We start from the raw sequence: 72,089 nt of genomic DNA on the forward strand, positions 1-72,089 counted from the left end.
ACAACCCTAACCTAAAGATATTCCAGCTCTGCTACCAGAAATCAATGATTTCTAAGTGAGAGATGCTGTGACAAGAAAGGTGTAATCCCCAAATAATTAATGCTACAATACTTGCTTCTATATACCCTGTATTTTTAAAAAATTAAATTTAATATTTATTTTCTTCTGTATCTTTCAAATGGTGCTTAGGTGGTTCTTGGTCACCCAGGTTGTCAGTTCAGTCCAAGGGCCTGAGGATGTGATACTACTCAGGCCCTTCAGTACTGACAATTCCTGGGCTATCCCAGTGGTGCTTGGGGGACCTCCCGGTCTGTATCCCTTTATGCTCAGAGAACCATGGGGTGATGCGAATTGAACTAGGATTGGACACATGCTGGACATGTGCCCTAGTCGCTGTGCTATCTTCCAGACTCTATGTGTTAACTTTTTAATCTAAGGAAGAAAATAGTAACAGTAGTTACCTATAGAAGGAGGAATAGGTACCTATGGGGAGGGCCCAAGAAGAAGAATGAAGAAGACTGTTTGCTGACTTGAGCAGTTGAATCTGAGCATTGCGATATTTTAATATATGCTCTCTTAAATTTCTGGTATTTGAACCACATTAATATATAGTTTTAAGTATATTTAAGTCCTGTAGCACTGTCCTCCCGTTGTTCATCAGTTGGCTCAAGCAGGCACCAGTAACCATTGTGAGACTTGTTACTAATTTTTGGCATATCAAATATGTCATAGGTAGCTTGCCAGGCTTTGTCATGCAGGTGGGATACTCTCGGTAGCTTGCTGGGCTCTCTGAGAAGGGCAGAAGAATTGAACCCGGGTTGCCACATGCAAGGCAAACGCCCTACCCGCTGTACTATCGCTCCAGCCCAAGTTTATTTAAGTATGTTAAAAAATTAAATAGTCTAAAATTAAATGATAATTTCTTTTTAGACATGGGGCACAACAAATGGAGCTCAGGGACTTTTCCCGGTTCTGTGTCCAGGAGTCACTCCTGTTGGTATTTGGGAGATTATACAATGCTGGGGATTGAACCCTGGTCTCTTGCATGCAAGACATGCACTCCAGACATGCCCTTTAATGTATTAATTAAATTCTAAAATTAGTTCTTAGAGAAAAGAAATGAAAAGCAAAGGTCTATCAGAATATCATCAGAAACTGAAGTTTTATTGTAAGATATGAAATCAGAAAGAGTTTTTCTCGGAATCAAAATTTTGGAATAAAAGAATATATTTTATTAACTCACTTTATATTGAACCTGGCTGGCTACTTTGTAACTAACACATGTTTAAAAAAGTCATGATTAGGGCCCAGGGAAATAATGGCCAATCTGGATTCATTCCGACACCACATATGGTCCCTCGAATCCTGCCAGCACTGGTCCCTGAGCACAGAGCCAAGAGTAAGCCCTGAGCACTGCCAGGTATGGCCCTGAAACCAAAATAAAGAAATAAAATGTTTCAAGCGAAACCATCCTTGAAACATCTAAACCTTAAAATTCACTGAAGTGGTTATACAATAAGTATTCATTTCAGCCTTTTAGCAACTCTGTCAGACTTGTAATTTAAACTTTTCAGATCTTTTACTTTGAGGCTTTTCCTTATCAGATGAAGAATGCTGTGATGGCTGCTTCTAGGGGTGTTTGACCAAGCTCTGCTAGGTTAGGGTTTGCTGTCAGTCCTGGGCAGAGGGTGTATCATCAAAAGTTCATCTATAGACACATTGTTTGAAAGGATTTCCCAAGTTACAAAAATAGGTGCTTTCAACATCACAAATTGGATCTTTGAGGTGAATCACATCCTCAATAGATGTTACAGATGAGGAATGATTACAACTTCCCATAGGGCAAAAAGTTACTTTTCTAACATTAATATAATTCCTTCTTTCAGTGTCAGTAAATCAAATTTTTGGGGTTTCTACTGTTATGCTTTTCACAGTGGAAAGACTTTTTGAAATCTTTGAATACAAACCCTAGAATAGTAATTTTTTTCTTTTTGGGTCACACCCGGCAATGCACAGGGGTTACTCCTGGCTCTGCGCTCAGGAATTACTCCTGGCAGTGCTCAGGGGACCATATGGGATGCTGGGAATCGAACCCGGGTTGGCTGCGTGCAAGGCAAACGCCCTACCCGCTGTGCTATTGCTCCAGCCCCTAAAATAGTAATTTTTAACTCACCTATTTGTTCCATGGATGTCCATACTTACAAGTTGTCAAAAATTTATCTAAAAAAATTTTTTTTATTTATTGAGATTCTGTGGTTTAGAAAAAATTTAAGAACTCGTTAAGGGGGATGGAGCAATAGTACAATTAATAGGATGCTTGCCTAGCACCAATGAACTCAGGTTTGATCCTATCACCACATAAGTCCCCTTGAGCCCCACCAGAAGTAAACCCTGAGCACAGAGCCAGGGGTAATTCCTGAGCATGGCCAGTGTAGCCCCCAAACAAATAAAAAACAAAAAAACCCCAAAAGACTATTTGGGGCTAGGGGACGCTCACAGAGCTTGAACACCTACCTGACATGTGAGAGACCCAGGGTTTGATTCCTGGCATAGCATGACCTTCTAAGAGAAACTGGGGCGTGCTTCTGATAGTCCTGAGAACCACTGTGTCCAAATTGCCAAACCCAAACATTGAATTGTCTGGTCTGCACAGATAGGCTGAGTGCCACCAGGAGCAGAGCATTGGAAAAGGCATCATCCCAGACATTTGGAGAGTAATTTAAATAATCACTGTATCACTGTATCACTGTCATCCCGCTGTTCATCAATTTGCTTGAACAGGTGTCAGTAACGTCTCCATTTGTCCCTGCCCTGAGATTTTAGCAGCCTCTCCTGACTCGTCTTTCCCAATGCTGCCGTATTGGAGACCCATTATTGTTATTGTTTTTGGCATATTGAATACGCCACGGGTAGCTTGCCAGGTTCTGTCGTGGGGGCAGGATACCCTCGGTAGCTTACAGTGCTCTCCGAGAGGGACAGAGGCGCTCCAGGAAAAACTGTAATCTAAATAATAATAATTCTGTCACTGTCCTGTCACTGTCCTCCCGTTGTTCATCGATTTGCTCGAGTGGGCCCAGTAACGTCTCCATTGTGAGACTTGTTGTTACTGTGTTTGGCATATTGAATATGTCATGGGTAGCTTGCCAGGCTTTGCCATGCGGGTGAGAAACTCTCAGTAGCTTGCTGGGCTCTCCGAGGGGGGCAGAGGAATCGAACTTGGATCAGTTGGGTCGGCCGCAAGGCAAACGCCGTACTGCTGTGCTATTGCTCCAACCCATTAAAAAAAGAAAGAAAAAGAAAAAAATACCCAAAATAATAATAATCTATTTTAGATTAAAATAGAATATAATTACTATTATAATTTACAAGCACTTTATAGATTACAGAAGGAAGGGACCACTGGCAATGAAGTAGTTTGGGAGGGTTTTATGGAGGAGATGGTGCTTGCTGGGGATTGAATGAGTTGATACAGGCAGGCCAAGTGCAACAGGCAGGCATTGAAGGTAATATCAGAAAAACTGGAGAGTAGGAGTGGTTAAAGAATATTTTGGGAAAGGCTGTTCACCAATCTGATGGCAGTGAAGAGTTTACTATTTTTTTGGTAAAGTGCCCTGTTGCCTTTTTCCTTTCATGGTTGACCTTACAAATGAAAGATTAATTTCAGCCACCCATTAGTTTATTTGTGAAGGAATTGAATATAATAAGATATAGGCCCCCATGAAAGCAGATTTTTTTCTCTGTTTCGTATGCAGTGGCTCGCATGGTGAAAGCATCCAGGAAATATTGATTGAGAGAATGAATAAATTCAATTTGATCATAAATAAGACCATGTATAAGTGTCATGACCAGAAATTAGCCAAGTAAGAGTTCAGAAGTCACTTTTTGATGGGGAGAGTGGGGTGAAGAGGAGAGACAAAATGGTATGAGAAGTCATAACGAACCATAGGAATAGGAGAATGAGTGGGTAATGTGGAAGAGATGACTGGGTTGTTAGGACACAAGGAGTGGGAGTGATGGTGGAGGGCAAGAGTTGGGACATTAGAATTAATAACTTCGTTCCTACTACTGGCTGGTCAGTGCTTTCTTTTGGAGATTAAAAACAAAGTTTGGAGGGCACACACATTTTTGCCAAAGGGCTGGTTTCTTATCTCTGTCTTTAAAAGCAATTCTGAGAGTATCATCTGAGCCAGCCTGGGCTGTCACTGCTATTATTCAAAAGAAGACTTGAAATAGTAGAATTTGCAGAAAAAATGCCTGGGGCAGTCAAGGTGAGGCTAAGAGGACTGGTTTTGCCATTATACTTAGAATGCTGTCTCCTAGAGGAGGCCTCATCTTTCTAATCTAGCATCTGCCATTGTTGTTTTTGGGTGTTACTTAAGTCTTACTCCTGGCTCTGTGTTCAGGCATCACTCCTAGCAGGCTCATGGGACCATATATGGCGCTCGGGATTGTAATCAGGTTGGCTGTGTGCAAAGCAAGTACCCTATCCTGTGTACTCTCTCTCTGTCCCCCAAAAGTGAATTTTCTTTTTATTTGTTTTGGGTCTCCATCACGACCATCCTGTTGTTCATCGATTGCCTCGAGCAGGCCCCAGTAACGCCTCCTTCGGCCTAGCTCTGAGATTCAAGGCTCTTTCAGGGTTAGGAGAATGAGACCCATCATTGTTACTGGTATTTGGCACATTGGGTACGCCACGGGGAGTTTGCCAGACTCTGCTGTGTGGGCAGGTTACATTCGGTAGCCTGCCAGTTTGTCCAAAGTAAGGATGAGATAATAAGATGTCGCGCGACGGTGGATGCAGCCACGCGCTTTCGGGATCTGGGTTTTATAGTCTCTGGGTCTTGGCCATTGATGGGATTTCACGGCACCAGGGGGCCAGTTGGTGGGTGTGACCCCTGCCTACTGGAATATGGAGGATCTGGGTGGAGGATGCTCAGCCCCGATCCGAGCAGGCTTGGAGATCTCAGCCCCTGAACCCACATGCCTTTGTTCCTCTGCCAGTACCTTCATGTGTGTGGAGAGTGGTCTACACCTGTAAGTAAGCGCTCAGTGCTTACTCCTGGCTCTGCACTCATGAATCATCCCTGAAAGTGCTCCGGGGACCATATGTGGTGCTAAGGAGAGAACCCAGGTTGGCTTTGTGCAAGACAAGCACCTTACCTGCTGTATATTCTTGCCTTCTGCCATATTTGTGCCTAATCCTTTGCAATCAGCACCATATAATCAATATAGTCTATAATCCTGAGTGACTACTGGTCTAGGTACTAAGAATACAAAGATTAACCAGAGTAACTCTGTCCTATATCTCCAGTTTAGTGTTTAGTACACAGGGTTTTGGCCAAATTACACAGGGATGGGTAGTATTTTTGTTTTTATCATCATTATTATCATTATCCCTGTAAATCAGACACAATATTCTCTCGTATTTAATTCAGTGTGTGTGTGTGTGTGTGTGTGTGTGTGTATGTGTGTGAGTGTGTGTGTGTGTACGGGACAGGTGTGCTGTTTGAGTCATGCCTGGTGGTGCTCAGGTCTACTTTAGGCTTGATACTCGGGGTAGTCTTGGCAGTTTTCTGGGAATCAGGCAGTGCCAGTGAACAAATCCAGGCACAAGGCATGTGTTCTAGCCATTTGGTAATCTTCCCAAACCTCTTATTTAATTCTAACAATTCCTGTGTAGCAAGCATGGTTATTCTTATTTTTTCAACTGAGACTTTGAGATGTATTCAATTAGCAGATCTGGAATTTAAGTACTCTGAAATCCATACTTTTTACTATTTTTTCAATTCTTTGCTGCCCTTGTAGAAATGATGACACTTGCATATGAAAGAGTCAATGAAAAGAACCACCCTTTACTATTCATCATAGTCAGCTCATGCTTTGTTCCCTCTTGTGTGGTTAGAAGGAACACATGCTTTCCATAAGGTGCCAATTTAAGAAGGTGGTCCCCTTAGCCACATATACACAGAGTATAGGATCTTTTTTAGCCTGGAAGAATCTTGTCTGTGATGAGGCACAGTGATGATTAGTCCAAGATGACTTGACTTCAGCAATGTTTTTCCCTTGATAAGTTGATATGAAGAAACCAGACTTGGCCAAGACCAGTTTGTGCAGCTGATGCAGGCATCAGGGCGAAGAATGTCCTGTTATCAGATACCAGCACCGTGATTTGCTGAATGTCATATGTGGAGCTTGTAGACTTCTAGCACAGCTTGATTATAATCATTAAGCTTTTAAAGGATACCGAATGCATTGCGAAGGGTTTTACGATTCTCTTTTTATTACTTGTTCCCCATCCAACCCAGCCAGAAGGAAGGATTGCCGCCTCCACTTTCCATATGTGGAAATCAGGGCCACTGCCAGGTTAAATTCTCTGCCAGAGGTCACCCAACAATTGAGTTGGGATTTGGACTTGCTATATTGAACCAGATGTGGTTTGTTCCTTTGGGCCAATATGTTGATTGGGAATTCAGAGTTAATAAAATAACGCTGTAGGGGTTAGAAAAGAAGTAGTATACTTTGTTTGAAATCTGTGTGTTCTCTTCTGCTCTAAATTTTTTTTATGTTCTGAATTTGATCAATCAGAGTAGAATGGCTTCCTATCTACTTCCCTCTGACTCCTTTTTTCTTTCTTTATGTTGTGTCTGTTTTTCTGCTCCCCCAAAGAAGAGGTTGGTTTTGAATGTGCTGAATGTCAGGACTGGTGAAATCTGTACAAATTCCTGCACAGTACCCTGCACAGTACGTGACCTAAGAGCTTGTCAGCTTCATTAATGCAGCTGTTAAGCTTAACCTGCGACATACTTGATCTGCATGACTTGGGACTCAATGCTGTTCAATCTTTGGGAGAACCATAAATCTAAGTTTGGGGCAAAGTTATGGTTTTTTTGCAGGAAAATTATTAGTTAGTTCCAATCTCTACTTGTGATTCGGGTCTTGTCTTTCATTGCAGAAAAGAATTTCAGGAGAGGATATAGTAGGCCATTTTTTTTTAATTAAGGGAAGTTTCGAGAGCAAAGTTTCCCAAGCTTCTTTGGCCTGCTGCCCCATTTCAGAAAAGAAATTTCCCTACCCTTGAAATTCACCTTCTTCACCAAATACACAGAAAATGACCATTTCTCTCATTGCATAGAATTCTACTACTGCCTCCTGGGCCTTTCCAGTGCTCCTTGTGAGGTGGTATTATTCATCCAGTTTGGGAATTTAAAAGAGGGATAGGTGGTAGTAATAGGTGTCAGGGTTGGGAGCAAATGAGGAGAAAGAGAGAGAGAGAAGAGAGAGAGATCCCTAAAGTAAAAGGGCTTATACATCCAAAGAAAAGTAAAGGACTAGAGTGATATTACAGCAGGTAGGGCATTTGCCTTGCATGCGGCCAACCTGGGTTCTATTCCTAGAATCCCATATGGTCCCCCAAGCACCGCCAGGAGTAATTCCTGAGTGCAGAGCCAGGAGAACCCCCTGAGCATCTCTGGGTGTGACCCAAAAAGCAAAAAGAAAAAATATATAGAAAGGTAGAAAGGTATAGGCTACTCCAGAATGGAGTACCTGGAATTGCTTTGTGTAGAGGATTATATAGGGTCTTTTCTAAACTGCCTCGGTTTGGGTTAAAAATTGTTTCTATAAAAAGCAGGAGAAACGGAACAACTGGGGTGGGTTTGGAGAAGTTGGGGAAATAGAGGCAGGCTAGGGGACTGGAGGAAAACTAAGGATATTGGTGGAAGGAAATGGACACTGGTGAAGGGATTGGTTTGGAACATTGTATTTCTGAAACTTAGTAATGGATTATAATAGTGAATTATAACTTATAACATTATAACTTTTTAATTGATTCAATAAAAATTCAATAAAAAAATTTTAAAACTTAGTTCTAGGAAATTGTCAAGAAGGACATTCAGCAGGTGGTCTCTTCACTATCTTAGTCCTTTTGGTTGTTTTTTTGTATACGTGTTTTTGTTTGTGTTGGGGCACACCTGGTGATGCTCAGTGACCAAATGGGATGCTGAGGATTGAAGGTGGGTTGTCTGTGTACAAGGCAAATACCCTACCCGCTCTGGCTTCTTTATCTTAGTCTAATCAGAGATCACTCCTGCGTATGAATTAACTCCATACAGGGTCTGGCCTTCAACCTGTGTGGGCAGCAGGATTATTCCTTTTCATAATACATCTTTTCCCTCCAGATATTTCTTGGTGTTATCGCTCTTAGAAATTTACATTGAAATGCCCCCTTGCTTGACTGCCACCTCGGATGAGTGTTCCAAGTTCAGGCATTTAGAGAAGGGCCAAGGTGCAAGGTGATCTGATCGTGCTGATCATAGATCATTTGAGAAGCTCTCCATAGTTCTTTACTGCTTAAAGATTGCACAATGTTGTCCTCTCATTCTCCATATAGGATTTGTAATTGAAACACTAGTTTTATGGGCTCTTCCTGAGTTTTCAGGTGTTTTAGGCCCTAGTGTTAACTGAATTAGAAAATCAGAATAAATAGAGTTGAAACTGTTTATTATTCTTATATAGTTGGACTTCTCAAAGTCCACGTATGTTGTGAGTTACCAAAAGGGCTCTGGGTCCACCATTCCTGAAATTTGTGGACACCAAATCTTTTTCCTTTCTTAGGTTATCTTCTGATGTTAGTATTATGCAGAGGGTAATTCCCAGACCACAAAACAAAACAAATCCCACCAGTACTTTAGAATTTACAATATACTTTATCCTTTCTTGTGTGACCACCCATCACTCTGCAGAGGCCTACTGTAAATGCTGTAAGAAAACTAAAATGCAGTACACTGATCCCTCTCTTGTCTGAAGCCTCTTGGGATGAAAAATAAGGCCTGCTTGGGGCTGGAGTGATAGCACAGCGGGTAGGGCGTTTGCCTTGCACATGGCCAACCCAGGTTCGATTCCCAGCATCCCATATGGTCCCCTGAGCACCGCCAGGAGTAATTCCTGAGTGCATGAGCCAGGAGTAATCCCTGAGCATTGCCGGGTGTGACCCAAAAAGCAAAATAAATAAATAAATAAATAAATAAAATAAAAAATAAGGCCTGCTCTGGGACTATCACAAGATATCCCCAGGATGAGAACAGAGAGGTTACTGGAGGTATTTTCACAAGACAGTATGAATTGTGCACAAAACAGTATGTTTACCTTTTCTGGTTTTTTTTTTCATGTAACCATCTTTTGTTTTACCCCCGAACTATATTATATAGGAATATTTATATCCCTTTCCCTTTCTGTTTAGGTTGGCAACTTTTATTGCAATGGTAGTTTCCAGAAGAAGCTAATGAAGATTATAAAACTCTATCTCCCTCTTTCCAGTTTCTTCCTTTGCTGGCTCTCACTCAAACCCTACCTTAACTTTTAAAGAAAACGCTAAAACCTGTACCTTCATGACAGCTGGGACACAGACACAGAAACATGGCTGGACCATCACTCAGAATCCAGGGCAGCTGCACTTTCAGTTTGGGCTCCCTGTTCAAATATATCTATATCTATTGATTTGGAAAAATAAAAGCGCATTTGTGGGGCTGGAGCAATAGCACAGCGGGTAGGGCGTCTGCCTTGCATGCGGCCAACCCTGGTTCGATTCCCAGCATCCCATATGGTCCCCTGAGCACCGCCAGGGATAATTCCTGAGTGCAGAGCCAGGAATAACCCCTGTGCATGGCCAGATATGACTCAGAAAAAGCAAAAAAAAAAAAAAAAGGTTTGTATGCAGCAAACCTGTTGCATGATTCTTCTCATGTAGATGGACAAGAGTCCACCAGTTGGGGAAATTTCTCAATAAATTGAAGGAACTTTCAACTTTCAATAATTTTCAATATTTGGGGAATATTCAATAAATTGAAGGAACTTTTTTCATGGACCTTGTGAAGGGAGGCATATGCTCTGAGGAAATTTGTTCTGAGAATCTCTAATACGCACGTACTACTTGGATTGGTAGCACAGAGCCCACTTCCTTCTTTCTGTGACTTCTCCTTAGGGCTTCATTTATCCTCCTGGAGAGGAGGAAATGATCACATCAAATTCTCATGGGAAGCATAGGAGAAGTATCTTGTTTACGGAATAAAACTTTTAGGCATGAGATTATACCCAAAGCCAGAAAATGAACCAAATATTTTCTGAACTGAACTTTCATGTTTTGTCCTGTCTTATGATGTCAACTTTAATGTAGTAAGTGAATTTTCATTTTAGGGTATATGTTGAAAGATGTATTGCTGTAGTGGTCTTTGTAGTGCAGATTAGGTAGTTTGTACTATCTCATATGCAACATCTTTAAATAATTTGTACTAGTTTTTCAATGTAATAATGACCTTCTGCCATGCCCACAAAATTTTCTTTTAGAACCATATGCTTGGATCTTCTTTGTACATATTAGTGTCAGGGTAACAATAGTCTTCTTTAGGAACTGTTACTGGTCGTTCTGGGAGTTCTCTTCTTAAACTTTGCAGCCCTTTCTCCCGGCTCCCCTATTCAAAGAACTGTTGATTTCTTTGAACAGATTCTGGCTGGTCATATGGTAAATTGGTAGCTGACGTGTGGAAGGGGGCATCTCCTATGGACCATCTCAGACATTAGTACTCTCTATGAACTTAGGTGAGTCACTCAAACTCTATGAGCCCCAGTATATATGAAATTACTATAATGACTCCTGCTTCCTCCCTCCCTCCCTCCTGGGGGTGAGGGTTCTGGGAGAAGTGAGATCATAAACCGTGAAGCATATTGAGCATACAGGAAAAAAGCAAGAAGAGAATTTTCAGATTTCTGTTTTTTTCCTTCTCTTATCATCTACATATATAATCAGAACAGAAACATTGAAAGATAAGTAAAGCCACAAAGAGATTCCTTTATGTGGAATTGGCTAGGGACCTTCCTGAGACTCCTACTTTCATAAAATGTGTCATGGAACTACATTATTTTAGAGAAACATGAATATTATGAGATTTGTACTTTTCTGTTATCGTGAGTGTCCCATCTGACGATTTTTTTAAAAACTTTTTAATTGAATCACGGTGAGATACACCCTTACAAAGCTGTTCATGATTGGATTTCAGTTATACAGTATTCCAACGCCCATCCCTCCACCAATGTGCGTTTCCCAGCATGAGTGTCCCATCTGACGATTTTTTAAAAAACTTTTTTTAATTGAATCACTGTGAGATACACCCTTACAAAGCTCTTCATGATTGGATTTCAGTCATACAGTATTCCAACGCCCATCCCTCCACCAGTGTACATTTCCCAGCATAAGTGTCCCCACCTGACCATTTTATAGTAAATATTTTTCTTATTGTAGATGAGAATTTAGGGCAAAATCTCCTCAGTAAACTTTATGATGCTCCTGCTTGCTGAAATTCAGAGACATGCTGGATGTTTATCCTTCTGCTGGTGTGTTCTCATCATGTGCCCAGGAAATCCAGACCTGTTGCCTTTGAATATCTTTTATCATCCGGATCAAGCATCTCAGCAGCTTTTTCTTTTCTTTTTTTTTTATGTCAGAAGCCCAAACATCTCAATTTTCTGCTGTGTTTATATTAGCAAGATGGCTATTTTCCTGAGGATGGGCTGAGGCAGAAATTGGAAGGACTTGCCTGAGGCTACAAGGTGACTCACAAGCGCAATGGAGAAGAGAACATGAATGAGGAATTCTTCATCGCTGACCTCATCCAGACCCCAAGCCATCTAGTCCATTCCTTCCCATCCACTTGTTTGTTTGGAAATTGAGCTCCAAAGCTATTTTGTTGCCTCTTCTCATCATTGTTAATCTTTGATGCAATTTATTTACCTAAGACATCATTTAGCTTATTATCTCCTCCTGTTTTGCTGTGTTTTGCACTTGGTTTCAGAATTTCCAGTCTCTTTCTAGGTAAACACTAGTATAAGTCCTAGTATGTGCAGTTCTGTTTTCACCCCTCATTTTCCTGTGCTCTAGTGCTTTTGTCAGAAGCCTGTGATAATATCTCATAAGGATAAGTACAGAGTGATTTCTCAAAAGGGAGGGGAAACTATAATTTATTGAATGCCTTCTATTTGTCATGCTTCGTACTTGGTACAAAAATAACATGACTATGATATTCCTGTTTTGCAGATGAGAATGAGACAGAGATGGTCAAGGAGCCTACCCAAGGCCACATGACAGTGAAAGGGCAGAGCTGGCATTCAGCGTATCTTTCCCTCTATGTTCTGCTGCTTTAGGTGGCATTGAAGATTCTATGATGTTCATATTTCTTCTAATCCACATAATTATAACTTACTGCAATTGTATTGTGATTTATGGCTTCAGAAACTTTTCACAAATTTGACTTTAGTGTAGGCTTTCTTATGAGTAGGCACCACCTGTGATAACATTCCAATTTTTTTTTAATAAAGTTGACATCAGGCTCAAATCTCTGAATTTGCCCCAAAACCCACTATTTGATGATCAATTTTAGAGCTTGTAATAGATTGTGAAGATATTATTTCTCTAATATTATTTTCCTTTTGTCATTTTTCTGATTAATTTTATAGTCACTACCTATTGCAAAATATTCAGTTGTTGATCCATTGCTCAACTCTCTTTGCCAGCATATATATTCCCATTTATTTACTTATTTATCCTTTTATTATTTTCTTTATTCACTTATTTAAAAAACCTTAGTTAAGCACTTATGATGCATGAACTACATGCATGCATACAAAGAAGAATGATGCATTGTCCCAGCCCTTGAGGAGATTACAGTGTGGTCAAGAAGTCATGCAGGTCAACCCATTACTTTAATCAAGGATAATAGAGGCTGTGATAGCAGGTGTCATGGGACCACAGTGAAGGGACACCTCACGTAGGATATATTGTAGGTATGGATAAGAAGTTAGATTAGGAACCCTAAGCATGGGAGATCATAAAGGATTTTGTGGGCAAAATTAAGGAATGTAGACTTTATCCCTTAGTCTAAGGAGGGACATTAAAGGATTTTTAAAAAATTGAGTCACTGTGAGATACACAATTGCAAAGCTGTTCATATTTGGGTTTCAATCTTACAATGATCCAACACCCATCCATCCACCAGATCCATCCACCAGTGTACATTTCCCACCACCAATGACCCCAGTTTCCCTCAGCTAGCTCTATGACAGGCATTTTCCTTCTCTCTCTCTCTCTCTCTCTCTCTCTCTCTCTCTCTCTCTCTCTCTCTCTCTCTCTCTCTCTCTCCTTTCTCTCATTTTAGGCTTTGCAGTTTGCAATACAAATACTGAGAGGTTATCATGTTTGTTCTTTACCTAGAGACATTAAAGGATTTTAGAAAGGTGAAGGCATGATGATATAATCATACATGCATTTTAGGAAGATCATTATAGTAGAAGCATTTAAAAATGGTTTGGATTAGTATTGGATAGAAGGAAGCAGTTACTGAGGTATCCATTGTGGTAAAGTAGATGAGAAGTATAGTCTAAAATAAGGTATTGACAATCAGGCTGGAGAAAATAATTTGACTGTAAAGATTTTAGAAATCTTTAAAGCTTATTGACATTGTCAATAAGAGATGAGCAAAGGAATAAATCAGGAGGAGGTCTGTTTTTTTAATTTTTGTTTTGACTTCAGCTGCTGTGCAGGTGCAGGTAGTGGAAACTCTTTACAAGGCAAGGGACATAAAACCATTGATACCCCAGTGATAAACCCTCAAATTTATGTTAAATTAAATTGATGTTAAATTTTTTTTTCATTTTTTATAACTTTATTTATTGAATCACCATGAGAGCAGTTACAAAGCTTTAAGGTTTAAGTCTAGGTTATACAATGAAACACCCGTATCTTCATTAGTGCCCATTCTCTACCCCCAAAAACCTCAGTATACCCCCATCCAATACCTTCCCCCTACCTAAGGGGCAGATGATTTCCACATTACTCTCTCTCTACTTTGATCACATTCAATATTTTGACAACAGACCCACCATTATTTGGGATTTTACCCCAACACTCAGATATGCTGAAAAGGCAACAGTAGACAATTTGTTTTCTATTGCTGGTTATGAATAACATATGATGTCACGTGGCTGCAGCGAAAAAGGGGGGAAAGGGCTGGTTCCACACCCAACCCGTGAGGCCCTGCATGTCTTGTCATTGCGGGCCCAAACCTGACTGTCCAATGGCCTCTGGCAGATGGCGGCCACTGAGCCGCCAAAGGGGAACAGGCGGAGGGACAGCACCCTTTCCCTCCTGGGATGGCCTGGCAACAGTAACCTACTGCAGGCACTAGACGCCTTTCTGCCAAAAGCCGCTGGGTTTCAAGATTTGTTTCTGAGTCTCTGGGATCATGGCCGTTAGCAGCTTGATCAGGAGCCAGAGAGGCCATTCATGGGCGGTGACTCGGGGTCTTGTTGGGATGGGGAGGAAAGGGCCGGCTCCACCCTCATTCCGTGAGGCCCTGTATGTCTCGTCACTGCAGGCCCAAACCTCACTGTCCAGTGGCCTCTGGAGGATGGTGACCACCAGGCCGCCAGGGGGAACAGGCCAAGGCATGAAACCTATTCCCACCTGGGGTTGCCCAGCACCTGTAACCTACTGCAGGGACTTGACACATTTCTGCCGAAAGCCACTGGGTTCTGTGACTTGTTTTTGAGTCTCTGGGATCATGGCCATTAAACGGCTTGATCAGAAGCCAGAGAGGCCGTTCGTTGATGGCGACTCAGAGTCTTGTTGGGATGGGAGGGAAAGGGCCAGCTCCACACCCATTCCATGAGGCCCCGCGTGTCTTGTCACCGTGGGCCCAAATCTGAGTGTTTAATGGCCCCTGGAGGATGGCAACCACCAAGCCACCAAGGGGGAGCAGGTGGAAGGACAGTACCCTTTCCCCACTGGGGTGGCCCCAGCAACAGTAACCCACTGCGTGGTCCAGACGCGTTTGTGCCCAAAGCTTCTGGGTTTCTGAGTCTCTGGGATCATGGCCATTAAGCAGCTCGATCAGGAGCCAGAGAGGCCATTCATAGGTGGTGTCTTGACCTCGTTGGGGTGGGAGGGAAAGGGCTGTCTCCACACCCATCCCATGAGACCCCATGTGTCTCGTCACTGCGGGCCCAAACCTGACTGTCCACTGGCCTCTAGAGGATGGCGGCCACTGGGCCTCCAGGGGGAACAGGCCAAGGCATGAAACCTATTCCCACCTGGGGTGGCCCAGTGCCTATAACCTACTGTAGGGACCGGATGCATTTCTGCCGAAAGCCATTGGATTTCGAGATTTCTTTCTGAGTCTCTGGGATCATGGCCATTAAACAGTTTGATGAGGAAGCAGAGAGGCCATGCCTCCAATTATATAGCTGAGCCGGAGGTGGTTTGTGGGTGTGTCTCCCACATACCTAACTTTTGGCTGTTTACTTTCTTGGTAAACTTTGCCCCAAGTTTTTGGGGTCTGGCCAAAGGCACAGCAGCAATTTTGGGGTATCTGGAAGTCTGAAGGTGCCATCAGGCTGCTTATGCATTCACCTCACGGGTACAGATTGACCTGCTGGTGGCACCGTACCTCCAAATTGATGTTAAATTTATGTTAATCTATGACAAAGGAGTCAGGGGAATAAAATGGAGCAAAGAAAGCCTCTTAAATGGTGCTGGGAAAAATAGTTAACTCTTTATGAAAAAAAAATAAAACTGGATCTATAGCTTATATCCTACATAAAAATTAATGCAAAGTGAATTAAAGACCTAGAAATTTGTTTAGAAACCATAAAATACATTGAGGAAAATATAGAAAGAACTCTTCAGGATCTGGACTCAAATGGTTCTTCAGTGAACTGACTCCACTGGTAAAGGCAATGAAGGAAAAAACAATCTAAACTATATGAAATTGAAATTTCTGTGTGGCAAAATAAACATAGGCTACAGTAAAAAGAAACCCAACTATCTAGGAGAAGATATTTGTACATAGCACTACGAATAAAATACTGTAAAGCCCTTATGAAGCTCAGCAATAACAACTAAGAGAACTAAGAACTAAGAAAAAATAACCCTATCAAAAATGGAGAGAAGAGGTGAGTAGACACTTCTGCAGAGAAGACATATATACACATAACCAATAAGCATGTGAAAAGATGCTGAATATCACTTAGTATCAGAAGAGCACAAATCAAAATGACAATAAGGTATTACCTCATAACTGCATATACATAAAAAACAAAAAAAAAACCCCCAAAACAATAAATGTTAACCCGTGTGAGTTTAGAGTGTGGGGGTGTGCAATGCATACCTTTAGTGGTTGAGAATCTCCATCCTGGCCTCCCCAGCAGAGGAACCAAGAGACGGGGGACCCCAGACTGATGGTCAAAATGGCCTGTTTAATGCAGGGTTGTTATCATACTTATAGAACATCTGAGTGGGCTTGAGGTATACATGTTGGTGTGATTGATTTTTTACAGAGATAAAGTGTTTTAGCAGAGGCAATTCTCTTGGGGGAATTAACTCAAGGAGACCCTATGTCTCCCAGGGACATCTATATTGCTTTTCTCTTTCCCCAGCTATTAGCAAATTTTAAACAATTAACTTTACTTCTTATTAGTACTTGCAGTTATTTGGATAAACACAGTGAGAGATATAGATTCCAAAACTTTGTTCTCTGGGCTCCAAGGGCAAGCAAGACTTTTACCATAAATTCCAGACTAAGTCCCTAGACCTGTTCAACTTGTCCTTTCCCATGGGGGTCCTGTCTCTTAAGTTATAATAGCTTGTATCAAGACCGTACTTTTATGCTTTCTAGACTGTACCATTTTGACGCCAGGGTAGCTTTGCTGCTTGCCCCAGGTCCATCCCAGTCCTACAGCAGGACCTCCTGTTTGTGAGGTGTTAAGAACTATGGCAACCGAAGCCTGAGTCAAGTAACTATGAGAATATCCAGGAGTAGATATATTTCAGAGTCAATCAACTTCCAAATATTAGGAGCATAGCATTACTGGTCTTTCTGTGTTAAGCAGAGAACATTGTTCTATAGTAAAATATGAACAGTTATAGGGAAAATAGAAAAGCAAGTAATTCACTACAAACCCAAAGTCCAGAATCACCAGAAGTTTTGACTTATAAGTAACCAAGACTGACTTGGGGAATGTAACAATGAAGGCAAAGCACAAAGGGAAGGTTAAAGGTAAACTCGGGGAATTAGGGGTGCTCGTAAGAGCACTGAGAGCTTCTCTGGGAGGAGGAAAAGGGGCAATTCACTGAAGAAGCCTAAAACACTTAGGGTTAATATCTAACAGACAAAGATGCCTCCAGACACCCCTCCAGACTGTCTTCACCGGGGCAATTCAGAGGGGGGACTGGTGAGTTTTCCTCCCTGCCCCAACAGAGCCACAGCAGCCGAAAACCTCCAGAACTCATTTGTTGCCATGCTCATGGTTTCTCTCCACAGGCTCAGATGAGCCTCACCCATAAGGGAATCTGCAGAAAAAGCCAGGAATGCGGGACCCGTGACTGAAATCTCCAAGTTCACTTGGAGCAGGAATGGGCTCCTCCCCCTATCTTCCAAGTTTACCAGTAGCTAGCTTGACAGTCACACTCACAAACTGCCCATAGAATCTCATCAACAGCCATGATCCAGAAACTCAGAAATAAAGTTCCCAGAAGAGAGCAACATAGGCCTCACCCATGAGTGAATCTGCTGTATAATTGTATTCTAAGTTTTAGAATTCCTTGAGCGCTTGACCGCTCATACTTTACACCACAGATATACCAAGAGTAGCACACAACATTTGATGGGGGCTTAACAAACATTTTAGTAATCTCTTAGATAAGGGCTTAATGGCTCCAAGATGAAATACAACATTCTTCACACACTTTCCTCTAAGGAAAATTTATTGGAAAATTTAATCCATTTTCAGTGGATTATTCATAACAAGCAATACAAAATTAACTGTTTCGGTTCTGCTTTGGGGGACACAGTTTGGGACTTGGGATGGAAACATTCGAGATACAGTGGTAGGAAGGTGCAGTAGTGGTGGGATTGGTGTTTCAATATTAAATGCAATGAATTATTGTGAACTTTATAAAAATAAAAATTAAAAAAATGTATCCAGCAGTCAGGGATATGGTAAAAAAAAAAGGAACCCTCATTCATTGTTGGAATGTTACCTGGTCCAGCTGCTATGGCAAACAATGTGGAAACTTCTCAAAAAAAGTAGGAAAGTAGCTTCCTTTTGACCTGCCTGTATCATTTATAGGTATCTACCCCCAAACACAAAAATAGTAATGTGAAGAGATATGCACACCTCAACTCATTGCTGCTTTTAGTACAATAGCCAGGATATGAAAGAAACCCAAACACTCAACAACAGTTGGATGAATGAAGAAGTTGTGGTAGTGTGTCTACACAATGCAATACTGTACAGCTGCAAGAAAAAAAAAATAAAATTATGCCTTTTGAAGCAACTTGGATGGGATTGGAGGGTATAATGTTTAGCAGAGAAAGCCAGAGGCAGAAGGCCAAATAAAGGATGATCTCATTTATCTGTGATATACAGAGAAACAAGTCAAGAGTATGGAAAAATGTCGATTGATGTAAACCTCCAATACTAGAAATGCAGGGCAGAGTCTGGCAAACTCCCCGTGGCGTACCAAATATGCCAGATACCAGTAACAATGATGGGTCTCATTCTCCTAAATAGCCTTGAATATAATCTCAGGGCTAGGATGAAAGAGACGTTACTGGGGCCTGCTCGAGGCAATCGACGAATAACAGGATGATGAAATGAAATGAAATGAAATGAAACTAGAAATGTAGACTTGAGAGTGCAAGACTGGAAGGTAGGAGAAGAATAAATAGGCTGCCTGTACACAGTGAAAGGTGGTTGGGTGATGCTAAGGGAAGTAACAGTATGCACCAAAATTATAATTGTTAGTTAAATAATTGGGGAAGGGATGGGAGAAATAGAGTGGACCTAGGGATGAGGGGTGGAGGAGGTTATGGACATCTCTGTGGTGGGTGGGTGGAGGGGGGTGGCTGGCTGTATGTTTGTATATCAATACCAGAAACTTGATCATTGTTATAACCCTATCACCTAAACTATAATTTAAAATAAATTGAAAAAAGGAAATTGTGACAATTTTCTGTGGAAGTAAGCTCAGTGGTAGAGCATTTGACTTGCATGTGTGAGGACCTGGGTTTGATCCCCAACCCAGCAAAACTTTATCTAAATAAAATTGTAGCATTCATCATTAATTACCTTTCTTTATTGTTTTCTGGTTTTCTGTAGCACTTATATTTATCTGGCTTATTATGCATTTTACTTATTTACTTCTTATTACCTGTTCATTAGGTAAACTCAATGAATATTTTGATTTTTGAACTTTTTTTAAAAATTACCACATCTTTAATACCTCAATGGTTCTTGGAATATAATAGATACCCAATAATTGTTATGCACCAATACATGAGAAATGGATAATTTAGTTCAAGATGTTTTGAATTACAGTGGATTAGTAGATTAAGAAATTTGTCCCCTAGCCTCTGACTTCATTCCTGGTAAAGGAATTGGTGTTGGAAAATTGCATGCCTGAAGCCCGACCATGAATAACTTTGTAATCCATGGTGACCAAACATATTTTTCTAAAAAAAGAGAAATCTGTCCCTTTTCTTTACTCTAGTTTCCTTATATTAATCACTTAGTCACTTAACTTCCCGATAGTCGTGGATTTGCTCGAGCGGGCGCCAGTAACGTCTCCATTTGTCCCTGTCACGTGCTAGTGTAGCCCAATGGCATCTCTTCGCTCCGGGAACATGAAGGGCCTCAAACCGATCGTTCATGATCTTGACGAAGAAGTCTGACCATCTGGTAGGTGGGCGGCCACGCGGTCTTTTGACATCCTGTGGAATCCAGTCAGTAACAGCTCTAGTCCAACGGTCGTCTTTAAATCTCATCACGTGACCAGCCCATCTGATTTTCGACACCTTGGCAAATGAGACAGCGTCCCTGATTCTTGATCGTCGACGCATGTCAGAACTCCGGATTCTTTCTCTCATTTGAGTGAAACGTGTTATTCCAAGCATAGCTCTTTCTATTCTTCTTTGGGAGACCTGAATGGCGTTCTCATCTTGTTTGCGTAGGGCCCAGGTCTCTGAGGCATATGTTAATGCAGGAAGAACAGTGGAATCAAAGAGATGTGCCCGGAGCCGGAGGTTCTTCGTCCTCTTAGCTATTTCTTCGACGTTCTTGAAGGCGTTCCAAGCCGCTCTCTTCCTCCTGCGCAGCTCGGGTGCCAGGTCATTTGTCATGTTGACTTCTCGACCTAGGTACACCTAGCTGTTGCATTCGGAGATGGTCGTTCTGATGACAGCAACCTTATATATATTTTTATATTATCCTTATTATATTTTTATATTATTGGGCTGGAGCGATAGCACAGCGGTAGGGCGTTCGCCTTACAAGTGGCCAACATGGCCTACCCAAGTTCGATTCCTCCGCCCCTCTCGGAGAGCCCAGCAAGCTACCGAGAGTATTCGATATGCCAGACACAGTAACAACAAAGTCTCCAATGGAGGCGTTACTGGGCCTGCTCGAGCAAATCGACGATCAACGGGAGGGCCTTTACCTTTACCTTTACCTTATTATTGGATTATGGTAAAAATCCTGTTTAATTCCAGAGGAGAAAAGACTCTTTAGATACCTGGATTTTTTGCTTTTACTATCAGAGGGAATAATTTTTCAACAAAAAATTCAAAAATTTATTTAAAAACTTAAAAAAATATTAAGGAACTGTAATTTACAAAGTTGTTTGTAGCAGAGTTTCAGGCATAGAATATTTCCGCACCAATCTTGCCGTCAGTGCCAACTTCCCTCCACCAATGCCTCCAGTTTCTTAACCTCCAACCTCTCCACCCCCACCCCAGCCTCCCTCCTTTTCAGGCACATTTTTAAGTTTGGTTACTATAGTTTGGTTCTCAAAGTGTTGTTGGTCTGTGATTTAGATACGTACATATATCACACTTCTACATCACTGACAGGCCTGAGGCCCTTGCCCCGATACCTCCCATCTGCCTCTTTTTACTTACCCATTCAATTTCTTTCCTCCCCTGTCCTCATTTATATAACCTAGGATATAATCAAGGATAATATAAGTACCCTTCCTTTGATTCCTTGTTCTGTTATTCTATATTCTGCAGATAAGTGAGATCATCTGGTATTTTCTTTCTTCTAACTTACTTCACTTACGATGTTATCCACCAGTTTCTCCTGCATTGTATTCCACTGTGTTGGCAAACCACATTTTTAAAAAAAATTTTATTAGTGAGACATCATGAGGTACAGTTGTAGGCTTACAAATTTTTGTTCTTGGGTTTCAATTATACAATGATCAAATACCCATCCCTCCACCAGTGCCCATTTCCCACCACCACGGATCCCAGTATCCCTCCCACCCCCCATCGCCCCCCATCCCACCCTGCCTCTGTGGCAGGGCATTCCCTTTTGTTCTCTCTCTCTCTCTTATTGGGTGTTGTGGCAAACCACATTTTTGTATTATACTTTTATGTCATTGGACACCAGGAGTGATTCCATATCCTAGCTATTGTACTGAATGCTGCAATGAACAATGGTGTGTATATGTTGTTATGAATTAATGTTTTTATGTCTTAGGAATAGATTCCAATAAGTAAAATTGCTGGGTCACATGGCAGCTCTGTTCTTATTTTTCTGAAAATCTTCACACTGTTTCCCATAGTGGTTGAACCAGATGATGTCGCAAAGGGAATCAATCTGAAAGGGTCTGGGGCTGTGGTAACTCACTGAATCTTGCTTCAAGCCTTTTCCTCTTTCATTTTCTTTATTCTGGAACTTTTAATCTGTCTTTGAAGGGAATTTTCTCCAAAAGTTCAAAGAATCAAGTATAAATACAGAATTAGACATTTTGATGTGTTGATATGTGGGGTTAATAGATCTGGAAGAACAGATCTAGTTTGGAGAAGTTGGTTGAATTTACAGCTGGAAAGCAATGGGCTGCCCGTACAGGTGCAGGCTGTACATTAGTGTGTGGTTACCATCCTCTAACTTTGCATTTATCAGTGTGAGCATGCAAGCAGTGGTGCATGGACCACTGGTTTTGCTTAGAAGAGCAATCATGGTGTGATTCACAAGTTCCTCAAATCTCTGCTTACACACATGGAAGGATTAAGTGTGAAGTACAGCTTCTTTTACTTCTCATCTGACTCATTCCAAACTCATTTGTCTATACTCTAGGTGGGAGAATTACACAAGAGTGGAAATATCCTAGAACTTTATTGTGTGAAAATCAGGATCTGACGGAGACTGGGAAAGCATTTGACAAGGATGCCAAGGTGGAAAATTTCAGATTATGGGAGAGGTTTCCTCATATAACCCTTTATATAATAAAATCATGGAATTGGATCATGTAGTTATATTTAAAAATCACCCAACTCCCCTCTCTGTGTCCTCTACCGTGGTCATGGCTATCCTGCTAAGAGTCCCTCACCTCCCAAAATGTATGCCTGGGCCAAGTTCAAATTCAACTCCGCCTTGGTCAGAAGCACCTGTGAGCTTCTGAGCAGATCACTGCCTGTGTCGATACAGAACCTACCAGAGACAGGAAAAGATGAGAGGCTCAGCACGCTAGCAGTCCCACAATCCCTAATCTCACTTGTTCCTAGCCATAGGTTCCAAACCAATGTCATTTCAAGGAACATTGACATAGCAGTTAATATCCTTGGGATTGGGGATGCCACAGTAGGGTGGCTGGTTCTGGGGAAGAGACTGGTTGTTCTATCTTTTTATGATCTTTTCTTTTGTTATTTTATTTATTTAGTTTTGGGGACCACACCCTGCAGTGCTCAGGGACTGTTTCTGTTTTAGGGCTTGGGGGTTGCCCCTGCTGGTGTGTGGGAGAATTTATGGTGCTGGACTTCCTGTATCCAAAGCATGTGCTTCTGCCCTTTGAGCTATCTTCCCAGCTCCTTGATGTGGGAATAGGGACTGTGCTGGGAAATCTCATCATAGGTTATTCCAGGAATCTTCCTCTGAAGCTATGTCTCTTCTCCTGTACCATTCTGGGCTTTGCCTTCTTGGAGACCATGTGCCATTTTTGCCTGATGGTGACCTTTCTCGTCCTCTTCAATATATGAAAGAGCATCTTCCACCTCTGTAGTCATTTCTCCTATGTCTTTGTTCGTTTGTTTCTTTTGGGTCACAGCTGGCCATGCTCAGGGCTTACTCCTGGATCTTCACTCAAGAATTGCTCCTGGCAGTGCTCCAAGGACCGTATGGGATGCCTGGATCAAACCCAGCTCTGCCATGCTACCCACTGTACTATTGATCCAGTCCCTGCCTACGTCTTGTCTTCCCTGTCTCTATTTTTGCCTGAAGTTCCCCAGGCATCCTGGCAAAAATAATTGACTCAGAGTTTTACAGAGGTAAGACAAATAAATACCCCATTAATAGTGCAAAAACTAATCATGTAACTCAAGTATCAATTTTTGTAAAGTTCCTCTCTGGCGATTTAAGCTGATGATCATGCAAACTCATTTTAGATATGCTTATGATAAAAAGACTCTTGCTTCTTAAAATGGTGAACTGCTTTGGGGCTGTTATGAATAGAAGGAAAGTTGCTTTGAAGCAGGTGAAATCACCTTCCTTTAAATTTGTATCTATTGGGTCAAATCCCACTTTTTCAAGCAATGTAGAATCTCCTGATATGTCATAGAATTTCTCTACCTGCAAATACCTCTAACTTTATATATATATATATATATATATATATATAAATTTTTTTATTAGTGAAACACCATGAGGTACAGTTGTAGACTTACAAATTTTTGTGCTTGGGTTTCAGTTATACAATGATCGAGTCCCCATCCCTCCACCAATGCCCATTTTCCACCACCATGGATCCCAGTAATCCCTCCCACTCCCCCATCCCCCCCATCCCACCCCGCCTCTATGGCAGGGCATTCCCTTTTGTTCTTTCTCTCCTTTTGGGTGCTGTGGTTTGCAAAAGGGAATGCCTCTAACTTTAAAACTTCTCAGAGAGAAGTTGGCATTGAAGAAATAGTGCAGAGGTTAAGGCATTTGCCTTGCATGTGGCCCAAGAGGGTATTGACTCCTGACATTACATATTGTCTCCGGAGCAATGCCAGGAGTGATCCCCGAGCATGGAGCCAGGAGTAAGCCATGAGCCTCACTGGGTTGACCAAAGAACCAAAATAAATAAATAAAAGAGAGAAAGAAGGGGCTGGAGTGATAGCACAGTGGGTAGGACGTTTGCCTTGCACGCGGCCGACCCAGGTTCGATTCCCAGCATCCCGTATGGTTCCCTGAGCACTGCCAGGGGTGATTCCTGAGTGCAGAGCCAGGAGTAACCCCTGTGCATCGCCGGGTGTGACCCAAAAAGAAAAAAAAAGAGAGAGAAAGAAAAACAGAAGTTTTATTCTCTAAAGTTTGAATTAAAAACACTTTTTTTTTCACGGAGCCAGAACAATAATACAACGAATAGGGCACTTGTCTTGACACTCAGGCATCTAATATGGTTCCCTGAGCCCTGTCAGGAGTGATTCTGAGCACAGAACCAGGAGTAAGCTCTGAGCACTGCTGGGCATGGCCCCCAAATCTTTTTTGTTGTTGTTGTTGTTATCAAGGGCTAGGAGGGGGAGAAAGAGATAATTAGTTCTGTGTGAGTGTGTGTGTGTGTGTGTGTGTGTGTGTGTGTGTGTGTGTATTTTGCTAGGGATTGAACTAGTACTTCGCACATGCAAACCATGTCCTCTATCCTCAGCTTCCCCCAAATAAAAAAATTAATTATAAAATACAGATAGCATACAGTTTACTATCTCAGCCAATTTACCTCCTCAGCACTTCTCAGCAGTGCTCAGGAGGCAGCAGGGTTACAATTGGCAGTGCCTTAGGAGTCATGCAGTGCTAGGGATTTAATCTGGGGCCTTGTGTATCTCAGATTCTACCCCTGCGACTATCTTCCTGGCCTCGCTCTTATCCTTTTTGAAGAATACAGTTAAGTAGTGGTAAGTACATTCACATTGTGATCAACCCATACTGGAAATCTGAAACTGTACCCATTAGACATTATTCTCACTTTCTCTGCCTCCCATGTCTCCTGACAACCACTCTTCTACTTTCTGTACCTGTGAATTTGGCTTCTCTAGGTACTTCATATAAGTACAATCATACAGTATTTATATTTCAATAACTGGATTTTTAATGTTGTCTAACATTTTCTAATGTTGTCTCAGTTCATCTCCATTGTAGCATGTATCATCATTTCCTTTCTGATGCTCAGGGACATCTCAATAGTCTGGTACCTGTCTTGCAGTTCCTTACTTCAATCCCTGGCACTATCTCTTATGCCCGAATGCCACCTCATTTCCACTGCTGTTTGAGATCCCTGAACTACAATGAAGTGTGTGCTCTCTGGAGTACAACAGACAAGTTTATGTGAGCAGTACAACTAAAGTGTTGACCCCCAGCAAGAACCACAACAACTAAGTGTGTTAGTGCTACAACCAAGGGGTGCATAAGCACTGCAACTAAAATGTTTGTGAGAACTGTAACCAAGTATGTGTGACACTGGTTATCACAGAAACAATAACAGCAAAGAGAAAAGAAGGGGGAAATGAAGAATTTTATTTTTTTCTAAGGCTGAATAATATTTCATGGTAAGATTATATGACACTTTTTTCTAGTCATGTATTTGACCAGTGGACACACTTGGGTTATTTTCATAGTTTGACTGTTGTTCATGAATAATATTGTTATACTTCAATGCTCTGTTTTTCTTTTTCTTTGAGATATAAGCCCAGAGGGTCAATTCTTGATTCATAGTGTAATTTTATTTGGGGAAGATTTTGAGGAACTGTCATGCTATTGTCTATAAGGAGGCCAGTATTTTATATATCCAAGAATAGTATATAAAGATTCTAATATCTCCAATATAAGGGTTCTTATATCCTTATATCTTAATAAGATTGAGGTGATATTTCATTGTATATTTAGTTTGAATTTTCTTAATGTTGAGCATATTTTCATGGGTTTGTGCCAAAATCCCATGTCAGGGTTACTCTATGACCCTTATAGATATTATATGAAGATGATTTGATTATCAGAATTTTTAAATGTAGAAACCAAGCTCAAGTCATTCACAAAGTTAGATAAGCTAAGATTTGAACTCTCTTCTATTGGACACCCAAGCTGCTTCTCTTAACTTCACAGTACACACCGCATAGTGAGAGAATCTAGAAGAATACTAATTAACTATTAACTAGAGTTGAATTTATTTTTAATCACCAGTTGAATTTATTTTGATCATTCTATAGCAAGCAAGGCTAGCACAAACCTATGATATAGGGTTTAGGACACACACACACACACACACACACACACACACATACACACACACACATTCAAGGGACATCTGTCAGGTAGCAATAAAATCTGTCCCTTTTCACTATAATAACTCCTATAATAGAAAATCAGTTGTTTTAATTTTGGGGGTATGGGGGTTGGGAGGCGGAGTAGACAGAGAATGTCTTACTGTGATGTTCCTGTCTTAAAAAAAGGTTTTTATTTTGTCTTGACAGTTAAGGAAACACTGGTCAGTAGGTGGCACTCGAGTTCTATGTAATATTTCTCTTCCATTGGCTTCCAAATTGTTTTTTCAGCCTTTGAAATATTTACTGCCCTTTAATCACTGACGGATTCACCTAGACAGTTATAAAACCATATTATTACAGAATTTTGGAACAGGATGTAGTAACAAAAATTACCCAAAGTCAGAGGTGCATTAGTAGCAGTATTACAACTCAAATTTCCTGCCTTCCCGTTTAATGCTCTCTTAGGCTATTGCTATGTATGAGACATTCTTAGCATCTTTGTCTCTTAAGAATGAGTTTCCTCTAGGGAAAAAGGGAGCTCAGATGGAGAGGGGAACACCAAATAAAGGTGTTGGAAGGATCCTCCCAGGATGGGAGAAGCATGCTGAAAGTAGACTATAGACCAAACATGATTGCCACTCAATGCCTCTTTTGCAAACCACAACACCCAAAAGGAGAGAGAGAACAGAGGGGAATGCCCTGCCACAGAGACAGGGTGGGATGGGGGGAATGGGGGGTGGGAGGGATACTGGGATCCGTGGTGGTGGGAAATGGGCACTGGTGGAGGGATGGGTATTTGATCATTGTATAATTGAAACCCAAGCACAAAAATGTGTAAGTCTGCAACTGTACCTCATGATGTCTCACTATTAAAAAATTAAAAAAAAAGAATGAGTTCCCTCAGAGATTGCATTTTGAACATGAATACTCAATCAATGTTTAAATTAGGCGCCAACTGCTTAAAACCAACAACATTTAGCTGAAAATCTGTTTTGTGCAAGGGCTCAAAGGAGTAATTAAGAATTCAGCTTCTTAATGACCTTGTACTTACAGTGGAAAAGATAAATCATACATTCGAAGCAACAAAAATAATTTATGTATATATACCACTATCAGAAAGACAAATGCACAATGGCAATCTTGTACATGTATATGTATACTTTCATAGTATATGGAAGTAACAGAGCACAGAGGAAAGATTGGAGCAGGTAAAGTTGGAACTGGCCTTTCAAGGAGTTGAGGGATGTTAATTGTTGAGTTTGAAGTGCAAATGAGAATGAAAGGGCAGTGGGGTAGGGAGTAAGAAAATAGAAATATGGCAATTATTGATGCTGCTGAAAGGAAATTACCTGCTTTTTATTTATTTATTTTAATAGTAAAATTGTGTATTTTCACAATGTTGTTTGCTACTGCTGGGACCTTCTTAGACTTTTGTACTTTATCAAAGTGCATGCTATAGACATTTTCAGGAAAAAGCTCTTAGAGATTGCATGTTTTCCACTTTTAAGTTGAGGAAGTATTGCCTGGAGGAGGGAGTGTCTGGCTATACCTGGGACCTGTTTTTGTCCCAAGGCCGTAAGACCTTTCATTTCCACTTGAAAGTAAATGTTTCACAGGCTGAGACTGTTGGGGAATAGAAACAGGGCATTGCTACCCAGACCTGATCTCATTGACTGACCAATGCCAGGTCTGACCTACAGATGTGACACCATAGTTATTCTTCTGTAGGTGAACATAGGACATCATATTCACTTGATCACTTGACATCCCGTTACTCATCGATTTGCTCGAGCGGACACCTGTAACGTCTCCATTTGTCCCTGTCCCATGCTAGTGTAGCCAAATGGCATCTGCTCGCTCCAGGAACATGAAGAGCCTCAAACCGATCATTCAGGGTCTTGATGAAGAAGTCTGACCATCTCATAGGTGGGTGGCCAGGTGATCTTTTGACGTACCGTGGAATCCAGTCGGTAACAGTTCTAGTCCAGCAGTCATCTACAAGTTGCATTACATGTCCAGCCCATCTGATTTTCGACGCCTTGGCAAAAGAGACAGCTTCCCTGATTTTCGATCATCAATGAAGGTCGGAACTCCGGATTCTTTCTCTCACTTGAATGAAGTGTGATACTCTAAGAATAGCTCTTTTAATTCCTCTTTTGGACACCCGAATAGCGTTCTCATCCTGTTTTCATAGGGACCAGGTCTCTGAGGCATATGTTAATGCAGGAAGAACAGTGGAATGGAAGAGATGTGCCCAGAGCAGGAGGTTCTTCGTCCTCTTAGCTATTTCTTCGACGTTCTTGAAGGCCTTCCAAGCTGCTCTCTTCATCCTGCACAACTCAGGTGCCAGGTCATTTGTCATGTTGAGTTCTCGACCTAGGTACACATAACTGTTGCATTTGGAGATGTTTGTTCCATTGAGAGTGAATGGAATGTCAGAGTCCGTTTCTCATAAACATTGTCTTCGTGAGATTCAGCTGCAGTCCGACCTTTCCACACTCATGGTCAAAGTTGGCCAGCATTTGTACCGCTTGGCTAATGTTTGGTGTTATTAGAATGATGTCATCAGCGAAGTGGGGGTGGTGTAGTTGCCGACCGTCTATCTTCACTCCCATTTCTTCCCATTCCAGTTGTTGCATGACATTCTCCAGGGTGGCACTGAAGAGTTTCAGTTAAATGGTATCACCCTGCTGAACCCCTCTCTTGACGTCAATGATCACCTCCCTGTAGAATGGTGAGATCCTGGTAGTGAATCCATAATACAGCTCACCAAGGATCCTGATGTATTGAGTTTGAACACCCTGATTGGCTAGGTCTTCGATGACCGCTTCAGTCTCAACAAATTCAAAGGCCTTCTCTAAATCAATGGATGTTAGACAGAGCAGCATCTTGAACTCCCAAGAAACCTCAAGGAGCTTGGTTACCATGTGGATATAGTCGGTCGTGCTGAATCCTTTTCAGAACCCAGCTTGCTTGCATGGTTGTCCTTCATCTACTGTCCTGCCAATCCTATTCAGAATGACTCAAGTGAACAGCTTATAGATGACAGACAACAGGCAGGTCATGTGATAGTTGCCAATGTCGTGGATGTCTCCCTTCTTGTATAGTAGAACAGTCCTGATGGTTTTCCACTGGGAGGGAACCTTGCATTCAGAGAGGTAGTGTGTGAAGAGCCGAGCCGATGTATTGATGAGTACTGACAGCAGTTTCTTCAGGTGTTCAGGTCTGACTTGTCTGGACCAGGTGCTGTTCACTTCTTTACTGACAAAATGGCATGTTGGATTTCAGAAGGGAGAATGTTGGGAATGACATAACCATCCTGCAGAATTTGGTATATGGGCAGGTGGACGTGGCTCTCGAAGAGATCCGAGTAGAAGTCATGGATAATCTTCTTCATTGCCCTTCTGGAAGATGTGATAGATCCATCAGGATGTCGGAGGGCCGTCATCTTGGTCTTGTAGTTGACGAAGGACAGGCAGGCATTATGAATGCCTTTCCTGGCTTCTGCCGCATCTGCCAGCACTGCTGCTCTTTTCTCTTTGAGGTCTTCCTTTATTGCTTCTCTGCACTGCTTTGCGAGCTCGGATGTTCGCTTGCGATTGCCTGAGCCTCGCGCCAAGCCACATTGAGCTCGAGAGTTTTCGAAGACAGGCATCTTTTTGTGGCTATCTCTCTCTCTGCATTCCTCACACAATCATGAAGGTGCTGAACCAATCGATCGTATTCTTTGTCAATGTTGTCAATGACGACATCTTCCCATGTTGCCGCAATAGTGCCAAAGAGTTCCCACTTAGTGGTCATTCTGGGAGTTCTCTTCTTAAACTTTGCGGTCCTTTCTCCCCACTCCACGAAGTAGAATTTTGCATGAAGGAGACGGTGGTCCGATACGGTTTGGAATTTTGGGAAAACAGTGACATTGGTCAGGCAAAACCATTGATTGAATATGATGTGGTCAGTTTTGTTGTGGAACCGTCCACCGGGAGACTCCCATGTCCAACATTTAGATTCGACCTTCTGGAACTGTGCGTTACCATAGATGGTCTTGGTCGACATGATGAACTCAGACAGTCTCTCACCCCGTTCATTCCATTCTAGGTCATGGGTCCTGATGTGGAGTTCTTTGGCTGATCTTCTCAGTCCTATTAAAATCACCCACAATGATCTTGTAGAAGGTGTGGTCTTCTTTATAGAACTTCTCCAGCTCCATGTAGAACTTCTCAATTTCTTCTTCATCATAATTGGATGTTGGTGAGTAGACAACGAAGATAGAAACTGCCGGCAGTGAGTCACATCTATTCAAGTGTAATCGTCCAATTTGGGTTGTTAGGCATTCAAATGAATCAATGTTCATGGCCAAGTTTGTGTTGACAAGGACACCAACACCACCGACGCCTCTTCTGTTGCATGTTCTGAGGAACAGTTCTCCAGTGTCTAAAATGGCATGATGTGGTGGATGCCTTCTCGTCTTGGTCAGACCAATGATGTTGTACTTGATCTTTCGCCTTTGCACCATCAGGTCCTCGATGGATACATCCGATGCCAGCATACGTGCATTGAAAGTACAGACAGTCATTTTAGTCTTTCTTTGTTTTGGCAGCCTTGTTCAGCCTTGAGATTTTATCAGCCTCTCCATCCTCATCCTTTTAAATGCTGCCATATTGGTGCCTTTTCCAGGGTCAGGGGGATGAGACCCATTGTATTTACTGTTTTTGGTATATCAGATACTCCACAGATAGCTTTCCAGGCTCTGCCATGCGGGCTGGATACTCTCTGTAGCTTGCCAACCTCTCCAAAGGGATAGAGGCTTTTAAGGCAGCCTCTAATCACCCTTGCAGGTGTTCCCATGGTTCAAACTATATTTGAACCCCGTCAAATATGGTGCAGTAATCTTGGAACATGGGTATTAAGTATCTTGTGATGTGTCTGGAAAGCTGCCTGGAGCATGGCGTTGACTGGGTAGTGGAGGTAGTAGAGGTCTGCCAATGAGGTATTTATCTGGTACCGATAGAGTGGGGCTTCTGGGTGTGATCCCTGGGTGGCTGGAGATTGGAGGGAGCAGGCAGAGGATCTCTGTTTCCGGGTTCTGTTGAGTCTGGAATCCAATGTCACAAAGTTCCGCTTGCCAGATTCTATAGGGCTTCACTCATGCATGAGTCTCGGCCCGAGAGTCCTGAAAGCGGCCTGGAGCATGGTGGCAGCTGGGTAGTGGAGGTAGTGGACATCATATTACATACTTGAATTTTCAGCAGATTATGTCTCAGTGGGTCCCATCCTGAGGCAGTGGAGTCAGGTTGGGGGTACGGCAGTGACATTGGACTGTGGAAGCAAGGGTCTGCCAGGGGCTCTGCCTGGGCGGGCACCGGACTAATCCACCCCTCTCTGATTTTCCCCGGTCGGTTCAGCCTTGCACAGGTCCAAGATTAACTGTGGATTTTGATCTTTCCAGAGATTTATTTATGGGTCTCTGAAGCAAAGCTGATAAATGAGCTTATATAGCGGAGCCGGAGGTGGTTTGTGGGTGTGGCTCCCACATACCTAACTTTTAGTCCTTTAATTTCTTGATGAACTTGGCCACAAGTTGTTGAGGTCTGGCCAAAGGCACAGCAACAATCTTGGGGTATCAGGAAATCTGAAGGCACCGTCAGGCTGCCTATGCACTCACCCTGCAGGTACCGATTGACTTGCTGGTAGCACCATACCCCAAGGGAACCAGTTCTTGACTGCAGTTCCATGCCCTTCTTCTTTTGAGGCTTAGAAGCAGTGAACATCAAAGATTTGACTCAGGGGGTGCTGGATCAATAGCACAGCAGGTAGGGTGTTTGCCTTGCACATGGCCAACCTGGGTTTGGTTTCCAGCATTCAATATGGTCCCCTGAGCCCCTCCAGGGGTAATTCCTGAGTGAAGAGCCAGGAGTAACCCCTGTGCATCGCCAGTTGTGACCCCCCCAAAAAAAATTTGACTCAGGGAATCACCACATTTGTTTACTCATGGCAGTGACGTAATAGCCTATTTGTTTGTAGAATGACATGTTGAACCAGTTTTATACGACTTTGGCATGAAAAGGCATCGCTTGTAGTGAATGCTACTCTCTTCCCAGGCACTCTTCCTGGGACTGCACCATTGAATGACTTTTCACCTGCCGTTGCTGTATAAGGTACTGTCACACGCTGAAAATGTTTCCTGTAAACGTGCTTCTTAAGTATTTCATGAAGAGGATCTTGGTAAGAGCACTTGGTATAGTGATAAACAGCTTGGTCTACACTCTCAACCTGTTTGGGTTTAAGGCCACCATTTTTGCTTTCATTTTTGAAAGTGCCAAGGCTCCTACTTGATGCATTGAAGAACTTCTATTTAAATGGGACTTAGAGGTGGGTGGAAGGGCACAGGAAATAGAGGAGAGGAAGACTGGGTTTTGAGTGCAGGGAGAAAGTGGGTGGATGAAAACAGTGCTAATGGCAGAATAGGATCACAGAACCACAGTGGTAGTGCCAGACATGAAGGGAGTCCTGTTACAACAGGGAGAGTTCCTTAGGCTGCATTAATTCCACAAGCATTCTCCAATTCTGAAGAATGCTTGACAGCTGTGCTAACTGTGATGTTTAGAATAATGTTTGGGCAGCTCTATTCAAACTTCTAAATGAATTTATAGGATAGTCATGGAACAAAAGCTTCTCAGTGATACCTATAATTATGTAGACTATAATTACGTGGAAGGTTTCTAAAGATATTCCTTGAAGGGAGACTTATTATTAATGTCGTTTGGAAAGAAGGAGAAGTCCAATAAATTTCCTTGGAGTATCTGACACTTAAGCTGAACTTTTCAATAATAAAATAAGCATTTATTAATTTTCTATTAAAATGCAAAAGTGATATAAAATATCAATGAAATAAACAAGAAGTTGCAATATTATTAATTGCTTTGCATATGCTACCTCAATCCATTTTCAACAAATTTCTAAAGTTTTAGACCCCAATTTCCAGATGAGAAAACTAAGAATTAAAGGGATAAGATGCTTTTCTAAGATAATTAGGCTGGAGAGATAATACAGCGGCTAACAGACTTGCCTTGCATGTGGCCAACCCGGTTCAATCCCTGGCATCCAGTATGGTCCCCCAAACAATGCCAGGAGTAATTCCTGAGTGTAGATCCAGGAGTAACCCCGGAGCATTGCCTGATGTGGCCCAAAAGTCGAACCAAAACAAACAAACAGAAATTAGAAAGTGGTGGAAGTAGGTCTTAAAATATATACCTTTGAAATTATAAATTCCAGGTTCCCCAATATAATTAACCAATCACCATGCTTAATGCTGTCTTTTAGGAGCTTACAGGTTGGTATTGGAAGCATATGCGTTTAATTGACTTCATTGTAATGTGATGAGTTCTGTATGTGTGGTTAGTCTTCCATATGTTATTAGAATGAGTAAAATTTTTACAGGTAACAGAAGAGCATTCATATGGAGGAAATTGTCTAAGCAGATATGGGTACTGGGGATGTTATACACTTAAAATGAAACGTAAATGGCATACTTATTGGAGCACTGTGGGGAACAGATTTGAAAATGTAGAATGAGGCAAGAAGCAAGATAATGACGTGCGTGTGTGTGTGTGTGTGTGTGTGTGTGTGTGTGTGTGTAGAGCTGTTCTGTGAGCATTCAGTCAACACTTGGGTGCACACTGCAAGTTCCATTTGATAAAGAGGAAACAGTGGAACTTTTCAGTTTGAACATTTCACTTGAGCAAATTCAAAATATTGCTTCATGGCTTTGACCTAAAGAGTTGTTTGTTTGTTTGTTTTGAAAGTTGCAGAGCCTATTTCTAGGGATCCTTTAGCATGTTTGTTGTGTTTCCCCTCTTACCTACTTTCTACCCTCTTCGGGATAGACCCCTGTATTTGTCTTATTGGCCTTAATAGTCAGAATTCAATAGTCCTCCCATCTGCAGTACCTGAAGAACTGTGTGACTTATGTTGCAACTATGATGAGAAAATTAACAGCAATCAAATTCATGTAGCTCAGGCTTGTTTGTTTGTTTGTTTGTCTTGTGGCCACACCCAGTAGTGCTCAGGGATTAGTCCTGGTTCTGTGCTCAGGCGTCAGTCCTAGTGGTGCTCAGGAAATCATATGCCATACCAGTGACAAACCAGAGCTGATCATATGCAAGTCTTACCTCTGTGGTGGGCTGGAGTGATAGCACAGCGGTAGGGCGTTCGCCTTACAAGAGGCCAACATGGCCGACCCGAGTTCGATTCCTCTGCCCCTCTCGGAGAGCCCGGCAAGCTACAGAGAGTATTTGATATGCCAGACACAGTAACAACAAAGTCTCCAATGGAGATGTTACTGGGCCCGCTCGAGCAAATCGACGATCAACGGGAGGGCCTTTACCTTTACCTCTGTGGTATCTCTTGGATTCCCTAACTCTTCCTTATATCAGCTTTATCTCTCTTTCTTACACATTCCATCTTATATGTGTTTCTCTCTGTTCATATATTAGCTTTTCCTCTCTATCTTAAATAACTCTTTTGCCAATCTTTTGTCTCATTTTCTTCTCAGAAAACTTTTGTGGATCCTACTTGTAGCACTCCACTGTAGCACTGTCCTCTCACTGTTCATCGATTTGCGGGCATCAGTAACATCTCCATTGTGAGGCTTTTTGTTACTGTTTTTGGCATATCGAATATGCCACGGGGAGCTTGCTAGGCTCTGCTGTGCAGGCGGGATACTCTCGGTAGCTTGCCAGGCTCTGAGAGGGACGGAGGAATCAAACCTGGGTCAGCCGCGTGCAAGGCAAACACCCTACCCGCTGTGCTAATGCTCCAGCCCGGATCCTACTTGTAGTGAAAAATATACAATACTGGGGCCAAAGTGATGGCATAGCAGGTAGGGCATTTGACTTACATATAGCCAATCCAGGTTCCATCCCTGGCACCCCATATAGTCTCCTGAGCACTGCTGGTAGTGATTCCTGAGTGCAGAGCCAGGAGTAAACCCCATGCAGCATTTGGTGTGGCCTCAAAACAAAATTATTAAAATCAAATATTCCATATTTTATGGTAGGTTTTGGAGTCCCCCTTGTTATGGCTGTTTCTCTTTTCATTTTAATTCTCTGCTCTTTATATATGTATGTATCTTTTTTGCCTTATTTAATGTGTCTCAGTTTTCATTCCCAGGTTTTACTCATGATCCTCTTTCTGCGTGGAATGTCTAAGTCTTTTCAATTGTCCTACTGGCCAACTGGGACTCTCCATAAAGTCTGAACAGTTTACAGATATCTAGATTTCCCAACTTTGGTTTTATTTATTTTACTTATTTTATTTTGGGGAAGTGCTTCTGAAGGGTTTTCAGGGGATCCAGGGTTTATTCTTGTCAGTGCTCTAGCAACTAGGGCAGTGAGTCAGTGCTAGGGCCTGAGGCTGTGGTGCTGCTCGGGCCTTGTGGTTCCAGGGAACACCTAGAGATGCTTGAGAGGCTCTGTGGTGGTAGGGATTGAATCAGGGTCAACTGATCATGACCTTCATATTATCTCCCCAGATATTGTTATTCGTCGATTGCCTCGAGCAGGCCCCAGTAACGTCTCTTTCATCCTAGCCCTGAGATTATATTCAAGGCTCTTTTGGAGAATGAGACCCATCATTGTTACTGGGATTTGGCATATTGGGTACGCCACGGGGAGTTTGCCAGACTCTGCCCTGTGGGCAGGCTACATTCGATAGCCTGCAAGTTTGTCCAAAGTAGGAATGAGATAATAAGATGTCATAAAAAGATGTCCTGATAAGATGTCATGCGGCGAATGCGGCCACGCGGTTCTGGGAGCTGGATTTTATAGTCTCTGAGTCTTGGCCGCTGATGGGATTACACGGCGCCAGGGGGCCAGGTGGCGGGTGTGACCCCTACCTACTGGAATTTGGAGGATCTGTGTGGAGGATGCTCGACTCCAATCCGAGTAGAATATATTATATATTCTCTGATTTTGCTTTCTGAGGAAGGTCTAAGTGATAGAGAACATTTGTGAAGAAGATTCATTTTATACATAAGCAGTTAAGCAGTTACACATCTTATACATAAGCAGTTTTAACAGCAGACAACTTATGGGCATTCCCATTGTGTTTAATATCTAGAATAGGCCCTGGAACTTCTCATCATCTTCCCTAGGATCATGACACTAACTTATATGCTTTCCTCTATGAAAGTCTTTTCTGTCCTTCCAGGTAGAATTACAATAGGGTTTGTGACAATATAACAGAATAAGAATGAGAAATTAGTGAAGAACTGCATTCAGGAAGACTTCTCAGGTATAATAATACTAAAATGTTAGTATCTTAGTTGGAACACATAAGATTTTTTTTGTCCAACATAAAATAGAGAGGAGGCTTTTCAGTGTATGAATGGTATTTTCAAAGATACAAAAGATCTTAATATACTAAGAAAAGACAAAGTCCTCAGTATAGTTGGAGCATGGGATGGCCTTAGCAAGGTCCTTTATTGAGAACTGAATGGATAGGTCATATGGGTCAAATGACAAAGGGCCTGTATGCTATGCTAAGGATGTGAACTTTGTTCTAAAGTATCTTCGATGCTACTGAAGAAAAGGAAGATTATAACTATAGAGATGGAAAAATGAAGAGACTAATGAGATAATGGCAATGGTGCCATTGATTTGGCAAGACCTAATGATCATTTGAATGTAGAGGTGGATGTGAAGCAGGGGTCAAATGTAATTCTCTCATGAGCAGGAATTAAAAATATTTAGGTAAGCTCATTTTGAAATTTCTTATTTCTTACTGATTCTTAGTTTGAGGAGGAGGCAGGAAATCAAAGAACAAAGAGTTTTTTGAAATCAAGAAGTGATGTCTTCTTGAGAAATTGGGTACACGTGAAGAGTTCATGACTCCACAGTAAAGAAGGAAAAAAGTCATGGAGTTAATTGCTCACCAATCATTTATTAGGTATTTTAATACAGTTCCATGGATTATCTTGTGAAGGGTTCAGATATCAGGAGCTATAAATTAATGCACTTTGTTTCTTAAAATATGCAAAATAGATGGCATTTTTCTTTTTCTTGTTTTTTTTTATGCTCAGAAATGATTAAAGACATTGATATAGAATTTCTGGTCAGTTTAAGTAATAGGAACTCAGAATACTGTTTCTTTGCAGACGGGTAGGAGACTAAGCACAGAACTGTTGTGAACATCAGAGTCATCTACAGTCTCTGCCTCTTCCAAAAATTTCTTATATAGTTTGTTTTCGTGTAGATGATGAGACTTGTACTTCTTGATTTTTTTTCCCCAAATAAGCCAATGCTCACAAAAGTCCAGGTGTCTTGCCTTTGGTCTGCAGTGTTTATCTTCAGAGTAGCTTTTCTGTTCCTAAAATTTTTGGAGAAGTTTCTACCCTTCAATGATCTAACCATATCCCACCTAATGGCGGGGAAGCCAGGAAATGATAAAATCCCCAAATTACTCAAAATTGGGATCTGATTATCTCACCCAATTTGCCCCAACATATTTCACCAGCCAGAAAACCAAAACATTTCTACTAAATGCTCTAAAAGTGAATACAAATCCTTAAAAGCGTCTTTGTAGGTAGACAGAATAGAGGAGAGGAAGACACGTTTTAGCCTCTTAAACAGAAATAAGGATAACTTGACTTGTAGATCTCTTCCTTGACGACGTGCCGCTTCAGCTCCGGTGCACAACCTAGTAGTATCCGTGTGCTTTTTGCTCTTGCACATAGTCATAGAGGGGGCTGGAGCCAATACCAAGGTGGCTCCCTCCCTGTTCTCTTCCTCGGGGCTTCCCACCACTCTGGCGTGAATGGGAGGTCATGTCACTGTGTCTTCCCTGTGAACCGTGGCTGTGGATATCCTCATCCATGTGGAAGTTTTGTCTGTTAGAACAGCTGCCCTGGGTTTCATGAGATTGTTGGTGCTGGGTTCCTTGATATCTGTCTTTCTCCTCCTGGCTTTGCCTACCCCATTGTTGCTGACAATTTTGATGTATCTCATGGGTTTGCCTGCCACATCTCTGATGATTCTGTTCATCGCGCTGGGTCTGCCTGCCCCTTGTCTGGCAGCTCTGTCCCTCCTCATGGGTCTGCCTGCCCCTTGTCTGGCAGCTCTGTCCCTCCTCATGGGTTCGCCTGCCCCTTTCCTGACAGCTCTGTCCCTGTTCATGGGTCTGCCTGCCCCTTTCCTGACAGCTCTGTCCCTCCTCATGGGTCTGCCTGCCCCTTTCCTGACAGCTCTGTCCCTGTTCATAGGTTTGCCTGCCCCTTGTCTGGCAGCACTGCCCTTCTTCATGGGTTTGCCTGTCCCTTGTCTGACAGCTCTGTCCCTGTTCATGGGTCTGCCTGCCCCTTGTCTGACAGCTCTGTCCCTCCTCATGGGTCTGCCTGCCCCTTGTCTGACAGCTCTGCCCTTCTTCATGGGTTTGTCTGACCATTGCCTGGCAACTCTGTCCCTCCTCATGGGTCTGCCTGCCCCTTTCCTGACAGCTCTGTCCCTGTTCATGGATCTGCCTGCCCCTTGTCTGACAGCTCTGTCCCTCCTCATGGGTCTGTCTGCCCCTTGTCTGGCAGCACTGCCCTTCTTCATGGGTCTGCCTGCCCCTTGTTTGACAGCTCTGTCCCTGTTCGTGGGTCTGCCTGCCCCTTGTTTGACAGCTCTGTCCCTGTTCATGGGTCTGCCTGCCCCTTGTCTGCCAGCTCTGTCCCTCCTCATGGGTCTGCCTGCCCCTTGTCTGGCAGCTCTGTCCCTCCTCATGGGTCTGCCTGCCCCTTGTCTGGCAGCTCTGTCCCTCCTCATGGGTCTGCCTGCCCCTTGTCTGGCAGCTCTGTCCCTCCTCATGGGTCTGCCTGCCCCTTGTCTGGCAGCTCTGTCCCTGTCCATGGGTTTGCCTGTCCTGCAGCTCACATGAACTTCCTTGTCTCTCATGTCTGTCCCTGCTTTGATGGCTGTGTTCTTCTACCTGGTGATTTTGCCTTTCACCACAGCTCTGCCTGGTCTGAGCCTGTCTTTGTCCCTGCCCTGTACTATGATGGAGTGGTTGTTCTTGTAGAATTTGAGATATGAATTTGTGTTGGCTAGGCTCCTCAAGCTCCCAAGTCTGCTGGCTGTTCTGCTGACTTCCCCTAGACTGCAATCTCTGTCCTTGAGTCTGTCCACTTGGTCTCCTTGATCTTCCTGATTCCTCAAAAAACGAGTCTCTGCTTGTTCCCTCATTCCCTTGAAAGTACCTGTTTTGTCCAGTTCCTCCAGTAACTGATTGACCATATTGAGAGCTCAGGCCTTGTCTGTCAGTCTGACCATGGTGATAACTCTGGTCTTGTCTGTTTGTCTGACCATCATAACCTTGACCTTGTCTGTATGTCTGATCATAATAATAACTTTGGTCTTGTTTGTCAGTCTGATCATAATGATAATTCTGGCCCTGTCTGTTGGTTCGATCATATGGAGAGTTCAGCCCTTGCCTATCTGTCTGACCATAACCATAGCTCTGGCCTTGTCTGTCTGTCTGGCCATATGGAGAATTAATGCCTTGCCTGTCTGTTTGACCATAGAAATAACTCTGATCTTGTCTGTCTGTCTGACCATAGTGAAAATTCTGGCCTTGACTGTCTCTCTGTCCATATTGATAACCTAGACTTTGCCTGTCTGTCTGGCCACAGTGGAAACTCTGGCCTTGCTCGTCTGTTTGACTGCACTGAGATCCCAGACCTTGTCTGTCTGTTTGACCGTGGTGGTAACGCTGTTCTTGTCTTCCTGACTGACTACACTGAGATCCTAAGCCTTGTCTGTCTGTCTGACCACAGAGGGAACCTTGACCTTGTCTACGATATCTAGATTCCTGACCCAGTCTCCCGGTCTGTCCAAAATAAGAGCCAGTTTCCTGTTGGTTTACATGACTAGAGCAAGAGTGCTCTCCAAATCTTCCATACTGACCACAACTTGATTGTTGTCTGAGTCTTTCAGACTGCCCATATTGACCCTGGACTTGACTTTCATACTGATTCAAAGCAAGGATATATCCATGTCTTTTAGGTTGACCACTGCTAGAGTTATGATTCGACCTTTGACCAGAACTGTAGTCCCTACCTTCTCTCTCAGACTCACCACAGTGGGAGTCTCTGCCTTGTCTCTCAGACTGACTGTGGTGAGAATCCCTGCCTTGTCTCTCAGACTCACCACAGTGGGAGTCTCTGCCTTGTCTCTCAGACTGACCTTGGTGAGAATCCCTGCCTTGTCTCTCAGACTCACCACAGTGGGAGTCTCTGCCTTGTCTCTCAGACTGACCTTGGTGAGAATCCCTGCCTTGTCTCTCAGACTCACCACAGTGGGAGTCTCTGCCTTGTCTCTCAGACTGACTGTGGTGAGAGTCCCTGCCTTGTCTCTCAGACTGACCACAGTGGGAGTCTCTGCCTTGTCTCTCAGACTGACTGTGGTGAGAGTCCCTGCCTTGTCTCTCAGACTGACCATGGCGAGAATCTCTATCTTGTCTCTCAGACTGACCTTGGTGAGAATCCCTGCCTTGTCTCTCAGACTGACCACAGTGAGAATCCCTGCCTTGTCTCTCAGACTCACCACAGTGGGAGTCTCTGCCTTGTCTCTCAGACTGACCATGGCGAGAATCCCTATCTTGTCTCTCAGACTGACCACAGTGAGAATCCCTGCCTTGTCTCTCAGACTGACCTTGGTGAGAATCCCTGCCTTGTCTCTCAGACTGACCACAGTGAGAATCCCTGCCTTGTCTCCCAGACTCACCATGGTGAGAGTCCTGACTTCCTTCTTCATGCCTGTGTCTGTGTGGTCTACCTGTACTTCCCGGAAACTTATGGTGTTGTGTTCCCTCCTGTTCCCCTTGCTGAGAGGTTCTGTTTCGACATGAACCATTATCCAGTTGATGAAAGCAGGCTTGGGCCAACCGGAATACCAACAGGAGATATTCATGAAAATCAACACGGTCATTTCTGTCTTTATCCAAGATGGTCAGGATGGTTTCCACAGTCTCCGGGTCATTTGGCCTCTATGAGAGGATAAAATAAGGAATAAAATCAATTGCTCTTGGACTGGAGCGATAGCACAGCGGGTAGGGTGTTTGCCTTGCACATGGCCAACCCGGGTTCAATTCCCAGCATCCCATATGGTTCCCCAAGCACCGCCAGGAGTGATTTCTGAGTGCATGATCCAGGAGTAACCCCTGTGCATTGCCGGGTGTGACCCAAAAAGAGAAAAAAAGTCAATTGCTCTTTTATGACTAGTTAGATGTTTGCCACTGTCAGTACCCCGGTTTTTTCAGTCCTGTGGATTTTCAAAAACCATTAATCTGAAGTGGATTAGGCTTGAATCTACTCTTTGAAAAAATGGGTCCCAGAGCCTCATCCTTTGCTTGGCAAAACATATGCTGAACAACAACATATGAAGCATGTAGATTTATTTGAAATAATTTTACTAATAATTTATTTCAGTCATTTGAGGAAGCCATCGTATTTCATCACATATTGTATTGTAATTGTTTGTTTACTACTACTTTCCCACCAGATGCTCAGGAAACTGGTTTTATTCCTATCTAAATTTCCAGTGCTTAGGATAGTGCTGGTGTGAAGCAAGTGATCAACTATACTTTATTAAATGAATGAGTGAGTGAGATATATGGATGACAGTAAACAATAGAAATTAAGATATAATTGCTCTGAGGCTTTCTTTCAGTTTGAAGTTCTATTCTGACCTGCTAAAGCACAGATACATGTAGGAGCATATGTGTGTGTGTGTGTGTGTGTTTATGTGTGAATGAAAGCATGAAAAAGTACATGCCACCAACATGTGCACACATGTTTATATACACATATATATGTTTAGTAAAAGAAAACTTCTAAAGAGCTACCTGAAATTCATTTAATTATCGTCTGGTACATGACCAATCTTCTCCTTACAAACTAGACCAAACCAAACCAAACCATCAAGTCCTGTATGCAGTTGTCGGAGTCACTCATGCTTGACTCCATGGGACTTGGAGTCTTTGTAACTTACCCGGAGGTTGTCTCCAAACTCAGTGAAGAGCAACTGCTTCAACTCCTTTTTGCAGAGTGAGGTACAATCTCCATCCTCTTCAGCATGTTGCTGGAACACTTTGATCACATTGATGATGCTGTCCAGGAGTTGAGTCATCTTGACAAAGACAGGTGAACCTAAAAGAAGAAACAAAATTTTGTCTGTATTTAGGATGAAGATCAAGAAGTATTTTCAGAAGGAAAGCAGCTCTATTATGAAAGAAATTCAAATAACAGAGACTTCTTTTAGCCACACTCCATTGTCCCTTTGGTCCTTATCAGGGACTTTGAATGTAATGTGCAGTGGTAAGAGACAGGTGAATATTCAAAGTCTCCTGCTATAAAAAAGAGAGCAATTTCCTAAAATCCAAATATGGCAGACATTTTTCTGTCTTCTACTTTAGGGAGGACTTGATTGATTAAAAAACTCATTATTAGGAAAAAAATGAAGAATGGTCAGAAAATTCATAAAAGCAGTGCCAGAAGTTAGAGTTCCGTCATAGGGGCTAAGAAAACTGTATGCGATACTAAATTTCAACAAGTGTTTCAGGCCAGAACGGTTATTTTGAAATAGTATGAAGCAGAATCAGGGACTATAAAACTATTTACAGACAAAAATAAGCCAATGTTTCAATAATAAATAAATAAAATAAAAAATAAAATAAGCCAACAAGCTACACGGATGACAGGGGACATATACCATAACCTAGGTTCACATTGGCATATGGGAGGTTTGGGTCTTTGAGGATTTGTATCTCAATAGCAACTTTTCTTCTTATACTGTGACAATTACAGTTACTAAGTTTACAGGCCCCCAAACCAAACTCCTAATTGCAAAGTTCACTGCACGTTCCAAAGTATACAGTGATTTCTACAAGACTAAGTTATAACTAATGAATTACACGAGGCAAGATAAGATGCTTATGTCAATTCCTAATAGCAAGACTTGAATGCTTCTGTGGCCCCATCGTCCAGAAGCTGGGCTCTCATGAATTAAAAATTTTGGGTCTTACTTAATTTGCATGAAAATGAAATGTTCCGTGGGAGATGAAACTTTCCACCAATAGTTCTAGTCCTTAGTTTTGGGGTACCGAGGATACGGAATAAAACATGTAGATTTTACAGACTACAAGTAGACCACTCCATACATCATAATCTCAGATCGAGCAAAAAAGAATCAGTAAGATTCCCAAAACTCTCACCGACTGGGAATAGTCTCAGACTTCCGGAGCCCATTCCATCACAGGCGCCTTTAAAACCTCATAGATACTGCCATTCCCCCCTTGCCCGGCTTACCTGCTGAAGGAGGAATGATGCGCAGAAGATTCAGAAGCCAGAGAGGATACTGGAGACCTGAAAATGCATCCTATTTATAGGGATTTTAATTGTCCTACTTGGCAATCCCAGAACACACCCATTTTGTGGCAGAGCCTGAATCACTTCGGCCCAGCCCAACTCATCCCAGCTTGACCTCTCTCCTTCTGCAAACCGTTTGGTTGACTTATTTCCCCCACTTGCTCACAAACCTGTTTGGGGTAGATGACACTCTTCATGTCCCAACCCCATTTAATTAAGGGAGTGTGAGCATGTATGCGTGCATGCTTGGGGGGGGTCCCATTAGATAGAAGCTGAATTCATCCTTAATATGTCACATACCAAGACTAATGGAAGACAAAAGTTGAATTGTACTTAAGATGATTACCAATATAGTCACTTACAAAAATTTGTCAAAGTAGGAACTAGCAATTCTAGGTGTATGACTAGATATAATTCCCAGAAAATATTTGTTTCAGTCTTATGTTCTGCTTATGTAGATAGATATGTGTATTTCAATCTGTTGGCCTATTTTGATTTTTTCTCAATGAACTCTGCGGCTGTTGTAGAAGTCCATTCCTGCCCAGTTTTGATCATAGGATGTTGCCATTTTATCATTTAGTCAATTCTTACTGAAAGTTGAAGGCGGTTTCCTGAGTATGTATGGCTGTAGTGACCTACAATCCTGCTACTGCTGGGGTGCCCTAAAATGAAACAAAACAAGTTGGAGTTGACGGAGAATAGGTGCTCTCACATCTGTAATGAGACGCTATCGGACCTGAACCTCCATTTGTCCCCTGTCGTTGTACTCTTGCTATGTCAGAAGTATTTTAAGTATAGAAAATTCTATGCAAATATTTGTAGTAAGTGAATTATTAAGTTACGAAGTCATTGAGATTCTTATTGGAGGTGAAAAATAGCTCCAGATTTATACATGTTTCCTTTTGTCTTACATCTAAAGATAAAATCCTTTATTGTATTTCCCCCTCTATATCCAAACATCAGTTATTAGTAAAAACATTTTCTGATATTGACTATATTCAGGATTCTTCAAGGGAGTCACAAAAGTACAGGGAACTTTTTTAGTTCAGTTGAAATAAAGCTTTACGTAAAACAAGTTGTGGAAATCCAGGTGCGATGTTCATAAGAAGTACAAGTATTATGATCCTGGGTGCGCATGGAGTCTTTAAGGATTCCATTCAGACATTCTTAGGAAGTATTGTTCCTTCGCGTATTCAGGTGGGTTGAAAAAAGGCAGAGAGATTCTGTCAGGGAGAAAGGAAAGACTAAAAGTATAGAGAATTTATAGGATTTGAGTGAGTTGAGTTGGTAAATTTGAGTGAGTAGGCAACTGTGGATACAACATAGAGTTTAATAGAAGAATGGAATTAAAGGATGTTTGTGACATGCTGAAGAGTTGGTTTTCCTCATTTACAGATAAAGAAACTCGGGATCAGCTAGATGGACTTGCCAAAGATTCTTAAGAGTATGACTAAAGCCAGTCCTAGAACCACTATCATTTTATCCCTGCCTGTGATACTTTTTTTTACATTCTTAAAGGCAGTTTTGAGGTCTTCTTGAGAATTTATTTTATTTTTTTAATCAATCTTTTTTATTAGTGAAACACCGTGAGGTACAGTTGTAGACTTACAAACTTTCATGCTTGGGTTTCAGGTATACAATGATCGTGTACCCAACCCTCCATCAGTGCCCATTCTCCACCACCAATGATCCCAGTAGCTCTTCCCCCACACCCCATCCCCCTGCCTCACCCCGCCTCTGTGACAGGGCTCTCTCTTTTGCTCTCTCTTTCCTTTAGGATGTTGTGGTTTGCAATACAGATATTGAGTGACCATCGTGTTCAGTCTATAGTCTACTTTCAGCACGCATCTCACATCCCGAGCGAATCCTCCAAACATCCTTTACGTGGTGTTCCCTTCTCTATCTGAGCTGCTTTTCCCCCAGCATGTACTGCCAACTTCCAAGCCGTGGAGCAGACCTCCTGGTACTTATCTCAACTATTCTTGGGTGTTCATCTCCCATTTTGTTACTTCATATTCCCCAGATGAGTGCAGTCTTTCTGAGAGTTTCTTTTAGTGAGAAATGGGAATCAGAAAACATTTTTGTCAGGAAAATGACATGACCAAAATATTGTTTGGAAGAAAATTTTAATCTGAACATGGTAAGGTGACCAATTGTCCCAGTAGTCTGGAAGCAAGGATTTTCCTAGGGCGTGAGACTCAGTGCTCAAACTGGGACAGCTTTGGTGTAACCTAGGACCCTAGGCTGTGGTATGCATGAAGTGAAAAGAAGGGGTTTGACAGGGAAACCTCTTGGGAGTTCATAGTAAGTCCTGCCTGGGGAGTAGAAAGGGTTTTGACTTGCATGTAGCTGTTCAAAACCACAAGATGGTATCTGGATAGTGAAAAGAATTGATGGGCTTTTAGGATAGATTACACAAAGGACAAGGAAAGTAGAAAAGTTAAGAGAGGCTCCAGTTGGAGCCAGAGTATATACGGCACTTGTTTTTCTTACAACAGAACCAGGCTGGATCCCTGGAACCCCATGTATCTATCATCTGTCAGAAGTGATCCCTGAGTACAGAGTGAGGAGTAAGCCCTGAGCATAGCTGGGTGGGCCCCAGAGGTGGCGCGGAAGCGGGGGCAGAGGAGGGAGGAGAGAGAGGGAGACTCCAAGTATTTACATATAGATAACATGGTGGCTAAATAATTGAGGTTTCTGGGTGGTTGCTGATGGGGTGAAGACTCAGCATGTTTATTGACAATGCACTGAGTTTCTGCCTTTTGAAATCTTGTCCTCCTTCTAGCTTGTTCGTTGTGCTGCTCTTCAAGGTCTCTCAATGCTTACCAGGACTTTAGTCTGCTTATAAATCCTTAGAACTGGATCATGCTCAAAATTATCTTTGTATTTTTGTGTCTGGATTCATGAGTACTCTTCAGTTACATTTCTTCTTACCTTTTAGAACCAAGAACCAAAAGAAAGTGTACTGACCCCAGAGACAAGTGGATGGGTGGGAAAGTAAAGATAACAACTGTTGCCATCGAAACAGTCACACTTTGGCCCTTTTCCTGTTGATATTTTTTAAGGCTCCCTCACAGCTGCAGACTGAAGTGGAGAACATAAGAAATAATGTCCCGAAAAATATTCTGTGAATGAGCAGAGAACTGTATGTATTAGCTTTTTCATAGACAGAGATAAGCGATACAGTCCTAGTCCCAAGGAGCTTTCCCAGGGAGTTTGGGTACACAAAATATTTTTGCACAATTTAAGTCACTATTTTTCATTGATGGGATATTGGAAGAGGTTGTTGGGTAGAGGGGAGAGGGAAGGTTGTAGGGGACAGAAATAATACATATTTTAAGAAATCCTGGGAGATTCTGGGATTCATGGGTTTAGGTTATTCAGCTATGGGATAAGAGGTTTGGTCTGATCTCTAAGCATTCTTTTGGCATTAACATTCTTAGATTTTTTTATTCTAATCTTAGTGTTGTGGGGGATATAGAAATTATTTTGTAACTTTGTTCTATACATCAATTTGATAAAGGTCTTGGGACTTTGTACTCAATCTTCCTCTGTAGGAAAAATGGGAGAGAATTGTAAGTAATTCAGCTATTATTTATAAGTGGGATGAGGAATGTTTGTCCATTGTTTTTTAATGTGTTTTCCTGGTTTTATTGTGATTTCATGAACTTAAGGGGAAGTGATTTTTAAGCTACATTTTTTGAGGTCTTTTTGTGTGCTGGGTTCCTTGTTCAGCATTTAAATATATAATCTTATTTATTTCTCATATCAACGCCCAAACAAGAAATGTTATCTTCAGCTTTTTGTGTGTGTCTGTCCTATCCCTCTTTCCCAGGAGGGGAATTATTGGATCACACCCAGCAGTACTCAGGGGCAATTCCCTGCTTGATGCTCAGGGGTCACTCTTGGAAGGGCTTGGGAGGACCATATTTGGTGCTGGGGATCCAGCTTGGAGTTGGCAGTTGGTAAGTCAAGTCCCTTAGACATTTACTCTCTCATTGACTTGTTGCGATTCAAAGAAATATAAATAACTAGCTCATGGCCGACCCGAGTTCGATTCCTCTGCCCCTCTCCGAGAGCCCGGCAAGCCACCGAGAGTATCTCTCCCGCATGGCAGAGCCTGGCAAGCTACCCGCGATGTATTCGATATGCCAAACACAGTAACAACAAAGTCTCCAATGGAGACATTACTGGGCCCGCTCGAGCAAATCGATGAACAACGGGAGGACAGTGACAGTGACAGTGACAGCTCAAGGTTATAGAGCTAGTAACTGGATGAGTATGAACTAGTTTTTAATTTCAATGACTGTGTTTGTGTGTTTGTACCCCTCTTTGTTATACTGTCTCTTTTGTCCCTTCAGGATTGCTGATTGCTACTTCTCAATGAGAGAAATAACTTTTCATGAAAGCTGATGTCAGAAAAAAAAATTCCTAATGACATACAGGAATGCTATGAAGAATCTAACATTCAAAATGAGCACCTCCTGATGCATAGTCAGGCAGATATTTGTTATTTTCCTGTGCTTCTCAAGTAACTCTAACACACAAGGAACCTGTAATCTATCAGGTGACACAAGACAAGTACTCAGAGTTATGGAAATAAAATATACATAAAAATTCCCCTTCTGTCCCTATTTATTTAAAATTAACATTATTTTGGAAATTTTGGGCCACATCTGGCAGTTCTCTGGGGCTACTCCTGGCTTAGAACATGCTTTACTCCTGGTGTTTCTCAGAAGACCATGAGGGACTGGGATTCACACACGCAGGGGAAGTGCTTGACCATTGAACCACACCTCAAGCCCTTTAAAAAATTTCTGTCTGTTTTATTTTCATTGGGGTGATCCACACCTAAAGGAACTCAGGGGCTAACTGGTGATGCCTGAGGGGAGCATGCAGTTGGTGCTGGAGATTGAACCTGGGTCCTGCCTGCGACACATGCACTCCAGAACATTGGATTATCCCCAACCCAGCTCATCCTTCTGTTTTTTCAAGTGGCAGATTAAGATTGAAAAAATTCCGTGCTCGCTTCGGCAGCACATATACTAAAATTGGAACGATACACAGAAGATTAGCATGGCCCCTGCGCAAGGATGACATGCAAATTCGTGAAGTGTTCCATATTTTTATTAGAAATTGAGCTCCCATTTGACCCAGCAATACCACTCCTGGGAATATATCCCAGAGAGGCAAAAATGTATAGTCGAAGTGACATCTGCACTTGTTTGTTCATTGCAGCACTCTTTACAATAGCCAGAAACTGGAAGAAACCTGAGTGCCCAAGAACAGATGACTGGTTAAAGAAACTTTGGTACATCTACACAATGGAGTACTATGTAGCTGTTAGAAAAGATGAAGTCATGAAATTTACATACAAGTGGTACAACATGGAAAGTATCATGCTAAGCGAAATGAGTCAGAAAGAGAGGGATAGACATAGAAAGATTGCATTCATCTGGGGGATATAAAGTAACAAAGTATGAGATTAATACCCAAGAATAGCTGATATCAGCACCAGGAGGATTACTCCATAACTTAGAGGCCAGCCGGGTATCCTAGAGGAAAGGGCCGTTCAGATAGAGAAGGGAGCACCAAATAAAGGATGTTTGGAGGATCCTCCCAGGAGGGGAGATGCATGTCGAAAGTAGACTATGGACTGAACATGTTTGCCACTCAATGCCTCTTTTGCAGACCACAACACCCAAAAGGAGAGAGAGAACACAGGGGATTGCCCTGCCACAGAGACAGGGGGGATGGGGGAATGGGGGGTGGGAGGGATATTATCCATGGTGGTGGAAAATGGGCACTGGTGGAGGGATGGGTATCTGATCATTGTATAATTGAAACCAAAGCACAAAAAATTGTAAATCTACAACTTTAAAAAAAATAAAATAAAATAAAGGGGGAAAAAAAAAAGAAAAAAAAAAGATTGAAAAATTTCCACTTACTAACTACTGCAACAGTTTTTGACCCTATTTCTAGGTCTTGTTGCTCTTTTCCCATGGTCAGTTGATGAGCCTCGTGGGTGTGACAAGCGCTGTTTTGAGTTAATGGGGTTTTCAAGGGAGTTTCCTTGTCATATTCGGTCAAATTACTAGGACAATTATCACGACACACTAAGACTTCCTTTTTCCTTCTTTTGAGATGTTGGATGCCTTTTTAGTAGGAGGAAATCCATGAGACCTAGATGGATGTGTGCCTCATTAAGGAAGAACTCTGTGGAATCTTGGGCAGAACATCGCCTTGGCATTAAGCAGGTAGATAAATTGTGGATGGAGCAAATGCACACCTTCCCCTGGAGAGGAGTGGGGCTAATTAATAGACATAAACCTCCAGTTGAGATTTTCTTACATTGAAAGATTATTATTTAACATCTACAAAATGAGCTCTCATTTAAAATTTTTCCTTGCTAATTAATTACTCTTCTTTAATTATTATCCCATTTCCCTATTAATGATGCATGTGAGGGTAACTGGATTTTATTCTTTTTTTTAAGGTTTTTAATTTTAGGCACTGTGGTTTGTAATTCTGTAATAATATAATTTTAGACTTACAATGTTTCAATTTCCAACTGACCATCAGTCTGTATTCCTTCACCAATATTCCAAAGTCTCCTCCCACTTCCTGAGTTGCTGCTTAGCAAAGTTATTTAAAAATTTAACTATTATAGTGTTCTTTCACTCAAATGAGAGAACGAGTCCGGAGTTCTGACATCCGTCGACAATCAAGGATCAGGGACGCTGTCTCATTTGCCAAGGTGTCAAAAATCAGATGGGCTGGTCACATAATGAGATTTAAAGATGACCGCTGGACTAGAGCTGTTACCGACTGGATTCCACGGGATGTCAAAAGACCGCGTGGCCGCCCACCTACCAGATGGTCAGACTTCTTCGTCAAGATCATGAACGATCGGTTTGAGGCCCTTCATGTTCCCGGAGCGAACAGATGCCATTGGGCTACACTAGCACGCGACAGGGACAAATGGAGACGTTACTGGCGCCCGCTCGAGCAAATCGACGACTAACGGGAAGTTAAGTGATTATAGTGTTCAAACTTTTGACCAATACCCTTATATTACTTCCAGTATACGGCATCATTCTCCCATCTACTTCCCCCTTTCTGGCATTTCCAGTAAGGGATTCCATGGCCAACCATTTGCTATCATTTGATACCTTTAATTCCCTTGTCTTATTGCTCTATATATCACAGATGAACATAATCATCCGGTATTTGTCCCTCTCCCATAGACTTAGTTCAGTCAACATAATGCCCCCAGTTTTATCCATGTTGCAGAAAACAGCATGATTTCATCTTTTATTACAGCTGCATACTATTCCATTGTGTATACATGCTACAACTTCTTTTCTTTTTCTTTTTGGGTCACACCCAGCAATGCTCAGGGGTTACTCCTGGCTCTTGCACTCAGGAATTGCTCCTGGCGGTGCTCGGGGGACCATATGGGATGCTGGGAATCGAACTTGTGCCGGCCATGTTGGCTGCATGCAAGGCAAACGCCCTACCCGCTGTGCTATCGTTCCAGCCCCAGCTACAACCTCTTTATCACCTCACTTGTTATTGGATATTTGGGTCGTTTCTATAACCTGGTTATTGTACTAAGCATTTCAATGAACATATATATGCATGTACTTTTCCAAATCAATGATTTTTGTTTTCAGGGACGATACCAAGATGTGGGCTCGATATGAAATATGGGATATTTATTCTTACATATTGAAAAATTCTTCTCATCCTGCTTTCTGGGAGGCTGAACTGAATCACTGAGTTTTGAAGGTAACAGTAACGTAGGCAGTATTTTAACCTTGTCAGAAAATGTGTACTGAGCCAAGAGAAGAATGTCATGGGTTCCTGAGTGTTTGGTGGGCAGGTTTGTTTGGAACTGTATTCCCCACAGCTAGTGTGTAGCCTAGATTTTGCTTATATTCTGGGCTTTTTTTTAGAAACAAAATTCCATCATTCAGAGAAGGGAACTTTCGTGAAGTCTCAGGTCATTATTTATTGTTCTTTAGCACTCCTCTTACAATGAAATGAATTATAACATTCAGAAGTCACTGCTGAGCATAACCTACAGTACTTTAGATAATTTGTAGAACAACAGATCAGAATTTCTCAACCAGGGACCATAATATTAGGGTCCAGAATATTCTAAGGGACTCCACGGATGAAAATCACATAAATGGGGCCAATGGCATGAGATTAGAAGTCAACATATAGGATGGGGGAGTGCAGGAAGAACAAGGACCAAAGGGGACCATGGTTGGATAAAGATTGAGAAACACAGACAGATCAAAAGGAGAATTTACATACAAAGGAAAGCTCTTAAGATTTATAGCAAATCTATCAAATGAGACTGCATGGGAAAGAATGGAGAGAGATATCTCAGTGAAATGGACACATCACCAAGAATTCTGTATCTGGCTAGATTACCAGTCAGATTTAAAAGAACAATACAGGGCTTTAGGGACAAGCAAAAACTTAGTGAATTCATAGCCTTGAAACCAGTCTTTCAAGAAGCATTAAAGGAGCTTCTCCAAAAGACAAAACAAACTTCTGAGGACTTGGTATTGAGTATGGCTTTCACTCATGGCACTATGGTTGCTGTACTATATTAAGAAAGGTTTGTTCACTCCTATCCTACATTTGCAATAATGAGTTAACATTTCATTTTTATTGAATGTTATCTATCCAATCAGGTGGTTTTGAAACATCTATAGAGATTTTTATTATAATCCTTTGTAAATGCAGACACAAGCAGTATCTATGATATAATACATTTTAATATAAAGCCAGTAGTTACTTTATTAGGGGACCAGAGCAATAATAGAGCAGGTAGGGCATTTTTCTTGCATGTGGCCAACCTGGTTTTGATCCCCAACATCCCATATGGTCTCCTGAGTACCACCAGGAGTAATTCTTGAGTGCAGAACCAGGAGTAATTCCTGAGTATTGCTGGGTGTGACTCCAAAACTAATGAAATTTAAAACTTTCTTTATAGGGACAAAAAGCACATTTGTATATTTGTAGACCTATTCAAATTCAGCCCTTACATTTTTCTTAACTCTCTTTCACTCTTACTAAAATTTAAATTTGTAAGATTTATCTATTTCATGTTAAAGTTAGAATGCATAAGGACAGGATTACTTATAATCTTGATTTTAAACTTGAATTTTAAATTTTCTTTTAATAGAGAAATTGGGCCAAGTTAATAGTACATCAGGTAGGGCATTTGCCTTACATGTGGCCAACCTGGGTTCAATCTCCATCTAGTTTCTTTTTCTGAGCACCAAAATGAAGATTCCTGAGTACAGAGCCAGAAGTTACCTTGAGCATCACTGGGTGGATAACCCCAAAACAAAAACAAAAACAAAAAATTGAGAAACTATAAACTAAAACAGATTATCACCCAAATTGGTCACATGTGGCAGAATTTGAATCATCCAGGCAAATTTTGGGGCACTTTTAAAAATCTTTTGTTTAAGAGACTGATTTGTTTGTTTTGGGGGTCCCCCAAGTAGGTGGTCTAGTAGTATTTAGTATGGTGCTGCCCTTGGCCCAGCAGTGCTGGGGTCCAGTAGTCCCACCCTGGTCGTGCTTGGGAAATCGTGTGGGAATTAAACCTGGGGCCTTCACAAACCAGTGCTCCAGTCCTTTGAGCTACTTCCCAGGAATTTTATTGAGATGTAATTTACCTGTCATACAGTTTATCTATATAACGAGAACAATCCAGTGTTATTTTTTCAGTAGTATGCAACCATCACTAAAATCTAGTGTTATAACATTTTTGTTCTTCTCAGGAAACTCTGTGCCTGTTAGCAATCAATATGATGAAGCGGCAGGCAGATAGATAGGGAAGTCCCCTCTCCAACTCCTACTCCCCGCCCCCACGTCCTCCCCCCCCATCCTCTTCATGACAATGAATTCTTGGGAAACAATAAAACCGACTAGCCTTAAGTCACTGTCACTCTCCTGTTGTTCATCGATTTGCTTGAGCGGGCCCAGTAACGTCTCCATTGTGACACTTGTTACTGTGGCGTATCAAATATGTCACTGATAGCTTGCCAGGCTTTGCCGTGCAGGCGAGATACTCTTGGTAGCTTGCTAGGCTCTCCAAGAGCGGTAGAGGAATCAAACTCAGGTCGGCCAGGTTGACTGTGTGCAAGGCAAACGCCCTACCCGCTGTTCTATCGCTCCAGCCCAAAACCAACTAGTCTTAAGGTTGCAAAAAATCCGCTTTGTGGACACAGAAATTATAGCCTGATAGGACCTGTACCTGATGCCAGCACAGACCCAGAGAAGGCTGGACCTCCCTCTGCCACCTCCCCCGACTCAGAGAAGTTCCAGCAAGAACAAAAGCCAAGAAATGAATTTCGAAGAAGACCTTAAACTAATCCCAACTCTACTCCCTTGGCAACCATCCTAGCATGGACTTTTACTTAGGTAGAAAGCCCCCATGTGGGACAGGTTGGGAGAACCCCCTTTAAAGCCAACTTAAATAAAGGAAGCACATGCACATGCTGCCCAAACCATGTACTGCCTGTGACCATGTTTTGCTGGCGAGCACATGTAGCACCCAAGTACAGGAGTCACCCACATCTTCTCTTAAGATGTGGACTTTTATACCTTCATATTTAGTGCTGGAAAGTGTACTGGGCTCTCACTCCACTCTGGAGAAGCTCTTGTTCTCTGCTGAGCACTCTCTCTCTCTCTCTCCTTTCTCTCTCTCACTTTTTCTCTCCTCCCTCTCTATTTTATTTAAGTTTTTTTTTTTTTTTTGCTTTTTGGGTCACACCCGGCGATGCTCAGGGGTTACTCCTGGCTCATGCACTCAGGAATTGCTCCTGGCGGTGCTCAGGGACCATATGGGATGCTGGTAATCGAACCTGTGTCGGTCATGTTGGCTGCGTGCAAGGCAAACGCTCTACCCGCTGTGCTACCGCTCCAGCCTCTATTTTATTTAAGTTTTAATTAAAAAAATTTAGGTAGGTGGGTTGGAGTGATAGTCCAGCAGGTAGGGTGCTTTCCTCGCATGCGAGTGACCTGAGTTCCATCCTTGGCATGTTGGTCCCTGAACCTCTCCAGAAGTGATTCCTGTGCAGAGCCAGGAGTAAATCTGAACACTGCTGGGTGTGGCCCCCAAACCAAAACTAAAACCAGAACAAAACAAAATGAATTTAATCAGGGGCCAGAGATAAGGTGGATAAGAAGCTTACTTTGCATGCAGCTGACCTGAATTTGATCCCCAGCATCCCATATAGTAACCCCCAGGCACTTCCAAGAGTGATCCCTCAGTACAAAACCAGGAGTAATGCCTGAGCTCAGGGGGGTGTGCCCCGTGCCCCAATTTAGGCAACATGAATTATAATACTGTTAATAGTGGGGTTTCATGCACATATTGTTCCAATGCCACACCCTTCTGTCCACCATTGCCTCCTGCTCCCTGCCATCAAACCCTACCCTAACCCACTGTTCCCCCAATCACAAATCACAAATCATCCTGTTAATCGTCGATTGCCTTGAGCAGGCCCCAGTAACGTCTCCTTCATCCTAGCCCTGAGATTATATTCAAGGCTCTTTAGGAGAATGAGACCCATCATTGTTACTGGTATTTGACATATTGGGTACGCCACAGGGAGTTTGCCAGACTCTGCTGTGTGGGCAGGCTACATTCGGTTCCCCCACCATAATAAATTCAATTCTGTAGACCAGTTTTCAGGTTCTGTTGCATTTGGCCATTTGTTATTTTCTTATAATTTTTCTTTATATACCAGTCATGAGAGAGATCATTCTGACTAACTGCACTCTCTATGACACCCTCTAGATTTATTCGTGTAGTGGAACTTGCACTATATTCTTTTCCTATAGTTGAATGGTATTTTATTGTGTACATATACCATAATTTCTTTTTCAGGTTTTCCGATCTTGGACATTTGGGCTATTTCCAGATTTTGGCTATTCTGAATATAGGAATGAGCATGTAAGCACGGTCCTCCCGTTGTTCATCGATTTGCTCGAGCGGACCCAATAACGTCTCCATCGTGAGACTTGTTGTTACTGTGTTTGGCAAATTAAATACCTCACAGGTAGCTTGCCAGGCTTTGCCGTGCAGGCGAGATACTCTTGGTAGATTGCCGGGTTCTCCGAGAGGGGCAGAGGAATTGAACTCGGGTCAGCCATGTTGGCCACTTGTAAGGCAAACGCCCTACCGCTGTGCTATCGCTCCAGCCTGGAATGAGCATAGGAAGCAGAAATGGTTTTTCTAAATATTGTTATTAGGGATACTCTTGGAGTCAATACCAAGAAGTGGAATTTCCAAGTTTCAGATGAGAGCTCAATTCTTAGTTTTCTGAGATGTTTCCATATTGAACCAGTTGACTTTCAGACCAATAGTGGGTGAGGCTCCTTTGACCCCCACATCCTTGTCAACACTGGTTCTTTTTGTTCTTTTAGAGGTATGCCAATCTCTGTAACAACTGATGTTTCTGAGAATATATATGTTTAGTTTTTTATGTGGACATATGCCTTCAGTTTTCTTGGCTTGGTACCAGGGGTGAATTTACTGGATCATATCATAATTCTGTTTAACTTTCTGAGGAACTGCCAAAATGTTGCATGTTGTTTTTAATGAAATTTATGAAGTGAGATGGTTGTTTTAAAGGTATTTTCTTGAGAAAACCAACAGGATAAACCAGCCTGGCTAACTTGTGTATTAGTAGAGACGAGATCCTGTTACCAGTGAGGTTTATGCCTTCCAGAAATTTTGCAACTAACAGCCACCCATAAAGAACCCATAATAGAATAACTTGATGAAGGTTTGTTCACTGAAAGAATGAACGTGTACTGAGGTAAAGTGGGAGTGGAGGAAGTGGGATAGAAAAGATAGATAACTAAGCAATGAAATCTGTGATGTTTTAATAGCATTTTAGGTATGGTCAGCAATTTGTTGGGGTTTCCATTAAGGTTTTCAGTCAGGGAAGCTGGTATATGGAACACAGTGACTTTCTATTCTTTCCTAAGCATTTTCATTATTTGTTTTGAGTCCCTCAAGTTCAAACTCACATCCTGGTGCACAGCAGTTTCACCCAAGTGCAGCAAGGCAAGCATTGTTACAGAAACCAGAAAGAGCAGTTGCAGCATGGGCAAACAATCACTAGGACCCCAGCCCATTGTTCCTGCCTGCAATCCATGATGGGGTCTTAGGCCTTTGCTGGAAGTTCAGTGTACTTCTGGAATGACATAGTTAAATCAGCTAAAAAATAAACTTCTAAAAAACTAAACTTCTTGTTCCTCTCTTTCAGCCTCCCCAAGACCTGACGAGGGTGGACTCCCCTCTGAGACAAGCTCCAGCATGAACAAAGACCAAGAAAGGAATTTTAAAGAACATCTACTAATCCCAACTCTGTCCCTTTGAGAATCACCCTAGAAATGGGATTATTAATCTTTGTAGAAAGTATTGCTGATGAGAACCATCCCCGGCCCTAAGTTTAACATCCTTAATATGTTCTTCAAGAATCACCAGAGCAAGTAGATCCTCGTAGTTTCATGTGGTCTCTCTGCTTCGACTTCTGCAGGCTTCTCAGTGCTCTCTGCCCTCATCTTATCTTCCTAATTGTGTTCACATTGCTGATTACCCGTGAGTCTTCCCTCCCTCCCCCTGTAAATCTGTCTTCCAAGGGAATTTCTGAGTAGGGATTTAGAACTCATTTGGGAATAGAGGATTTTTTGTGAAAGTTCTGGCTTTCTATGAAGTATAGGAAAGGAAAATGGCTTTGGAAGTTGGACTGTGATCATTTCAGGAGGCCTGGGGAATGACTGATAAGATTTTGAAGGATTTGCACAGAGATAGTAGAGAAGAAGGTTTTAGCTTTCCTAGAAAGAATTGGAGGCTATGATGCCCAGTCCCAGTGGATAGATGGGATCTGAGGTGTAGCCTGGAATCACAGCCCTCACTAATTGCTGACTGGTCTGTGAACTGGTTAGCATTTGTGCAGGATGTTTCTAGAGCAGGCAGGTGAAAAGCAGTGTTGGGTGGGAATCAGACTCATGAAGTATTCAGGGATCATCTTTTCCCATCTCTCCCCCAAATAGTGTGCAGGCCTTATAAGGAGATGCCCATCCTAGGGCTCCTCCCGGAGCAGACACCCTGTACGTGCTGAGGAACACTGAGTTACCCTCGGCTGTCAGGCACAACAGGGTGATGGATCTAAGGTCCTGAGAGCAGAGAGAGAGGGAGAGAAAGAGAGAGAAGGGGGGACATCTCAGGGAGTTTACAAAGGCTCCAGTAAATGGTAGTAATCCTCCCGAGGCCTTTGCCAGCAACATAAAAGAGTATTAGAGATGGCTAGGGGATGGCCTAGGGGCTCTGGTGCAGATTATCTGGGAGTGGGAAGGGATGCTGTCCCCAATCCTCTGTAATTTATTGCCTGGTTCCCCCAAAATGAGGGTAGTTGGTGCTTGAAGGAAACACCTACTCGTCACGTCCATCGAACACATTCTCAGGACAGTCTGGAAATGAGAAGGAAAGATTGAAGAGTTGGAGACCAAGTCAGAATATTCCTCCTGGGGATCACCAAGTAAAGGGTGCTTAGAGGGCCTGCTCGGGATGGGAGATGCGGGCTGAAAGTAGACTATAGACCGAACATGATGGCCACTCAGTACCTATATTGCAAACCACAACACCCGAAAGGAAAGAGAGAGCAAAAGGGAATGCCCTGCCACAGAGGCGGGGTGGGGTGGGGGTGGTCGGAGGGATACTGGGATCATTGGTGGTGGAGAATGGGCACTGGTGGAGGGATGGGTACTTGATCCTTGTATGACTGAAATACAAGCACGGGAGTTTGTAACTGTACCTCATGGTGATTCATTTAAAAATAAAAAAAAATTAATAAAAAAAGAATATTCCTCCCGGGGTGACTGATTCATGCATTCATTTATTCATTTAGCCTCTTTTTGGGGTTGTTTTCATCTTTATTTTATTCATTTTCATTTAGCCTCTTGATGAATGTTTAGGAAGGCAGACCCCTTAACGATGAAAATGATTCTAGGATGAGATTATGTCAGAGTCAGGGCTAGGGGTGAAGGAATAGCAGTATTTCGCCATCATCAATTCTCCCACGGTGGGACTAGCTCAGACAAGCATTCTCTTCCCCTTAGCTTTTACCCCTGATGCCTCACACCCTTCTGTGTGCCCCAACCATGATGTGGTTCAATTACCACACTACTTTGCCATGGCAGTTCTGCAGACTCATCTCCTTTTAATCCTTAACCTCTTTACTGTGGTTACAAATGTGTCACGTGGCCCCATGACCCTGCCAGAGAGAAATCATTAGTTTCTTGCAGCAACTAGAAACTGCAACACCTTCCTGCCCCTGGAAGGATCAGGGAGAAAGGTGACCACTGCTCAGAGATTAGGGAGAAAGGGTGGCAGCAGAGGGAGAGGCGAGGCAAGATTTCATTACGACATGCTGCTCAGGCTGCACTTAAACTGGTAGGAGCAGCTGCTTCCTGGCCTCTGACTGTCTGTGTGATGTGCTAGTTTTCTGACTCTGATGTTCAGGAGGAGAGGTTGGTAGTTCCCTTAGCAAAGTGTTCTGGAACTTACTCTGCCATGAGGAGGTGGGCAGAGAGAGGTGAGTGCAGGATGTTCTTCGTTAACTGAAAGCAATGAAAACTGTAAGCCTTCCTCAGCAGATTCTAAGCACAGGAGCTTCAAGTACCTTAACCCTTTCTTTCTACCTTTAAAAAGAAAAAAATTGAGCCCATGAGAGGCAAAGTGATTTTTGTAAGATCACACAGGAAGTCAATTGTTGCTACAAATTAGAACCCAGTGTTCCAACACAGGTGTATGTCACAGGAGCTTTCTCACACGGAGTCTCTGTTTGCTCTTTTTCCTGTAGTCAGTCACTTCCCAGCAGAAAGAAGAGTCTCAGGGTTGGGCATATCAGCATGGGAGCCCCAGTTTTGCTCAGACTTGTTGGAACTAAACGAGCTGGAGCCTGAGTGTCTCATCCTGAATCCAGCACAGGGGAGGGTGTGGTCAGTGCGTGTTGTCCTTCTTTTCCCAGGTGTCCAGGCCGTTATTGCCTTTCTGAAAACTCGCTGAGAGCATCAGAGTTTTTGACCAACGTAGCACACTCCTGAGTTGATTTGGGTCCCCATTTATAGAATGTGTCGTTTATAGAATGCTCAAGTACTTTATGAGCAGAGATGAATTGCTTTCATGATTTAATATATTATCTGTACTGAACATTGAAGAATCAATGGAAGAATCCTGTGAAGCTAATAGTTGTGGTGCATTGATTTTTAAATCTTGAGGGTTATTCTTCGATTGCCTCGAGCAGGCCCCAGTAATGTCTCCTTCGTCCTAGCCCTGAGATTTTTTTTTAAAAGTGCCATATTCAAGACTCTTTCAGAGTTAGGAGAATGAGACCCTTCATTGTTACTGGTATTTGGCATATTGGGTACACCACGGGGAGTTTGCCAGACTCTGATGTGTGGGCAGGTTACATTTGGTAGCCTGCCAGTTTGTCCAAAGTAGAAATGAGATGATAAGATGTCGCTTCCGGGAGCTGAGTGTGATAATCTCTGAATCCTGGCCATTGTTGGGGTTACACGGCAGTTGGTGGGTGTAACTGTCTAGCTACTGGCAGGTCCAGTCCCAAACCGTGCAGGCTTGGAGATCTCAGCCCCGGGTCCCACACACCCGGGTTCCTCTGCCAGTTCTTTTATGCGTGAGGCTCATGCAAGTGTGTGAAGAGTGGTCCCAGCATGGCCTTAGCTGGGGCCCGGAGATCTTCAGCTGTTGGGCCCTGGTGAGGACAGTCAGGCACAGGGTAGGAGACTCTGCCTTGTTCTCTCCCGGGAGCTTGGTGTGATACTCTCTGGATCCTGGCCATTGTTGGGGTTACACGGCAGTTGGTGGGTGTAACTGATCTTGAGGGTGTAGGTGGTAAGTCAGATTATTTCCTATAATTCTATACATAGAAACTACATTCTCCCCATTGCTATAACTTGGCAAAATATTCTTCACAATACAGATCCAGAGTAACTGAAAATGCTCAGTGATTCTTGTCAGATGCTTCTTGGGTAGGATCATCTTGCAGAAGGGGAGGTGGGAAATTACCTCAGGGAAGGGATCCTGAGCCAAAGAGGAGAGGGCAGAGGGCATGGGGGGAAGATCGCAGCCGTCATTGGTTCTGTAACCATTTCTTTCTCTTTTTTGGCAGGGAAGTGGGGAAGGGGAGTCCACCCAGTAGTGCTCAGAGCTAACTTCTGACTACTCTCAGGGATCACTCCTGATGATGGGGTGACCTCATATATAGGGTGCTGGGCACTGAACCCTGGTTGACCACAGGCTAGATAAGTACCCTCCCTGTTGTACTATCTCTCTGGTCCCAAATAACCATTTCTCTAGCACAGAAGGTGGGTAGGAAAAAGCCATGAATTTATTCACAAGCACTTTAAGGTTTTATACTAAAAGTGTAAAGCCCACCAACCACCTGTGGAGGAGAGAAGTTGAACCCGGAGACAGAAGAGCTTGCATCTTTCTGAGCTTGCAAGCAACATGTCGGCTAGCACTGTTGAATTTGGAGAACCCTGTCTGAGACTGCAAAGGGAAGACTAATGTAGGGACCACCGGGGTGGGACAGTCTGCTAAAGCAGACAGGGTCTGCATTTACTGCTTCAGGTGTAACTTGTTGTCATTCTCTTGTCATCCACATTTCCCCCTTTCATCATGTCTCTGTGCACAGGGGGGCGGGTTCAAGCCCTATATTAGAGATTTAGACTTATTTAGTCACTTTCCCCTTTTCAGAAAAAGTCACTCAGTGTGACCCCAATCTATGTTCTTTAAGCAAACAAACAGAAAGCCACCTGCCACCTTTGTACTCAAGGCTATTATTGTCTCCTGGAATCATTCCAACCCTTTGCCCCCACCCCAGTTGCTGGGAAAGACAGCACCAGAAGAAGCAGTTGAAAGTCGCTTTCAAGCTTTCTGCATCCTGTGGAGAACTTGTTCTGAAAAGCCAGCTTTTACTCAGCTGTATTACCGAATTATGATTTATCTCGGTGTCCATCAGCCTTTTCTTCCCAGCAGGATTCACAAAGGCTTGTCCACGATGGCACGTTAGTAGCTTATTCCTGTCTTGTCACTGATGACCCAGTGTCCCCTCTCCACACCTCCAGCGCCAACACTAAGGAAACGTCCAGTTTTAGAATAGGAGCAGACAGCTGATCTTTGTGGGACCTCTTATTCCTGTCACATCAGGGACTCAGTCTAACAGAATAAGGAAATACACCCATTTAAAACCTGAGAAATTTCTGTACAGGCAAAGAAAGGGCAGCTCTGCATTAGGCAACAGGCCATAAGTTGGGGGAAATTTTACTCTAAGAAATGATGTTATACAAAGGGGAAGAATTTATTCATAGATTTCTGAAAGTTGGATGCCTTTCCCGGCGTCTAGTATTGGGGACTTCCGTAGCTTCCTTCCATGTCACACTGGTGACTTGTTTTGAGACAGACTCTTAGACAAGCACCTAAAGTTGGTTTCTGATCAACTACCTTAATGTTTTAGGGTAATGAGAGAGAGAGCGAGACAGAGACAGAGACAGAGATGCAAAGAGACAGGGAGACAGAGAGAAAGAGAGAAGAAAAAGAACAAGGAGTAAGTGTTAGAGCACAGGGGGAGATGGAAGTTTGAAAAGAGTGGTGAAAGAGAGAGCTTTATTTTATGAGTCAAACAGGAAAGAAAATTCTTAAGAAGTATTTACATTAGGAAAGTTTCGGGGGATTGCCATAAACTTTAGGTTGGAGAACAGTTCATTTAGTCCATTTTTCCCTCACTGAACAAATGTTCATTAAAAACCTATTAGGTATCTGGCACTGTTCTAGGAGCATCAGGATTTTTTTGTTTTCTTGTTTGTTTTTGCTTTTTTGGGTCACACCTGGCGATGCTAAGAGGTTACTCCTGGCTCTGCACTCAGGAATTACTACTGGCGGTGCCCAGGGGACCATATGGGATGCTGAGAATAGAACCCGGGTCAGCCTCGTGCAAGGCAAACTCCCTACCCGCTGTTATCGCTCCAGCCCCTAGCAGTTTTAGAAGCAAAATCCTGCCCTGAAGAAGCAAAGAGGTAGCATATGGAGTTTGCCAGTTGGTACTATGTTATGAATAGAGAAATGGGAAAGGGGCACGTTGAGACACAGGACCTGCAGATTATGATTTGTGAAACGAGGTGGCTTAGGAAGGTGACCTTTGAGAATGCCCAAAGGAATACAGTTTTTTTTTTCTGGTCCCCACCAGTGGCCTGGTCAGTTCTCTGTGACCGAATTATTTAAGCGCCTAAGGCTGGTTTCTGATAAACTACCTTAATGTTCTAGGGTAATGAGAGAGAGAGAGACACAGAGAGAGAGAGAGAGACAGAGAGAGAGAGAGAGATCTCACCATGTGCCTCTGAATTTCAGTTCCTCTGTGTGTCATCTACCAATGTTTTCCTTCCTCTCTGAGCCATTAAGTTTACTCAGTGACCATTAGGCACTGGGGACTCCCTGAGAACAGGAGAAGCAGGATCTAGGCCTTGCAGACCTTCCAGGTCAGGAAAAGGAAAGAAGGGAATGGTCACCCTCCCCATGAGGCAAACAGAGCAGGGACACCCCTATCCAAGGACAGGAGGGGCAGCTTCCGGGATGGGATGGAAGCCTGAGTTAGATGAGTTAGAATTTGTCTCTACTTCATTTCCAGTCCTCTAGCCTGGCCTTCTGTCCACTCCTTCCTTTTCTGAGTGTCTCCCCAAGTTATGAGCCCAATCTTGCATTTCCTGTTGTCTTAGGCATTACGACTGATTCTTCCTTGGTCTTTGCTTTGCAGGTAAATAAAGTTAATAGCTGTTGCCACCCATATACTCTCAAGAATGCAAGCGTGTTACAGGGGATTAATGGCATTTTAGGATTAAGGGTATGATGGTACTTAAAAAGTTTCTAGCGCCTCCTAAATAAGGGGATCTACCTAACACAATGTATTGCTAAGCCTCACAGATTTCCCTGTGGCAATACTTCTGTTTCTGTGGGTTGTGCACTTGCTACTGTTTGGGAAATCTGGGCACAGTTGCTTTGGGTGTCAGGTCCCTGCCCCTTGGGCCTTACTCCTCTTCCTTATTTGCCTTTTTGACAATAGAGCTTGGGTATGTGGTGTCCGGTGAGCCTGTGAGGGAATGTGCAGGTGTCACTAAGTCTGCTGGTAGTCTGCCACAGCCTTGGCGGGACTCAGCACAGATGCCTCCCCAGCTCCCTCATGCCCAGCGTCATAGTGGACACTCTGAAGCAGGACACCCTTCTCTCTCTGGGTCTTTGCAATTTGACAAAGTTCTTATTTACAACTTTGTCTCTCCTACACACTGCCTATGCCCTCGTTAAAATGGCCTTTTTACTTGGCCTACAGCCAACTTAGGTTACGAGTTTTCTTTGACATGCATTTTGTTCCCTCAGTCTCCTTCCTTCCTTCCTTCCTTCCTTCCTTCCTTCCTTCCTTCCTTTCTTTCTTTCTCTTTCTTTCTTACTTTCGATGGGGTGTGGAAAGTGTGGGGAGGATACGGGTAGAGGATATCCGTTCCTGGTCCGGCTGAACCCAGAGTTCTCAGGCACAAAGTCCCACATACCTGAGTTTTCTGGGGATTCACTTGTGGGTGAGACTCGGCGCAAGCATGTGGAGAGCGGCCATGAGCATGGCGATGGTTGAGTCCTGGGGGTTTTTGGCTACCGGGGCTGGGTCCCTTGGGGTAGGGAGGGGTCTTTCCCGTCCCCCTCTGAGGTGCTCCAAGTAAAACAGGCTCTCAGTCTCTTTTCAATCTATTTCTCCTTCAGTGTTTTCCCAAGAAATATTCTTGAGCCCTTGAACTCATCTTGGATTACTCCCTGAACTGAAACTTGGGGACAAATATTTTATCTCGCATAGAACACTGGTTCTGAGCAGCCTCGATCACTTGTAGAAAATTCTCAAGTCATAGCAAACATCCACTGCCCCATTCTAACCCAGGGTTTCCCATCTTCCTTGGATTCTGTTAGGGACTACAGTGAGGCACTTGCTGAATTCACCCTTCTATTACTGATTTTATTTTTAAAACATCACAAGATTGATCTTCAATTATTGGTTTTGTCTTTAAACCATCACAAGATTGATCTTGAGGGAGGATTAATTCTGCTTGGCACACCATTGAAAGACTATAGCATTAGCCTTGTTTATAATGTGAAAACGAAGATGTTCATATAAAGAGTGTCAAAAGTTGTTGAGATCAGAAGCATTTTGAGGCCTATGCTTCCTATTTCCAGTTACAATTGTGACATGCTCTGCAGTGTATATGAAGTGAGTTTAATGTCTTTGAAGTAATCAAATGTCTTATACCTCCTTGTACTGTCACAATGCCCTGCTCAGAGATGCTCAACGTACATTGGTGACTGCTGTCAGTGGCAGTGATCTTTCTTTCTCTAATCTCAGACTTATAGCTACTGTATACTGAGTTTTTGAGCTCTATGCAGTGAGATTTCATTTGATGCTCACAGTAAGTTTATGATGGATGATACAATTACCCTCATGTTATGATAGAGGAATAATAAAAGTTTTCGAATTAGTGCCAGGGCAATAGTACAGTGAGTAGGGCATTTGTCTTGCATGCAGATGACTTTGGATCAATCCCTGGTGCCTGGTGTTTCTTGGGACCAACTCTGGTCCTGCCTAAAAACTGTCTATAAATTTCATCCTTGGTTTCCAGATAAGGGTAATTTAAAGCCTAAGGTTTGGGAAACACGTTCTCAGAGCAAAAATCTCTCTGCTACTGATGAATTAACATTCCCTACTGATGTCAAGCCAGAGAGACTCCCACCTCCTCTATGTGACTCCACTTCCAGTGCATCAGAGGAAAGTGATGTGTATGATGAGCCAGCTACCACTACCTCAGATTCTGAGTCTGAGAGCGGCTTGGGAGAGAGGGCTTCTCACAGGAGCCGCTGCCCTTCTGTCAAGAGGCCTCCAGGCCTCTCAGGATATGCTCAAGATAGAAGTTTACAGCTGAGACCTCTCGACTGTAAGTGGTCAATCCCACCCAGACCCCACGGGCGCTGTCTCATTTTTCCCATCCAGCTGGAAGAAAATCAGTATCCGTCTTATAAAGGGTTAAGAATGGATTCACTCAGTCATTTCAAAAAGGCCTGTGCCTTATAAGGATCTACCTCTCCATAAGTAAGTAAGTAAGATACTGTAGGGAGTATCTTACAGGCTGGAGTGAAAAGTCTTACTGGGTACTTCAAGATTTTCACGTGGTTGCTTAAGCCCTTCTCAGTACATTCATTGAAGGATGTGGTTCAGTGATGAGGCCAAGGCAAAACTTCAGAGCCTAGGCCATGCTGGATGGAAATTTTCAGGGATTAAATTGATTTATGAGATGTTAATAGGTGAAGGGAAACAGCATGGCCCTAAAAAGCAAATCACCCTGCCTCCTACTGTTTTCCTTCACCTCAGTGATGCCACCCTGTGGGCCTGGGAGAGGATTGATGCAGATGCTGAATTCAAGGGAAGCTACACAAAGATTATTCCGGGGGGCCTCAGAGCCTTATGCAAACTTCTTGGGGAGGTTGATAGAAGCTTCTACTTTTAGTTCATGAGATGCCACCTCTGGGAAAACGGCTTCAGGGCCAGTGAGTTCATGGTTATTAGAATTAGATTAGAATTTGATCTCCCATTTGACCCAGCAATAGCACTCCTGGGAATATATCCCAGAGAGGCAAAAAGGTATAGTCGAAGTGACATCTGCACTTGTGTGTTCATTGCAGCACTCTTTACAATAGCCAGAATCTGGAAAAAACCTGAGTGCCCGAGAACAGATGACTGGTTAAAGAAACTTTGGTACATTTACACAATGGAGTACTATGTAGCTGTTAGAAAAGATGAAGTTATGAAATTTACATACAAGTGGTACTACATGGAAAGTATCATGTTAAGCGAAATGAGTCAGAAAGAGAGGGATAGACACAGAAAGATTGCATTTATCTGGGGAACATAAAGCAACAAAATGGGAGACTAGCACCCTGAAATGGCTGAGATTAGTATCAGGAATTTTGCTCCATGACTTGAAGGCCAGCCACATGTGCTAGGGGAAAAGGAAGCTCAGATAGAGAAGAGAGCACCAAATAAAGGGTGTTGTGAGGATACTCCCAGGGTGGGAGAAGCATGCTAAAAGTAGTCTGCAGACCAAACATGATTGCCACTCAATGCCTCTCTTGCAAAACACAGTACCCAAAAGAAGAGAGAGAGAACAAGGGGGAATGCCCTGCCACAGAGGCAGGGTGGGATGGGGGGGATGGGGGGTGGGAGGGATGCTGGGACCCGTGGTGGTGGTGGAGGATGGGCACTGTTGGAGGGATGAGTACTTGATCATTGTGTAACTGAAATCCAAGCACAAACATTTGTAAGTCTATAACTGTACCTCATGGTGTTTCGCTAATAAAAAAATGTTAAAAGCCACATTTTAGGGGTGTGGGTGGGCTTAGACAGTACCCAATGGTATTCAGGGGCCTTTCCTATTGCTGTGCTCAGGAACACTGCAGTGCTGAGGGGATCACGTGTGGTGCTGGGGCTCAAACCAAGGTCAATTCCTGCAAGGAAAGACTTTGCCTCCTGAGCTACCTCTCATAGTCATCCTCCTCCCCCGCTGCCCACAAAACTGTTGTTAAAAATGCCCTTATTCTCATAGTCCATAAGTGTTGGTCTAATTTTCCCAATCGGGCTACAAGTCCATGGAGAGCATCACCTTTATTTCCTACTTCTCTTTTATCCCCCATCATCCTACTCCAATACACTCAAATTCCTCACAGAATTCACAGATGCTCACTTCACTGATTAACTTAACTGCATGGCAGCAATCATTGTGGCACCGGTAACAGACTCTCAGATTACCGGGAAAGCTAGATGTTGCTGTCTGGTCATTTCCAGGCTCCACAAGCTCTATCTACAACGGAGCCATTCAGGAAATTTTCTAATTTAAAGTTGACAAACTGGGGGGTCGGAGTGATAGCACAGCGGGTAGGGCGTTTGCCTTGAATGCGGCGGACCTGGGTTCAATCCCCAGCATCCCATATGGTTCCTCATGCACCGCCGGGACTAATTCCCGAGTGCAGAGCCAGGAGGAACCCCTGAGCGTCACTGGGTGTGACCCAAAAAGCAAAAATAAATAAATAAATAGATTTTTTAAAAAAATAATAAAATAAATAAATAAAGTTGACAAATTATGGCTGTGGGCCAAATAGTACTTGCTTGCTGTTTTTGTAAGACCTCTGCAAACTAAGAATAGTTTTAAATCTTTTGAACTGACCAAATTTATCGAAAGAACACCATTTTGTAACATAAAAATCATAGGAAGTTAGGGGCTGGAGCAATAGCACAGCGGGTCGGGCGTTTGCCTTGCACGCAGTCGACCTAAGTTCGATTCCCAGCATCCCATATGGTTCCCTGAGCACCGCCAGGAGTAATTCCTGAGTGTATGAACCAGGAGTAACTCCTGTGCATCGCTGGGTGTGACAAAAAAATCATAGGATGTTAAAAATTAGTGTCCAGAACAGTTCCATTAGAACACAGCTCTGCTTTCTTGTTATTTGTTATTTATGTTGCCTCTTGCTGTAGTGGCTTCATACTGGTGCTGTGTGTCCTACAAAAGGCCACAGGTGCAGACATAACCCACAGGGTTTTCAGTGCCACCTAGTGGAAGTTTTCAGTACTTGATCACTTGACATCCCCTTACCCAACTATTTGCTTGAGCGGGTGCCAGTAACATCTCCATCCTTCCCTATGGCGTGCTAGCGTAGCCCAACGGCGTCTGCTTGCTTCAAGAACACGAAGAACCTCAAACTGTTCGTTCAGAGTCTTGACAAAGAAGTCTGACCATCTTGTAGGTGGGTGGCCACGTGATCTTTTGACATCCCCTGGAATCCAGTTGGCAAGGGCTCTAATCCAGCGGTTGTCTCCAAGTCGCATTACATGTCCAGCCCATCTGATTTTCGGCTCCTTAGCAAAAGAGACAGCGTCCCTGACTCTTGATCGTCGATGGAGGTTGGAACTCCAGTTTTCTTCTCTCACTTGAGTGAAGCGTGATACTCCAAGCATAGCTCTTTTGATTCCTCTTTGGGAGACCCGAATAGTGTTCTCATCCTGTTTTTATAGAACCCAGGTCTCTGAGGCATATGTTAATGCAGGAAGAAAGGTGGAGTCGAAGAGATGTGCCCGGAGCCGGAGGTTCTTCGTCCTCTTAGCTATTTCTTTGATGCTCTTGAAGGCATACCATGCTATTCTCTTCCTCCTGAGCAACTCAGGTGCCAGGTCATTCGTTATGTTGAGTTCTCGACCTAGGTACACATAACTGTTGCATTCAGAGACGTTCATTCCATTGAGAGCAAATGGAACGTCAGGAACGAGTCTGTTTCTCATAAACATTGTCTTTGTGAGATTCAGCTGTAGTCTGACATTTCCACAATCAAGGTTGAAATCAGTCAGCATTTGTGCTGCTTGGCTAATATTTAGTGTTATTAGAACGATGTCATCAGCGAAGCGGAGGTGGTATAGGTGCCAACCATCTATCTTCACTCCCATTCCTTTCCATTCCAGTTGTTGCATGACGTTCTTGAGGGTGGCACTGAAGAGTTTTGGTGAAATGGTATCACCCTGCCAAACCCCTCTCTTGACATGGATGATCACCTCCTTGTGGAATGTGAGATCCTGGTGGTGAATCCGTAATACCGCTCACAGAGGATCCTGATGTATTGAGTTTGAATGCCCTGTTTGGCTAGGGCTTCAATGACCACTTCAGTCTCAACAGAATCAAAGGCCTTCTTTAAATCAATGAATGTTAGACAGAGCAGCATCTTGAACTCCCGAGAAACCTCAATGAGCTTGGTTATCGTGTGGATATGGTCGATCATGCTGAATCCTTTGCGGAACCCGGCTTGCTCGCATGGTTGTCCTTCATCTATTGTTCTGCCAATCCTATTCAAGGATGACTTGAGTGAACAGCTTGTAGATGACGGACAACAGGCAGATCAGGAGATAGTTGCCAATGTCGTGGATGTCTCCCTTCTTGTATAGTAGAACAGTCCTCCTGGTTTTTCATTAGGACAGAATCTTGCATTCATACAGGTAGCATGTGAAGAGCTGAGCCAGTGTACTGTTGAGTACTGACGGCAGTTTCTTCCGTACTAAGAACTGCTTTTTTGTTTGTTTTTTGTGGTCAGGGGCTGGAGTGATAGCACAGCGGTAGGGCGTTTGCCTTGCATATGGCCAGACCAGCCGACCCGGGTTTGATTCTTCTGCCCCTTTCAAAGAGCCTGGTAAGCTACCGAGAGTATCTCGCCCGCACGGCAAAGCCTGGCAAGCTACCCGTGACGAATTCTATATGCCAAACACAGTAACAACAAGTCTCACCTTAAAGATGTTACTGGGCCCACTTGAGCAAATTGATGAACAACGGGAGGACAGTGCTAAGTGCTTTTTGGTCAGAAAATACGTTCTTGGATCCCAGTTCAATTCTTTGTCCTGTGACTTTGTTGAATTCTTTTTTGTATTGCTATATCATTAGTGAAGACACAGGTCATTGGGTCATTGTGGAAATAATTTTTAATTTGCTCTGAGTCAATTCTGTGCCACATAATAATGAAGCCCTTACAAAATAGAAAAGTAAGGGTTTAGCTGCCAAATTGGCGAGGCTAGTTTTCTTTAATGGGAAATGTTTCTTAGGATAGGGATGGTTAAGGAAATTCTTTGGAATGCTTGAAGTGGTTGGGAAGACAGCGAGTCCAAGGGTTCTTGGGTGTGTCTGGGTTTGTGGAGAAAGAATAGAGGAGTCTTCTGTGGCAAGAGGCAAGACAGGGCTGGAGTAGATATAAGTTATGGACTAGAACTTGGCTTAGTTCTCTCCTGGTCCAGCTCTGCTTGCAGCTCCTCTGTGTTCTACCCCCACCTTCCCTCCACGATATTTTGTATGTTTGTGTTCAAGAGATGAGTAGTCAAACCACATTAAGAGCTAAGAAAATGAAACTCAGAGGAGTTCAATAACTAATCAAGGTGAACTAGTCAATAACTAATCAAGGTCACCTTAGACCTCAAAAGGTACAACTTGCCCCTTTACAAAAAAAAAAGCCACTTTTAAAAAAGCAGCCCATCCCTATGATGCTTCATACTGTGAAGTCTTACCTTTTGGGGTAAGACTTAAGTTTAATGTGGAGCTAAGTCTTAAGTCTAATATTTCTACCTCTTACTCAATGCAGTCCCATCTCCCCTGCTTAACATTAGGCTGGAAGCAGGGTAATTTCTGAGTCTTTGTTGGTTGATTGATTGGAAGATGTCCAAGACTTTCCATGCAAATGCTACTACACTGCAAATCCACCCAAGTTTACTCATATGCAGGACTTGGATGTTGGTATCTAAGGGTTTTGCAATCAGAGAGACTAGGATTCTGAAGAGATAAGTGAGGGATACTGAAGTCATATTTTTCCTCTTGTATAGTTTTTCTTTCCCTTTTTGGGGGAGGAGAAGTGGGTGGAGGTCAGGCCTTCCAAGCAGTGTTCAGGTAGCCTGAGGTCCCACCACTGGTTCTTGGTTGACTGGGAATGTTGTTTAATGCAAGGACCGTTGATGGTGTTCAGGGGCCTTCAGGGTCATAACAGTGGTGTTCTGGTACTCCATGTGGCGCCTGGGATCCAACTTGGGATGAGTGTGTGGGGAATGTCCATCTGCTTGGAACTATAATCTACCTGGTCCCTAATCCTTGGTTCTGTGCTGCCTTTTGGAATGATGTAAATTTAAGGCTCGTAAAATTCTTCTGGACCATCAATTGGCCCTTTCCTCTCTAGCAACTCTTCTCTGTCTCCCAGACCTCTTTTTTAAGCCAGACCTTACACAACGTGGGATCCAGAATATTTACAGTCCTATTACCTCTGTATTTCTTGTAAGTTGCAAAGTTCTCTCTTAAAATTCAAAACCAAGAGCCAGAGAGATGATCCAGGGTTTTGGAGTCTTGCCTTGCAAGTGACTAACTGTTTCAGTTAAATGGCTAACCTCAGCATTGTATGTGGTATCCTGAATACCATCAGAAGTCCCTGGGCACAGAGTTAAGGAGTAAACCCTGAGGAATGCCAGCTGCCTTCCCTTCTCTCAAAGAAACACCCCCAACTCACAACCAATTGGTATTTGTTTCTGCACATTTGTTTACTCAACAAATATCTATGAGTTTATTCTTTTATCTGTTTCTTTATGCCAACTCCTGGGAAGGTGTCTAGGGATACAAGGTTGAACTTCATTCCTAATTTT

At 42.8% G+C, this 72,089-nt stretch overlaps 1 protein-coding gene and 1 non-coding gene across 2 annotated transcripts; one reads left to right on the forward strand and one right to left on the reverse strand.

Annotated features, from left to right (window-relative positions):
* Positions 1 to 37,947: 37,947 nt before the first annotated feature.
* Positions 37,948 to 43,696, reverse strand: LOC130023466 (repetin-like). Its single transcript, XM_056114025.1, has 4 exons — positions 43,675 to 43,696; positions 42,359 to 42,516; positions 38,993 to 41,354; positions 37,948 to 38,030 (listed from the first exon to the last, which is right to left on the reverse strand). Exons 2-4 carry the CDS (start codon positions 42,494 to 42,496, stop codon positions 37,948 to 37,950), a joined length of 2,583 nt encoding a protein of 860 aa, XP_055970000.1. The 5' UTR covers positions 42,497 to 42,516; positions 43,675 to 43,696.
* Positions 43,697 to 48,755: 5,059 nt separating this feature from the next.
* On the forward strand, positions 48,756 to 48,862 carry LOC130035666 (U6 spliceosomal RNA). The gene has a single exon (XR_008794253.1). It is a non-coding gene; the product is annotated as a U6 spliceosomal RNA (small nuclear RNA).
* Positions 48,863 to 72,089: the final 23,227 nt, after the last annotated feature.

This window comes from Sorex fumeus, unplaced genomic scaffold (assembly GCF_029834395.1).
Source record: "Sorex fumeus unplaced genomic scaffold, SorFum_2.1 ptg000001l, whole genome shotgun sequence".
Taxonomy (NCBI): domain Eukaryota; kingdom Metazoa; phylum Chordata; class Mammalia; order Eulipotyphla; family Soricidae; genus Sorex; species Sorex fumeus.

Excerpts from the sequence above, each read along its gene's own strand:
- LOC130023466 (XM_056114025.1), bottom strand. The coding sequence starts at position 42,496 with ATGACTCAACTCCTGGACAGCATCATCAATGTGATCAAAGTGTTCCAG. Across the intron at positions 41,355-42,358 it reads AGTTTGGAGACAACCTCCGG|AGGCCAAATGACCCGGAGAC; the intron begins GTAAGTTACAAA and ends ATCCTCTCATAG. Across the intron at positions 38,031-38,992 it reads CCATGAACAGGGACAGAGCT|GTTGTGCACCGGAGCTGAAG; the intron begins GTCAAACAAGGG and ends GGATACTACTAG.